The sequence below is a fragment of the Salvelinus fontinalis genome, chromosome 31 (genome assembly GCF_029448725.1).
Source record: "Salvelinus fontinalis isolate EN_2023a chromosome 31, ASM2944872v1, whole genome shotgun sequence".
NCBI lineage: Eukaryota > Metazoa > Chordata > Actinopteri > Salmoniformes > Salmonidae > Salvelinus > Salvelinus fontinalis.
In genome coordinates, this window is record NC_074695.1 from 30,967,942 (window position 1) to 31,040,030 (window position 72,089).

Here is a 72,089-nt window from a genome sequence, read left to right on the forward strand (position 1 = left end):
AACAGCTATACACTCCACCTTCCCTCTTGATTAAATTACTCCTCTTGAGCAACACACAACTTTGTTATGGTAAATGCGGCTTTTCATACAGGCTTTAGGTTGCTCTCTTAAAGACTGGAACTTCTCCCATTGAGTTTGACCTGTTGAGGACAGAGGGCGCTGTTTTCACTTTGGGGGAAAATCGTGCCCAATTTAAACGGCCTCGTACTCAATTCTTGCTCGTACAATATGCATATTATTATTACTATTGGATAGGAAACACTCTCTAGTTTCTAAAACCGTTTGAATTATATCTGTGAGTAAAACAGAACTCCTTTTGCAGCAAACTTCCTGACAGGAAGTGGAAAATCTGAAATCGATGCTCTCTTCTAGGGGCTGCCTATTAAAGTCCTTGATATTTATTCGTTTAGATGCACTTCATACGTCTTCCACTAGATGTCGACAAGGAGTGAAAGAAGAAATTGAGTGTGTAACTTGATCTGGGCTCGAATTATAGCTCTTGGCATGACGTGTCACCAGTTTCCTGTTTTCTGGAGAGCGCGAGCAGGGACCTGGATTTGCCTTCTGATAAGCTGCCGTTATGGACGACTAATATCTCCGGCTTTGATTTTATTTGATACATGTGACAATGTCATCGTAAAGTATGTTTTTTCAATATAGTTTAATCAGATTATTGAATTTTTTTCGGGAGTTTTGCCGTGTTCCGTTCTCTTCCGTTTGTTGACATGGAGAGATTCGCGCCACTTGGCAAGTGTGCTTGCTAAATCGAGAGGGAAAAAGGCCGTTCTAAATCCAAACAACGATTGTTCCCGACAAAGGACCCTTGTACAACATTCTGATGAAAGATCAGCAAAAGTAGGACGCATTTTATGATGCTATTTCATATATCTGTTGAACATGTTGTGCTAGTCGTTTGCGCCCAGCTTTTGGGTACTCTCTCGCTATACCTAAGCTGGATGTCGTAATGAAGTTATTTTTAGAATTCTAACACGGCAATTGCATTAAGAACTAGTGTATCTATCATTTCCTATACAACATGTATTTTTTAGTTATGTTTATGAATAGCTATTTGGTCAGAATATGTGTGTCAGAAAAAGTGTCAGAAAAATATCCGGACGTTGTGGGAAAAAGATGCTACGTTAGCACAATGTATAACCACAGCTCTAAATATGCACATTTTCGAACAAAACATAAGTGTATGTATAACCTGATGTTATAGGACTGTCATCTGATGAAGCTTATCAAGGTTAGTCAAAAATTATATATCTTTTGCTGGTTTGTTACGATCGCTAACTTTTGCTACTGGGAAATGGCTTGTGTTTCTGGCTATTGTGGTAAGCTAATATAACGCTATATTGTGTTTTCGCTGTAAAACACTTAAGAAATCGGAAATATTGGCTGGAATCACAAGATGCCTGTCTTTCATTTGCTGTACACTATGTATTTTTCAGAAATGTTTTATGATGAGTATTTAGGTATTTGATGTTGGTGTCTGTAATTATTCTGGCTGCTTTCGGTGCAATTTCTGATTGTAGCTGCAATATAAACTATGATTTATACCTGAAATATGCACATTTTTCGAACAAAACATAGATTTATTGAATAACATGTTATAAGACTGTCATCTGATGAAGTTGTTTGTTGGTTAGTTTGGTTGGTTCTTGGTTAGTTAGGTTGGCTTTGTGCATGCTACCTGTGCTGTGAAAAATGTCTGTCCTTTTTTGTATTTGGTGGTGAGCTAACATAAATATACGTGCTGTTTTCGCTGTAAAACATTTTAAAAATCGGACATGTTGGCTGGATTCACAAGATGTGTACCTTTCATTTGCTGTATTGGACTTGTTAATGTGTGAAAGTTAAATATTTAAAAAATATAAATTTTGAATTTCACGCTCTGCCTTTTCAGTGGAATGTGGGAGTAGTTCCGCTCGCGGAACGCCAGAGCCAGACAGGTTAACTAGTATGATGTTTAGTGCCTTGGGTGGATTGGTTTGCACATTATGGTTCAGCAGCTTGGGATGAACTGTCAGTTTATTGGAAATGTGTCTATTTCATATAATGTGGCCAGGACGTTTAAAGTCCTGTCATAGACAGAAACTGGAATTAAAGCTGAGTTTGTGACTCATTCTTTGACCAGAAACGAGCACTGTCTGTTAAGACAAATCTCTGGTTTTGGTTTCATTTTGAATGGACATTTTACTTTTTTAGGTGTGCCCTCTCTACTCATAATAACCTCTAATGATGTTTTTAAGAAACTGTGAAACACTTGCAGTGCTCCTAGTCCTAAAGTAACTAGGCCTAGGTCATAATTAATCAATAAGGCAAGAGGAGGTGTGGTAAATGGCCAATATACCACGGCTAAGGGCTGTTGTTACGTACGACGCAATGCCGAGTGCCTTATTGATATTATAAACTGGTTACCAACGTAATTGGATCAGTAAAAATACCCGTGGTATACGGTTTGATAAGCCACGGCTTTCAGTCAATCAGCATTCAGGGCTCGAACCACCCAGTTTATAATAAGTCTTAAAATATGACATATTGGCCTATCCGCATGGTGAATTGATTTTGTTAAATGTTTCCTCTGTTGCTCCTGATGACAATGAAACACCAAGAGAGGAATTCATCTGACAGTTTTTTTTAAATTACATATTAGCAGTGTTACCATAACACTATACAATATAATTATTGGTTATAACACTTAATATCCGTCATCAAACAGGAACTTGTGTATATTGACTGCCCTCCTGGTGAAACTGTAGATTTAATTTAAATATGAAACTCTTTCATATGCAAACAAGTATCAGTCGATGATTAACACTAGAAGCACTGAAGTAGTCATTTTGACGGCATATTAATTTAAAATTTAAATAGGCCTATCTCTGCCATTATTAAAGTCATGCCCCACCTCCGTCCTTGACCTTTCCTAAATAAGTATATTTAACACACTAATGTTGTTCGAATTTTAATATCACAAAATTCCTGCCCCTCATTCACCGCTAGTCATTCACCATCAGCCTGTGCAGCTGATGATGGCCCAACTACACCTAAACTCTATCAAAACTAATTTCACACATATAATAGTAGAGTTAGCCTAAAGACAAGATTAAATTGACAGTCTGATGGGTGACAATATTATCAATTGTCAAATTGTAACCTAAAAGAAGAGATGCATGGGTAGCTTGGAATTGACACAAAGGCAAGGAAATGGAGGGCCAAAAAGTGACTTTTTCAAATCCTCTGACAGTCACATGCAGGTATGACGTCGTCTATATAGTATGAAAAAAAGCTAATTCTGAGGTTTCCAAAACACTTACCTTTGCCAAATAACTTTAACATTTTAAGAGATTAGCTCTATTTCCAAATATGACTTTGTACCAGAATAACAGCTGTTCCATGCCACATGGGTAACATATAGCCCAGGTTACAAAGCAAAGACTAGTAATATAATAAAACCCAAAATATGCTATTGTCACGTTCTGACCCTAGTTCTTTTGTTATTTCTTTGTTTTAGTATGGTCAGGGCGTGAGTTGGGTGGGTTGTCTATGTTCCGTTTTCTATGTTGGTTTTTGCGTTTGGCCTGGTATGATTCTCAATCAGAGGCAGGTGTCGTTAGTTGTCTCTGATTGAGAATCATACTTAGGCAGCCTTTTTCCACCTGTGTTTCGTGGGTGTTTATTTTCTGTCTTTGTGTATGTCACCAGACAGAGCTGTTTCGTTTCATTCTCGTTTAGCGTTAGTTTTGTTGTTTTGTTCGAGTTTCGTTTTCATTAAAAGGCATAATGAATACTTACCACGCTGCAGTTTGGTCCTCTCTTTCTCCAAACGACGAGCGGTACAGCTATTTGTTATTTTGAATACATGTGCTTAGTTCCATAATGTTTCTTAAAACCTGCCATAAGGAAAATGTATTTCTTTGTGATGGATTTAACACTTGAATTGTGGTGTTTTTAGAGAGCCTACAGTAACATAAATTAATATACTATTGTGTTCTTCTTTGTATTCGAATGTTACCCAAGACCTTCATAAACACAACCAAATAATTATTTTTGCGACGGCATATATGAAATGTACTTATTAGACTGTTAGAATGCTGAAGTCAAAAGGATGACTGAAAGCGGGGTGGCTCAAGGCCGGACTTTTCTGGTGTGAAACAGCGTACACACGTTTAGGGACACACAGGGTAGAATACAGCAATGACATAACATTCTGGTCTGCTATACATGGACGATATCTTCTTTTCATAAAATGTAATATAATATACACATTTCAGTTCATTTTGGGTTGAAAGGGATGTTCTGGTATTACTGAAAAAATATGTTTTTATACACGATGAGGGAAAAATGTTTATTTCCTTTTTTTGTAAGCTGTTGATTTATATAGAAAAGCCACAAGAGACTGACCTCTGTTTTAATATCACATCCTTTGTCATTACTTACGTTTCAGAGAGACAACGTTGTGCTCAATGTATATGGGGCAATAATAAATACTTCTTTGGGCAACAGGCTCAGACATGTCCCAGTCTGGAAGGTCACTCCTCTCCCCTCTGATTGACACCACCGTCAACCACCATCAATTCAGAGTGACCTGTCTTTTCATGATAGTATTTAAGCATTGAAATGAGGTCCATTTGGCTGGTGGAAGGAGAGAAATGACACACTTCGCTCTGCCCCCATTTCTTTGTTGTGGAATGGCTTTAACAGCGAGCACGCACACACACACACACACACACACACACACACACACACACACACACACACACACACACACACACACACACACACACACACCCTGACACAACTCAAAGCCCCGCCCCCTGCGCGCACACACTCTCACTGACACATACCCACACTGATCTGCCTATACAACCCTCGCCCTGCCCTCTTCTCCCTCAGTATCTGCCTGACTTCAGTAAGCACACTGCCTCCACACCGTCTGCTTTGGGTTGTACAGTCACCATCACTGAGGAACATAATACAGGACATCTATAGAGGAGCGGACAGCCCCGACAACAGTAGAGCAGCATGGGGAGCAGCATGTCATGTGTTCCCCAACACAACTTCAGGTTCTCCAGCAAGAGTTTCATACGCAGGAACAGGTAAGGAAGGGCAAATCCTCACAACACAGGCAGAGTCTTAATGTCATACATGTCTGGCTCGTCTGTTGTGGTATTGGAGATGGAGGGAATTCCTGGTATTTTTCACAGTGTTTGAGCTGTACGGTTTAAATGGAGGTTGGGAGGTTTATGGGATCAGAGACAGGATCACAGGGGGTACACGAGAGCACATGAGCAGTGGTATATTTCCAACTGTGTGATACAGTTACTGTTTTCCTCTTATTTGCATCTCCCTGTTTAACTGTAGTTTTGTTTCTTGTCAGATAATCTGGTTCCCTTCCCTTATCAGTATCTGACCCAAATTAGAATGGAATAAAAATACAATGGTTAGGATAGAATATAATATAATGGTTAGGATAGAATATAATATAATGGTTAGGATAGAATAGAATGGTTAGGATAGAATATAATATAATGGTTAGGATAGAATATAATAGAATGGTTAGGATAGAATATAATAGAATGTTTAGGATAGAATATGATATAATGGTTAGGATAGAATATGATATAATGGTTAGGATAGAATAGAATGGTTAGGATAGAATAGAATGGTTAGGATAGAATAGAATATAATGGTTAGGATAGAATAGAATATAATGGTTAGGATAGAATATGATAGAATGGTTAGGATAGAATAGAATGGTTAGGATAGAATATGATAGAATGGTTAGGATAGAATATGATAGAATGGTTAGGATAGAATAGAATGGTTAGGATAGAATATGATAGAATGGTTAGGATAGAATAGAATGGTTAGGATAGAATATGATAGAATGGTTAGGATAGAATAGAATGGTTAGCATATAATAGAATAGAATGGTTAGGATATAATAGAATAGAATGGTTAGGATAGAATATAATAGAATGGTTAGGATAGAATAGAAAAGAATGGTTAGGATAGAATAGAATGGTTAGGATAGAATATAATATAATGGTTAGGATAGAATATAATATAATGGTTAGGATATAAAGAATAGAATGGTTAGGATATAATATAAAGAAGAGAAAAGAATGGTTAGGATGAAATAGAATGGTTAGGATAGAATAGAATAGAATGGTTAGGATGAAATAGAATGGTTAGGATAGAATATAACGCTTATGATAGAATAGAATTACTGCTGGGACATAAACCGACAATGTCCTAGTCATGAAATAATTATTTTGGATTGTTCGAAGTTATAGTATTTCTTAGTATTTCTTTAGTTATAGTATTTCTGTAAGCTTATGCTACTTTAATGTACTATCAGAGTCATGAAATGAATCAACTTTATGACCCTCAGTGAAATGCTTTTACTTATAGCCTATTAGCAAAGCAAGGGCCATGATGGTACAACTGTTATGAATTGCTACTTTCCCACATGGTTCCCCATTCTGGGGGCAGCCTCTATATGTGGTATCCTTAGGGTTCTGCCAAGTAGATTTATGTTCAAATAAAAACAGAGGTTTAGTGTTGTCCAAAGTGCACCTAACCGCTGCCTCTTTAAAAGCATGCACACACTTGAAAGCGCACACACACACACACACACACACACACACACACACACACACACACATACACACACACACAAACACAGGTGAATTGATTGTTCACTTGAAACAATAAATTCTGTTTTCTCACATACTCTGTGTCTCCCTGCTCTCTCTCTCTCAATTCAGTTCAATTCAAGGGGCTTTATTGGCATGGGAAACATACAGTCGAAGTCTGAAGTTTACATACACTTAGGTTGGAGTTAATAAAACTCATTTTTCAATCACTCCACAAATGTATTGTGAACAAACTATAGTTTTGGCAAGTCGGTTAGGACATCTACTTTGTGCATGACACAAGTAATTTTTCCAACAATTGTTTAAAGAAAGATTATTTAACTTATAACTCACTGCATCACAATTCCAGTGGGTCAGAAGTTTAACACTAAGTTGACTGTGCCTTTAATTAAACAGCTTGGAAAATTCCAGAACATGATGTCATGGCTTTAGCAGCTTCTGATAGGCTAATTTACTTCATTTGAGTCAATTGGCAGTGTACCTGTGGATGTATTTCAAGGCCTACCTTCAATCTCAGTGCCTCACTGCTTGACCTCATGGGAAAATCCAAAACATCAGCCAAGACCTCAGAAAAAAAATTGTAGACCTCCACAAGTTTGGTTCATCCTTGGGAGCAATTTCTAAACGCCTGAAGGTACTACGTTCATCTGTACAAACAATAGTACGCAAGTATAAACACCATGACACCACACAGTCGTCATACCGCTCAGAAAGGAGACGCATTCTGTCTCCTAGAGATGAACGTACTTTGGTGCGAAAAGTGCAAATCAATCACAGAACAACAGAAAAGGACTTTGTGAAGATGCTGGTGGAAACAGGTACAAAAGTATCTATATCCACAGTAAAACGAGTCCTATATCGACATAACTTGAAAGGCCACTCAGCAAGGAAGAAGCTACTGCTCCAAAACCGCCATTAAAAAGCCAGACTACAGTTTGCAACTGCACATGGGGACAAAGATTGTACTTTTTGGAGAAATGTCCTCTGGTCTGATGAAACAAAAATGGAACTGTTTGGCCATAATGACCGTCGTTATGTTTGGAGGAAAAAGGGGGATGCTTGCAAGCCGAAGAACACCATCCCAACCGTGAAGCACGGGGGTGGCAGCATCATGTTGTGTGGGTGCTTTGCTGCAGGAGGGACTCTTGCACTTCACAAAATAGATGGCATCATGAGGAAAGGAAAATTATGTGGATATATTGAAGCAACATCTCAAGACATCAGTCAGGAAGTCAAAGCTTGGTCGCAAATGGGCCTTCCAAATGGACAATGACCCCAAGCATACTTCCAAAGTTGTGGCAAAATGGCTTAAGGACAACAAAGTCAAGGCATTGGAGTGGCCATCACAAAGCCCTGACCTCAATCCTATAGAAAATTTGTGGGCAGAACAGAAAAGGGGTGTGCGAGCAAGGAGGCCTGCAAACCTGATTCAGTTCCACCAGCTCTTGTCAGGAGTAATGGGCCAAAATGCACCCAACTTATTGTGGGAAGCTTGTGGAAGGCTACCCGAAGCATTTGACCGAAGTTAAACAATTTAAAGGCCATGCTACCAAATACTAATTGAGTGTATGTACACACTGGGAATGGGATGAGAGAAATAAATAAATCATTCTCTCTACTATTATTCTGACATTTCACAATCTTAAAATAAAGTGGTGATCCTAACTGACTTAAGACAGGGAATTTTTCCTAGGATTAAATGTCAGGAATTGTGAAAAACTGAGTTTAAATGTATTTGGCTTAGGTGTATGTAAACTTCAAACTTCAACTGTATCTGTTGAAGAGGGTGGGGCTTAAGCTGCATCCCTGTCTCACCACACGGCCCTGTGGGAAGAAATGTGTGTGTTTTTTGCCTATTTTAACCTCACATTTCTTTGTGTACATGGATTTTATAATGTCGTATGTTTTTCCCCCAACACCACTTTCCATCAATTTGTATAGCAGACCCTCATGCCAAATTGAGTCAAAGGCTTTTTTGAAATAAACAAAGCATGAGAAGACAATTATGGTGTGCAGGGTGAATACGTGGTCTGTCCGATAATTTGGTAAAAAGCCAATTTGACATTTGCTCAGTACATTGTTTTCACTGAGGAAATGTATAAGTCTGCTTTTAATGATAATGCAGAGGATTTCCCCAAGGTTGCAGTTGACGCATATCCCACGGTAGTAATTGGGGTTGAATTGTGGATTGGGGTGATCAGTCCTTGGTTCCAAATATTGGGGAAGATGCCAGAGCTAAGGATGATTTTAAAGAGTTTTAGTATAGCCAATTGGAATTTGTTGTCTGTATATTTGATCATTTCATTGAGGATTCCATCAACACCACAGGTCTTTTGGGGTTGGAGGGTTTTTATTTTGTCCTGTAGTTCATTCAAGGTAATTGGAGAATCTGGTGGGTTCTGGTAGTCTTTAATAGTTAGTTCTAAGATTTGTATTTGATCATGTATAGGTTTTTGCTGTTGGTTCTTTGTTAATAAAGAGCCTAAAAGATTGGAGAAGTGGTTTACCCATACATCTCCATTTTGGATAGTTAATTCTTCGTGATGTTATTTGTTTAGTGTTTTCCAATTTTCCCAGAAGTGGTTAGAGTCTATGGATTCTTCAATTACATTGAGCTGATTTCTGGCGTGCTGTTCCTTCTTTTTCCGTAGTGTAGTTCTGTATTGTTTTAGTGATTCACCATAGTGAAGGCGTAGACTCAGGTTTTCCAGGTCTCTATGTTTTTGGTTGGACAGGTTTCTCAATTTCTTTCTTTGATTTTTGTATTCTTCATCAAACCATTTGTCATTGTTGTTAATTTTTAGATTTGATAGGGAAGCTGAGAGGTCAAATATACTGTTAATATTTTCTTCTGCCAAGTTTACACCTTCACTATTACAGTGGAACATTTTGTACAGGAAGTTGTCTAAAAGGGATTGAACTTGTTGTCTCCTAATTGTTTTTAGGTAGGTTTCCAAACTGCATTCCTTCTATCTATAGTATTTCTTAATATCTCAGTTCCTTTGGCTTTGATGCCTCATGATTGAGTATTGCTCTGTGGTCTAATAGGGGTGTCAGTGGGCTGACTGTGAACGCTCTGAGAGACTCTGGGTGGAGGTCAGTGATAAAGTAGTCTACTGTACTACTGCCAAGAGACGAGCCATAGGTGTACCTACCATAGGAGTCCCCTCGAAGCCTACCATTGACTATGTACATACCCAGCGTACGACAGAGCTGCAGAAGTTTTTGTTGGTTATGTTGTCATAGTTGTGCCTAGGCGGGCATATGGGGGAGGGAATGCTGTCACCTCCAGGCAGGTGTTTGTCCCCCTGTGTGCTGAGGGTGTCAGGTTCTTGTCCGGTTCTGGCATTTAGGTCGCCACAGACTAGTACATGTCATTAAAGTATGGGGATTCTAGTGGGGGATATAGGTAGCACACAGGAGGACATTTTTCTCTGTTAAGATAATTTCCTTTTGAATTTCTAGCCAAATGTAAAATGTTCCTGTTTTGATTAATTTAATGGAGTGAGTTAGGTCTGTTCTATACCAAATGAGCATACCCCCTGAGTCCCTTCCCTGTTTTACACCTGGTAGTTTGGTGGGTGGGACTACCAGCTCTCTGTAAACTAGAGGGCAACCAGTGGGTCCGTCTCCTCTATACCAGGTTTCTTGTAGGATGACAATGTCTCACATTCTCTCTCTGTGTAGTGAAAGGGCCAGGTTCAGCTCAGTTATTCCCTGTAGAGCAAGATAATGTGAATGCCAATTTAGTGACACAGAAAATACTAGGTTCGCAGATATCAGTCTTAGTCAATAGGTTTACAGAGTTTACATTTATGGGTTGCGTTAGACAGTCAGTGTTCACATTATATTGTTCTGCTCAGAATTCAAAGAAAAATAACCTGGAATATAGTAATCACTTTATTGATGATTGATTAATGCTTGTCAGTCTTATTTGTCAGTCATCACATTCTGATCCGAACTTGATTACCACCAGCTCAGATGAAGTCTTTGTTTTATGCTAATGTCATTTAGATGGGCCACAGGGAGATAGAGAGAGAAACTCGAGGGAGATTGTAAAAGTTGACTCACTCTGATATCAATGCACCGGAAATGTTTCTTTATGAAGCTGTGACACTAAAGATAACAGATGGGGTTCAGGCTTGACAAAGGAGGAGATTGAAGCCTTTATTTCTTTATTCATGCACTGCCTATCTGAGACATAAGCCCTGAATGTTTTGCTCATTTAAATGGGTGATATTGAAGGGAACTGACAAAGGGGTTTCCTGGTCAAATGTGTCTAGATTTACAACGTGAAACCAGGCACTCACTTTACACTCCACACCCTTTCAAACTGAAAAGGGAACTCTTCAGAAAGGAACACATTCATCTTGAACTCATTGTTTTCATCCGCCATTGAGAAGCCAGCTGGTAGCACAGCAAACAGACAGGCTAGCTAGGCTACCTCCGTGGTAAACATGGGAGAGGGAGTTGTAAAATAAGTTTCTTTTCCCCCTTCCCTCCCGGAGCAGCAGCCGCTTGTTCCGTAAGAAGTATCCCCAGGAAGGACAGGAGAAGTCCAACAGCATCATCAATATTCTCTGCACTGTCACTCCAAGGAAGGTATGGAACGCTGGAAAACTCTCTCCCTCCCTCTTCCCCCCTTTCTCCGTCTGTCTCTCTCACTCTCCCTCTTCCCCCCTATCTCCGTCCGTCTCTCTCACTCTCACTCTCCCTCTTACATTCTCTTTCTCTAAACCATGATAAAAGACAAAGACATATTTCATGAACACACACAAATATTTTATGACAAATTCTCTCATTTCAACCATGTCATACAAACACACTTATTATGTTGATACATGTATGCATAATCTTGGACGCAACATTTTTTTTATCTTACAGGGACAACTGAATAACCTTTTTTCTAAGAATTAACAATCAAACTTCTTCAGCCCCAATTTAAGTTAGTTTATTTAACTAGGCAAGTCAGTTAAAAACAAATTCTTATTTTCGATGACGGCCTAGGAATACTGGGTTAACTGTCTTGTTCAGGGGCAGAACGACAGATTTTTACCTTGTCAGCTCAGGGATTTGATCTTGCAACCTTCCGGTTACTAGTCCAACGCTCTAACCACTAGGCTTCCTGCCGCCCCAGGTTTGTTGTGCACAATGGGTTAATATTCACTAATGTGATTGGTTGCTTGCAGGAGATGACCCATAAGGATCTGCAGAAGATCGAGAACATTAAGTGGGAACCTCCGTTCCCTTACGACCCAGCCAATGGATGGAAGAAAAGCAGCATCAATGTCAAAAATTATGGCAGGATGGTCCACAGCTCTAAAGTCCGCTTCCGCTTTCTCCACTGCAAGGTGAGAAACAACTAACACACACACACACACACACACACACACACACACACACACACACACACACACACACACACACACACACACACACACGAGCACGCACGCGCACACGTCCTCTGACGGAACTGTAACACCTCAAGTCACTTCAGATAACTGACTAACTAAATGATGAAACAACAATAAAGCACAATAAACATATACCTCCACACAGTCATTGTGGTTAATGAGGTCTTTAAACAAGCCTCCACCCCACAGTGAAACAGTGTGTTAGTCACCCCCGACGGGAGGCAAACCAAACAAACAGGTGGAGGGGACAGGATGTAGTCCTAGCTCTGCGGGTTTGTGAAACGGTTAGCTAATGCTTAGCTAACGCTGACGTGGTGGCCAAGGGGGATGAATAAAACGAGGGTTCAGCATAGGGGACCGCAGGCCGCGTTTAAACACGCTGGGCACTGAAGGAATTGGTAAACAACTCCCTGAGACAACCTCAGAGCTGATCTAAGAACAGGTATACAGGAAAATACCGGCACCCAACCGTGGGAATCGCTATCTGTCACAGATGCAATCACACTGTCAAAGAGAGTGAGAGAGCGAAAGAGACAGAGAGAGACAAAAAAGGAGTGAAAGAATGGAGTGTTGTAATGGAGTGTCATAGGGGAAAGAACACATTGTTTGGTAAATCAATACAGCGCAGAGAGTAAATCAAGGAGGAAGTATTGCTTCACTGTTTTTGAACCTGAAAAAAGTACAGGGCTAGTCTTGTCAAATGGCAGGAAGTGATTGTAAATCACAAGTGGCTCTTTGAGAAATCCTATAAATCCTCAGAATACCACAAGTCCTCCTAATACAACAAGTCCTTATGATCAAAATGTAGTACAACACTTCCTACAGATGTAAAATGATTCAAAAAGGGAATTGGGTGCCATTTGGGACGTTCATAATGTCATGATGAATCAATTTCCAAATCATTATTTGGTAACACTGCGTCATATTGCCAATCCTTTAATCTTTCTCTGATATTTTATGTTTCCCCTAATGACCACCATAATAGACAGATAGAGGCATATCACCTCCTGGCACGCACGCAAGTGCGCACACACGCGCGCGCACACACACACACACGCACACGCACACGCACACGCACACGCACACACACACACACACACACACACACACACACACACACACACACACACACACACACACACACACACACACACACACACACACACACACACACACACACACACACACACACACTGTCTCTTGCACTCTCTCCTCAGGATGTGCATGATTGCTACCTGGACCTCTTCCAGACACACCTTCATTTTGTCTCCAACAACACCACTGGACTCACCTACCAGGTGAGGCTTTCCAACTGTTCTTCAAAGTCTGCCATTATGTTATTTATGGAGATTGTACTCAAATGTTGGAAATTAATGAGTAATGATTCACAAATTGATCACAAATGACAAATGGAGAGGAAATGTTTACTATGACACAGTAGTCTCAGTGCACTGATTGTAAAATAGCTCGGTATTATAAGAGCCTCTGCTAAATGACTCAAATGTAATGTCGTTTTCAATCTCGTGTCCCTGTCTAAGTGAATATAACCGATACACCGATTACGTGTCCCTTTCGAACGGTTTTTGTATTGGTAAACATGGTGTGTATGATTGTCTCCTTAACCTGTCTTGTAAAGTATGAACAGTCATCAAGCAGTGTCTATATCGTGTTTGTCTATATCGTGTTTGTACTAGACTCAGTGACAGGGTGGGGGGCTGCTGGAGCATTACTGGATATTAGACATTATGACGACAAATGTAAGGCCTCAGACAATCATACATGCAACCTGGCTGGCCTTAGTTCCACACCAATTAATAATCATATTTGCCGTAGAAGTTCCAAAACTGAAACTGAAAAACGTACATTTGATGGTCATAAAATTCAGAAGCTATTTTTAATACATTTTCTTGGTCCTAGAGTCATGAAATGTTCAGAGTCCATAAAGGGGAGTGACTGCTTTCAATGAATGTAAAACTATAACATTTGTCAACAATTTAGTTATGAGGTATTATCCATGCTTGAAAAACAGTGAAACCCATCCTTTTTTTAAAGTATATTTGTATGGTCACGACAATGAAACTGTATGGTTAAATGGAATGATTGAATGACTAAGATTTGACTTGTGTTTTGTGCGTGCAGGGGACTCTTCCTTTGAAAGAGCTCACCATCTGCAACCTGCAGCAGAACTGTAACCACAGCCAACTCCAGGAATTTGCCTTCCAGATCAACGGTTAGTTGGCCTTTTACTTGAAAGGGAAAAACAAAATTGACTCCTTGTGGTAGTGGTGGCATTCATAAATAGCAGAGCATGGAGCGCTGAGATGTTGAAATCACTTGTTTCATGTTTTCTATTGACTATAGCCAATCTGTGTTGAGTTGGCATTGGACCGCCGTGTGTTTATAGTTGTTTATGATTCACAGGCTAACTTCAAGCCTCTCTGTAACTCAGCTGTGTGGTAGGCGAGGTTCTATACTCACCGACTGAAACAAAGAAAATCTAGTTCAGGAATTTGTAGAAGCTACTTTCCATTAAGTAGTGACTAAATGCCCCTCTTCTTTCAACCAATCTCAAAGCTACTTGAGATGTGTGCAAAATAACTTGACTGTCACTTACATCTTGTATTGCTGTCAAACTCAAAACGAAGCGCACTGTTCTCAAGTTTCGTTTCTTTCTCAGCAAAGACAGACAGAGCCCATATTCACGTTCACAATCCTAAACTCCAACCACACACTATTTTCAAATGGTGGTGTTTCCTATATTCCGACATTCCGGTGACTCAAAAGTGCTGTGACCTCTCACCTCCACACAACCCCAAGACTAACTAGAGTCGCCTCTCTCAGCCCTCAGTCAGGGGGCCAAGCCGCTCTTGAAGGCCCCTCTTGTTGTGCGACAGGTGCTCCTGAACTCGCTCAGCTGTCGAGGCTGAACCCGCTCTAAGCCCTATCAAGACATTTAATCTATTCCACATTCCAGGAGCATCCTACTTAATGCCTGCTAGTTTTGCCCCTTAGAATCTGGGCTCATATCCACAAAGTATCTCAGAGTAGGAGTGCTTATAGATATTAATGAATAAGATGATATGGACAGATCCTAGATCAGCACTCCTACTCTGAGAGGCTTTGTGGATATGGTCGCTGATCTCTAAATGTTCCTGTACTTCAATATCAACTTGACTGCATCTTTGATAATGATGATAGGAAGTATTTGCAAAATGAATTTGAGCATGGTTGACGGATTTGTGCCTTAGCCAGCTTCTCTGTCGTCTATTCTATGGCATGACAATTATTGTCAGAGGGGTCTGTTAAAGCACAGACATACCTGGCAACCGGGCTAGAATTGGAATGTATTTAGGATTTAAATGTGTTTGATGAGGGGATCTTGGGCATTTCTCTGCATTCAAGATGACACACAGGGTGATTAAAAGTCATTGACACGTAAAGTCCGCTCAAGTCACAGAGAATTCTTTATCATTCACATAATTATTTTGAAACGGAAGAGATCTCCACTGTCAAACGTTTTCTTTGCTACCCATGGCCAAAACATACGTCACATTCATAGATATTTGCCGGAGAAAACTGATTTAATAAACTTTTGTATTTCAGATGTTTTCTCTGTTCTGGGAGAGACTTTATTTACCTGCAGGGAGGCTGTAATAGACTTCACTGGAAACACACATAACAATAACATGACAAAATATTGTGTGCAGCGATAACTCTGAGTAAAAATCTTTCTCATTGCTACACTGCTGAATCAGCTTCACTGTAAACTGACCAGGAGTTGACTTAGAATGACATACTAGGAACACGCAAGGTCCCGAAAACTGCCCTGCAAAATCCCGGAAAGTTCATGCAAAGTTTAAGTTAGTGTCATGTTGCGCAACATTTTTTCATAAGATTTTTGTAATTATATTCTGATAGAGATATGTATGAAATGAGAGGAGGAGGAGGAGACAGATGAGAGGGTATCACAGCCAGGAAAAGAGTAGCGGAGGGGAAAGAAAGTGGGATCCGCACACCCCCGCCTCTAGGAGGAATGGCCTCAGAAGTCCAGACTCACACTCCCATTCGTCAGTTAAGGTGGACAGGTCAGAACAATTGGCCTCGGCTCCTGAAATATTTAACAACCCGACAAGCCTTAGTTGGGTTTTAACTTTGGCTGTCCTCACGTGAACCATGTGAAAATGCCTCCTTCAAGGGAGTGTGATGATCAAGGTCTAAAATGAAGGCTGGAACAAGGAGAAAGAAAATCAACTAACGAGAGCAGCATGGCCACCGATTAGAGAAGCAGTCAGCTGGCAAGGCAAGCATTCCGGACAATGACAAAGGCGTGGGGCTGGAATGAAAGAGGCTGTTATCTGTAGTATGTGTAGTAGGGCTGATAAAGGGAGATTCCAGCTCACCTCAAGTCCTGTAGGCTACATTCCTGTTGGGAAGGAAGGCAGTCCAGAGGGAGGTTGGTTTGCTTGAGCTGTTATGAGGCCAAAGAGAGCAAGCGTTTCAGAGGAGAGGGGCTGATTTAGGATCAGTTTGGCCTTTTAGATCACAACGGATAAGATGACATGGACATGGACCTGATCCTAGATCAGCAGTGCTTCTCCGAGACATTCTATGAATACCGGCCCAGGTTGCAAGCTCTCTCCTGTAGTAGTTAAGTTATACCTAATTCACACATGATTTACTGTATGTTTCTTGTAAAAACATTTTTGGGGTATTGTTTGTATGACCCCCTTTCAAACAGTCCTCTTTTTACCACATTCTTGCCGGCGTAAGCCTTTTATATATTCTGTGCGCATGCCGACACTGTAGACGAGTGGGAGTAGGGGTGTGCCGATGTGGATGGGCCTGTTCTAATAAACCCATTAAATATACACCATTACAAAGATATCCAATATGAATTTGTTTAGACAGGTCCATATGAGACATTAAGACTAATACAATTTGTTTTCAAAAGAAAAGCATATTTTGCGTTACTGGTCTGTGCAGCCTATTTGACTTTAGTGTAAAGTACACTAAAGTCAAATATTTTAACATTTTTTGGTGGTATCTGTACTCTACTATTTATATTTTTGACAACTTTTACTTTTACTCCACTACATTCCTAAAGAAAATATTGTAAGTTTTACTCCATACAGTTTCATTGACACCCAAAAAGTACTTGTTACATTTTGAATGCTTAACAGGACAGGAAAATGGTCCAATTCATGCACCTATCAAGAGAACATCCCAGACAAGACATTCTTACATAATTGCGCATGGGCTCATCTGGAAAAGAGAGGCTATGTGTAGCTCAAGAAGCTCATTCACATTAACCCATCGTTCAGTGGCTTAATATTAGGCCTAATACTGCAGTAAATGAATCACCACCAGCCAATGTGATCACACCATCGGGCGCTCTCTTCTTTCAAACAGTTATTTTGGTTGAAGACAGATAAACTACAAATGGCTAGTAGTTAGAAACGTATGCATGTTAACCCATAATTTATTAGCTAAATATCAGTGGCCTTTAAATATTTACCTGTCAAAGTCAAGAAAAAATATGAAATGGCAGTGTGCGTTCCCCCAGGCCAAATGCTAAGGCATTTCTGTGACAATAGACAAGAACAGCTCAAGGACAGAACTACATACATTTAAATGGAGAGAATAAATGCATTAAAATCATTTCTGTGAAGCTGTGTCTGTAAAAAGTTGGCGGCATGCTAAAGTTGGTGTGTTTTTGTCTTAGTTTGAAAGGGATATCAGGCTACAGGGTATCTTCTGTGGAAGTTTGACAGAACGTGCAATTAACATGACGGAGAGCTCTACCTATCTACAGTATTTTCACAATAGTTTCTTTGTGAAATAGTGGTAAAACCTAAAGTCTGATTTACTAGCGATGACAAGCTTCCAGTTGCATAATGTACAGCCTTCTATTTGTAAATGGATAGGGTAGGGCTTCAGTAGGACGCGCTAGTGGCCATCTCCTCTCTGACCTCATGACCTTTGACCCCTGCAGGTGTCAGCCTGAACCCCATCATCGTCTATTGCTCCAACCAGGAGGAGATGGACATGTGGTTCGGCCTGCTCAAAGAACACATCGAGATCAACGGGGGCACCCCCATCGCCCCTATCGAGACCTACACCAGGGTTAAGGTAAGGAAATAATACTATGTTTCATTGATATGGCAGTGCAGATGATGGAAATGGAGGCCAGTTAAAGAGGCCAGTTAAGGAGGCCCAAGTAGGAGCTACACCCTGGGTTGATCCTGAGGGTAAAACAGCAATCAATCAACAGGATGTGTTGAGTCATGTAGGTCACGGCTGTCTCTTCCTGAGGGCATGATCCATTCCCAGGGAGCGGTCATGACTGTGGCCGCACCACAACCACACCGCTAGACTCACATCTGCACTGGGTCAAAGTATGGTTACACCAACAGGTGTGGAAAAGGCTGATCACACACATTCAATAGTGGACGAAATATAGGGCATCTACACAAGCAGGTTTGACCAACGGTATATCCCAATGCATATGTTCTGAAAGCAAAGAAGAAAAGCATTCATGCAACATTCTTCCTGTGTCACTTCCAATAGTGACAGCTAGTGTAGGAACAATTGTTGTTTCGTTATACAGTATATTCGCCCGGGAAGTATGATAGTATGTAAGTATGATTGCGTCACTATCAGAGAATGAAAAGCCCCGTCATTATAGCAATAATAGCTCATACTGTGGAGAAGTTCTGTATGTGTTTAATGTTTATTTCTCATAACTGGTGGGGTGAGGTAGATTATTTTCATGCCTCGCTAATGTAAACATGTCTACCTGTTTCCTGCAGAATGTAAAGGAGAATACGGAGGGGAGAGAGGAGCTGAGGAACTCAATCAGTAAAGACCCCATCTATGAGTGGGAGGGTTCTCAGCGTGAGAGTCTGGGGCCCATCACTTTCGTGTCCAAAGTCAGTCTGCAGCACCTCCCCTGCCAGGTACAACACCCACCTCCGCTCACCATTCTGTGGCTTATGATGCACACTGTAACCTGTCACTGAACCATTATAACCTGACAGTGAAACATTATAACCTGACAGTAAAACATTATAACCTGACACTAAAACATTATAACCTGGCAGTGAAACATTATAACCTGACACTAAAACATTATAACCTGACAGTGAAACATTATAACCTGACACTAAAACATTATAACCTGGCAGTGAAACATTATAACCTGACAGTGAAACATTATAACCTGACATTGAAACATTATAACCTGTCAGTGAAACATTATAACCTGACAGTGAAACATTTTAACCTGACAGTGAAACATTTTAACCTGACAGTGAAACATTATAACCTGACAGTGAAACATTATAACCTGACAGTGAAACATTATAACCTGACAGTGAAACATTTTAACCTGACAGTGAAACATTATAACCTGACAGTGAAACATTTTAACCTGACAGTGAAACATTTTAACCTGACATTGAAACATTATAACCTGTCAGTGAAACATTATAACCTGACAGTGAAACATTTTAACCTGACAGTGAAACATTTTAACCTGACAGTGAAACATTATAACCTGACAGTGAAACATTTTAACCTGACAGTGAAACATTATAACCTGACAGTGAAATATTATAACCTGACAGTGAAACATTATAACCTGACAGTGAAACATTATAACCTGACAGTGAAACATTATAACCTGACAGTGAAACATTAGAACTTGTCAGGGAAAGATATGTCACTTTTTTATATTAAAATATCACTCAAACGAAGAAGCCTGTATATACAGTCCGCATTGCGCATAAATAGATTACACATTTTAAGAAAGATGAATAAAAGAGTTTATTTATGGTTTTGACTGTTGCTATCTTGTTTTGTGAAACCAGACAATTTATGGAATTGTCCATTAGACAGTTATGACTCCAACCTGTAATCAGTCAGATAGCGGGGATCTGAGAATGAGGAGTAAATGTAACATTATCAATCAATAACATCTACCTTAGAGCCCACTGACTCTCTCTCTCTCTCTTGCTTTCTCTCACACGCACGCACGCACGCACGCACGCACGCACGCACGCACGCACGCACGCACGCACGCACGCACGCACGCACACACACACACACACACACACACACACACACACACACACACACACACACACACACACACACACACACACACACACACACACACACACACACACACACACACGTACTCTTTCGCATATTCACCATGACCTCACCACAACGTAAGGAGTGAGCATTGTTGTCTGCTGGGACTCTATACCTTGAGGGAGTGTATGGGCAGAACACTAGTCTACTGCAGTTACCACAACACTTACTCCCTAGGTCTCATACACTCCGACAAGACGTGACGTTACTCTGCTAACCGAGCGAGAAAGTAACCAAGGAAATACATGATGCTGACTAGGATTAATCCTATAAAACAGTAACGCTCATGTAGCCGGCGGGTGAATCTGCCAATTAACATTTGATGGGAACTGGCCTGATGGAAATCTTTCGAAGGGAGATTGAAGGGCTTGTAAACTGGGTGTGTGAGAGGCAGTTGCTTAGCTCACGCAGCAACTTGACTCACCTCACAGCTGGAATGTCAGCTGTCTGCCAGACACGCCCTCGGCAGGGCGGAGAAACACGCTCACGGGCATGCAAGTGCGTGTGCACCACACATACACGCACGCACACACACACACACACATACACACACACAGGGTTGGGTAGGTTACTTTCTATATGTAATCCATTAGTTACTAGTTACCTGTCCACAATTGTAATCAGTAATGTAACTTTTTGATTTCCCAAACTCAGTAACTTAATCGGATTATTTTCTGTTACTTTTAGATTACTTTCCCCTTAAGAGTCATTAGAAGAAGAGAAAAAAGAATGTAGCATATTACTTTGTGGGTTGGTTATGTAGGCTTACTACAGATAATAATACAATTGGGCAATTTCTTTACATTAAAAACCAAAGTCTGTCAGATTTCCAGTCATTCCATTTTATTTAATACCCCTTGAGATAACAGCCCACTTGCTCTCAGCTACTACACTGAAAAACAATAGAAATGCAACATGTAAAGTGTTGGTGCCATGTTTCATTATCTGAAATAAAAGATCCCAGAAATGTTCCATACTGTACGCACAAAAGGCTTATTTCCCGCAAATGTTCTGCACACATTTGTTTATATCCCTGTTAGTGAGCAAATTTGATTTGTCACATGCGTCGAATACCTTACTATGTTTAGACCTTACTATGAAATGCTTACTTACAGGCCCTTAACCAACAATGCAGTTTTAAGAAAAATAAGAGTTAAGAAAATATTTACTAAATAAACTAAAGTAAAAAATAAAAGAGCAACAATATAATAACAATAACGAGGCTATATACAGGGGGTACCGGTACCGAGTCAATGTGCGGGGGTACAGGTTGGTTGAGATAAAGTGACTATGCCAAGATAATAGATAATAAACAGTGAGTAGCAGTAGCGTAAAGAAAAGTGTGTGGGGTCAATGCAAATAGTCTGGGTGGCCATTTGATTAGCTGATCAGCAGTCTTATGGCTTGGGGGTAGAAACTGTTAAGAAGCCTTTTGGTCATCAAGCTTGGCCCCAGTGATGTACTGGGTCATATGCACTACCCTCCGTAGAGCCTTGCGGTCGGAGGCCGAGCAGTTGCCCTATCAGGCGGTGATAGAACCAGTCAGGATGCTCTCGATAGTGCAGCTGTAGAACACCTGACAGGTGTGGCATATCAAGAAGCTGATGATTATCAAGCTGATTAAACAGCATGATTATTACACATTACACAGAGAAGTATTTCTGTCTGTAATAAAGCCCTTTTGTGGGGAAAAACTCATTCTGATTGGCTGGGCCTGGCTCCCCAGTGGCTGGGCATGGCTTCCAAGTGAGTGGGCATATGCCCTTCAAAGCCCACCCATGGCTGCACCCCTGCCCAGTCATGTAAAATCCATAGATTAGGGCCTAATGAATTTATTTCAATTGACTGATTTCCTTATATGAACTGTAAGTCAGTCAAATATTTGAAATTGTTGCATGTTGTGTTTCTATTTTTGTTCAGTAGATTTCAATGTCAGTACCTTCTATATTTGACACAGAAAGCCCAGTAGAACTATTAACTGATTGCATCTGATGTGAAAACACACCGCACTTCAATTAGTTAATCTTACACTGAGCGCAAGATACATTGACAGGATATAGACATTTTAATGAATTAGCTAATGCAGTGAGAGATGATTGTTTCTATTGTGTCCAATACAGGAGCAGAGTGACAGACTACTGGTGATGTACCCAGCCACTCTGATCATCCTATCAGAAGAGAGCCACGGACTTTACTACAAGGTACCTTTAATTCGTCCCATTGAACCATACAGATGTAGGATCTTAATTTGAGCCATTTTTCTACAGCAGGAAAATAATCCTGCCACAACTGGAAATGTGAATTATTATGTGGATTATAATTAATGGATGTTTTTTGTAGGGTTTGATATATTTTTCGTTAGGGCAAATCAAGTCTGACGTTTTAAATGGAAATTACAAACTAGAAGCCTTTTAAAACCTCAAATACACAACAAGTTTTCACTTCCTGCTGTGCAGAAATATTCTCAGCAACAAAAGAGTGATACAATTAAGATAATACATCTGTAGATGTAGACTCTTAGCTAGCCTGGTCTCAGATCTGTTTGTGCTATCAAGTCAATCCTTGTCATGCCAAAAAGTGGCAAGGAATTGGCATGATAGCACAAACAGACTGGCATTCAGGCTAACTCTCATGTACATTATGTACTATACATAATGTACTCACCCCAAGAGCTTATATACAGTAAATGACTCATATCCTTGATTATGCTCGAGGACCTTATTTGTCATGTTTGCAGTGCTTTCCCTCTGATCTGTCTTTGAATCAGAAGTGTGTGGAATGGTATGTATAACGGTGTGTGTGTGTGTGTGTGTGTGTGTGTGTGTGTGTGTGTGTGTGTGTGTGTGTGTGTGTATGATTGCAGGGGAAACTTCCACTTAACATGGTCACTGTGACCACACCCTGCCAGGACGTCAAGCCCAACACCTTCATGATTGAAGGTAAATTGACCACTATCTCACACTTATTGTGCCTCCCCTCAAATACAACATATGTATATGACACAGGTCTGTTATGACGTATAGATTTGAATGAAGACGGGTGTTTTGTTGACATTTCCAAATGTCAACAAAACAAGAAACGCTTTTATGCGCAAATATTGATATAATGACTATCATATCGAAGTAAACTTGGAGTCACACGATGACATGCTGTGTGGTCCTCCTACTACGAAAGGCATGCAGTTTATTAGGCTACATATTAAATAAATAATGATGAATTTATCAGGGTGGTGAAAGTGCAAGGTGATGAGCTTGATGCTCCTTTCTAATTAATATCGAGGGACTTATTCTGGTGACATGATCATAGTCTTCTGTTTGACAAATACAAATAATCTCGCTCTTTTGTCCATAATAATCTCATCATGTAGGCTATATGTGCGCTCTAGCCAATGTCGCGCTGTTAGCTAGAGCCACATGTCAATACCAGATTGGGCACACTTGCTATATCTCAAAAGACACTGAACATTTCCTCATGCACATTCAATGAGTGACCTTACCCATTGTTTTGCCCTGCTGTCACAGGCAAGATGATAAACCCTATTGTGGTGTCCTGTTTGGATAAGAGGGAGTTCTATGACTGGATCCAGCACTTCAAAGCCTTCGATGTCCCTGTGGTCAGCCCCCCATCCCCCGTTTATGACATAATCTACACCCCCACAGCGAAACAGGTGAGACATTAGATTAGAACAACAAGGCCCTTCCGAGTTTTAACTGTGTCCATTCCATTGTTGTCAGTTCTTAACATGGTGTGTTGTATTTTTCACACTAGGCTCCAGAGGTTGATAGGTGGAGTTGGAACAGCCGGAGCCAGAGCCGGAGTGAGTCTCTGAGGCTGGGGCAGTCCGCTGGGAGTGAGTCTCTGAGACTGGGGCAGTCCGCTGGGAGTGAGTCTCTGAGGCTGGGGCAGTCCGCTGGGAGTGAGTCTCTGAGGCTGGGGCAGTCCGCTGGGAGTGAATCTCTGAGGCTGGGGCAGTCCGCTGGGAGTGAGTCTCTGAGGTTGGGGCAGTCCGCTGGGAGTGAGTCTCTGAGGCTGGGGAAGTCCCACAGTGGACGGGGGTCTGGTTCCGGGTCCCACCACCTCCAGTTCCCCCCTAGACATGCGGACAACCCTCTGTCCCCAGGGTACACAGAACCCCTATGTGTAAGTTTGCACTTGAATACTTTCTACCAGGCTTGGATCAAATACATATGTCAAACACATTCAAATGACAAAATAAGCTAAATCAAGCACGTCAAAGTATTTGAAATGTTTTTGAGCCAGTTCTGCTTTCTACAAAGAAATTAGGGGGAAATGGAATGTGTGCTACTTCCATGTGAACTAGGCCACTCAAAGCGAATTTATTTACCTTTACACTACGATGTTGGGCGTTGTACTCTGCCCTGTGGTGGTAATTTTTATGTTGCCGGTATATATAGTATCTGATATCCATACCATTAAAGCGCTGGAGTTGAGCTCAGCATTTTCCAAATGTGAATTATTAACAGAGGTTTAGACTGTGCCTCTCCTGGTACAACCCAAGCCAATGCTGAAGTCCTTAAACCTCTCGAAGACGAGATGATTTGTTGTGTTTTCCTCCTCTGAAATAACACCATTAAGATAACTTTGACCATGAGAAATGAGGGGCCCTTACACGCTGCCTCAGCAATCAATAGGTTACCTGATAACGGAGAGTGTTTCAGATTCAGCAGAAGTAGCGTACGCTATCAAGACCTTGAGTTGACTTCCTGAAGAGAGAATGACCCTACAGACTGGTCGCTCATCCAATTAGCTTATACTGGGAAAGGCGCTGTGCTCACAAGACATGTTGTTCTTGCTGTGTGTGTGTAGAGTTTAGTTTAGAAACATTTATTTAAGTGTCACTCCACAATGATACATCATTCTGATTTGTTTTACCACATTGTGAACAGACCCCTCAAATTGAGTTGAGACACTAAAAACAATTACAGTCAAACATGGTACAGGAGTCATCTATAATACATTGCATCATCTATGCACATATATGCATAAACAAAGTACAGTCGATAAAAGGACAATTAGGTACTTATAAAGAAATGTCTCCATTGGAGGACAAGGTGGCAGGCATTTACATTATTGTTACCTGATAAGATTTCACATAATTAATTATTTTCATTTAGACTGTTAACATTTTCATTTTGGCTGGAGAGCTGAAGAAAAATATAATTCCTAATGTTGTTGTATAACACACAGTAAAGCAAGGCATGAGCTTTAGTTCAATGTAACCATCATTACAAAAACTACATACATGTTTATCTATGACCTGTTCTCAGAGAATTTCTTCTTATTCTGTATGTGAATCTGATACACTCCATTTAGTATGATATGTTTCGTATGTTATGTATTCATTTGTGGATGTCCATCACCCATTTCGTATGATATGTTACGAATTACAAATCATATAATATTTTACTAATTTGAGAAAATATACAACACGTTATGAATTTGCTAAATGTATGATATGTTACGAATTCTAGCTAGGTAGCTAGATGGCTAACGTTAGCTAGGCTAGGGATTAGGGTTAAGGTTAAGGTTAGGGTTAAGTTTAGGAGTTATGTTAAAAGGTTCAGGGAAAGAGTTAGCTAAAATGGTTGTGGTTAGAGGAAGGGTTAGCTAACATGCTAAGTAGTTGCAAAGTAGCTCAAATGTAGTAAGTACTTGAAATGTTGCTAATTAGTTAAAATGCTAACGTTTTCCATGATGGAATTCGAACTCGAACTCGCAACCTTTAGGTTGCTGGACATTCGCTAACATGCTAAGTAGTTGCAAAGTAGCTAAAAAGTAGTAAGTACTTGAAAAGTTGCTAATTAGCTAAAATGCTAAAGTTGTTCGTGATGAGATTTGAAACCTTTGGGTTGCTAGACATTCACGTTATACTCCCACCCATCCACCCGGACCAACGACCCTACTTTAGTTTTGCCTTAAGTAACCATCTGTCCTATGTAACCATGCCAAACTTAACATATCATACCAATTTGGGTTTCCAGGAGTTACATTTATTATGTTACGTCAAGTCTATTAGACCAGGCTGTTATCTAGGGGAGTGTTTTTGTATCTACCAGTCTCAATAGAGAGAGGGGCCACTCCACATCTACATTTTGCAAAAGAGCTTCGATTTTGCTTGGTTAAAACTTTCTGTATATAGGGTTCAGTCCCAAAAGTGCGTTTAAAAAGGCAGTAGTTGCGCAGTTTGTTACTTTCAGCTTTATTTATCAGTTGGTACCACTTTAGTTCATTGCCCTCTAAAAGTGCTGATTCAAAAGCATTACGGTCATTTCTAGAATACACTCCATCTGTATCAGTGAGCTGAGTCATATGTATGGACTGTGTGTGTGTGTGTGTGTGTGTGTGTGTGTGTGTGTGTGTGTGTGTGTGTGTGTGTGTGGCCTACTCCAAGCTACTGAACTGCACCTCCACAGTACCAATTAAGATGATTGAAACCTTCAACTTTCCTTGCTTAGATTTTGGCAACAGATAACACAAGCTAGACTTATTCATATAAAGCAGGAATCCAACCTAAGTTTTCAGGGCGGGTAGGAACAAAAGCATCATATCAGGTGTACCAGACTCCAAGTTTCTTTGAATAGCACACTTTGGTACGGTTTCCCAGATCTCTATTAAGCCTACTCTTTGACTCAAAAGTTTGCTCAATGGAAAAAGTATTGAGGATTGAGTAGTAGTATCAGTGTTCATTCGCATCACCCTAGCTTGTGTCAATGTCACCGAGCATACTTGACCTTTGCCCTCTGTCTCTATGTGTCCTTACAGTACATCTCCAGTCGGCCCTCCTCCACTGAGACGGCTCGGCTGGGCAGCCACAGTAACAGCGTTTCGTCCCACGCTGCCAGGTCCGAGCGTGACCCCCGACCTTTGTCACAGCGCTGCTCCTACCTCCCCCATGAGGGGCCGGTGGTGCTGTCCCCCGTGTACAACACCCCCTACTCAGGCCTGAACCGTGATCCCGCCAGCACCCCGCAATGCCTGGAGAAAGCCACCCTCGTCAAGGTACTAACTTCAGCCTGGCGGCTAACTTGATTATCTTTCCATTTGGCATTTTAGTCATTTAGCAGACCCTCTTATCCAGAGCAATTTACAAAAGCAATTAGGATTAAGTGCCTTGCTCAAGGACACATGGACAGATTTTTCACCTAGTCGGTACATCATGGGTACTAGAACTAAAATAGACTAGTACCACAAAGCAACAGGTCTGTGAGTTAAAGAAGCATATGGTAGTACCTCTTCAGCTTAATTCAGACAATGTGGCTTCAGGGAGATATTACATCATAAGTGCTGGACATGAAACAACTTACCGTAACCTTCCGCTGTCAGAGGGCTCAAATTTAAGAGACTGAAGACAGATTAGTGTAGCAGGCTAGTGGCATACACTCCCCACACACATACAGAGGTGACGCTAGTAGACTACACCCCTACAACCTCACCCTTTTTCCTTTCGCCCCTCTATAGAGCATGTGTGAGATTAGACCCATCTCTCCGCTTGGTAACCCTACCCCAAATCCCAGCGCTAAGTGCGGATTAAATTATTAGCTTCTGCTAGCCTAGGAGTGTGAGAGAGCGAGAAAAGATAATGGCCATTCACCCACTGTGCTGCAAGGAACAGCTGACTGACTGAGGCTTGGAAGAATAATGATAAGCCCTGGAAATCCTTGTGTGATTAGTCCAACAGCTGGAGCACCCCTCAGACGTCCCCGAAGTACGCATCGCTCTCCACCCCCCAGCGACATTCAGACATGTGCGCCCCCCGGCAGCCCCTGTCGCCCCTGTACGATGAGCCCTGCACCCCTGACACCTACACCCAGGAGGAGGAGAGCTGGCCCAGGCAGCAGCCAACGGTAAGCCGACCCCGATACTGAATCCATGTGTCTCAGTTTACACCACAACCGCACTCCCCACCAACTCTCACACACATACTGTACACGCACATATCACATATGCACACATGAACTGTACAACAAAAGTACACACATACACACAATCAGGTACATGTGCATACAGACGCAGGCACATGCATGCACACATACAGGAAACGTTTGACCAGGGGGTGACTGACGCAGGCAATGGACAGAGTCTAAGAGCTGCGTGCTGCTGATGACTAATTGATTCTTTCTGATGCATAATGATGTGGACTGCTGAGAGATGAAATTCCTTGTCACTAGCAACGTCCTGTCCGTATGCAGGACCTGTATTTTAGAGAAATATGATTTAATCGATTGAATTGAAGTTTTCTGGCTAGGTTTGTCTAGATTTTAGACACCATATTGACACATGGGGGGTGCTTAAGGTTCTCGTCAGTGGCTTTATATACAAGACTGTCATTGGACAGGCACTTCAATTACTACGACTACAAATTTGACCTGCTGGCTTTTTAACGCTTGCACCCTCTGATTCTCAGCAACAATGTTGGCGAGGACCACCACAGAAGCAGCAGGACCCTCATCTCCTACCCTCCTCCTTCCAGCTGCGCACCCCTCCCCTGGGCAAGCGTTGCAGGAGGAGCCTGGTGCTCTGCCAAGGCCAGGGGCTGGAGATAGAGGGCCCTCAGGGGCCAGCAGACCAGAGAACTGAAGCTGTCCCCAGACTAAGGCTGCTGCCTGCACCCAAAGCAGTGCAAGAGGAGGTGGGAAACGGACACTCAATGGATCATATTCACATAGCATGAATGGTGATCCTTTATCAGAACTCAGTGCTTTATTGTTATGGGTCAATACGTCTTACAGATAACTCTTTTGTTGCTGAGAATTTTCCTGCATAGAAGGAAATGCAAACTTGTAGTGTATTCAAGGTTTAAAAAGGCTTCTGAAATTTGTCATTTCCACTTTAAAATGTCAGACTTGATTTGCCCTAATGAAAAATATATAAAATCCTACAAAACATGTCCAGTAATTAAACCAACTTAATAATTCACATGTTTTCCTGCTGTAGTAAACTGGCTCAAATTAAGCGCTTGAGCCGACATCTGCAGCCTTTACCTTGAATGCAGTCTCCGCAAACGCAGGAGCATTGCCTTTAAAAGGCGCATTGTCGACAGTGCTGTAAGACTTGAAACCTGGCCATAGTTAATGCATTATGGCTCAATCATATTTATTTCGAATACTTTTGAATAATCTCCATTTGTACTCTATAATAATCATCTCTAAAGTACTATTTGTTGTTCTTGTACATGTGAAACAATTTTCTATCCTCTCATCTTTTGACAGAGGCTCTTCCCATCGATGGCTGCTATGAACACCCCACAGATGCTGTATGGTTACTCACCAGGTAAGAATGTCAAGCATGCTCATGTAAACCAACATGCTGCACATCACAATGCAACAACATTGGTTACCTTTAACCTACTACATACTTAGCATTTCAGTCATGCACACCATTTCAAACCTGTCTAATACAGTGTCACGTCGTCATTCACACACTACAATCCCACTAAAAGCAAAGCCTGCCTTAGTTGGTAATCTACTTCAAAACCTCAATGACACAGAGTTCTGTTCATAGGGGAGAAAAAGGGCACATTTGCACATGCAGTATAGTACACTGCTCAAAAAAATAAAGGGAACACTTAAACAACACAATGTAACTCCAAGTCAATCACACTTCTATGAAATCAAACTGTCCACTTAGGAAGCAACACTGATTGACAATAAATTTCACATGCTGTTGTGCAAATGGAATAGACAAAAGGTGGAAATTATAGGCAATTAGCAAGACACCCCCAAAAAAGGAGTGATTCTGCAGGTGGTGACCACAGACCACTTCTCAGTTCCTATGCTTCCTGGCTGATGTTTTGGTCACTTTTGAATGCTGGCGGTGCTCTCACTCTAGTGGTAGCATGAGACGGAGTCTACAACCCACACAAGTGGCTCAGGTAGTGCAGTTCATCCAGGATGGCACATCAATGCGAGCTGTGGCAAAAAGGTTTGCTGTGTCTGTCAGCGTAGTGTCCAGAGCATGGAGGCGCTACCAGGAGACAGGCCAGTACATCAGGAGACGTGGAGGAGGCCGTAGGAGGGCAACAACCCAGCAGCAGGACCGCTACCTCCGCCTTTGTGCAAGGAGGTGCACTGCCAGAGCCCTGCAAAATGACCTCCAGCAGGCCACAAATGTGCATGTGTCTGCTCAAACGGTCAGAAACAGACTCCATGAGGGTGGTATGAGGGCCCGACGTCCACAGGTGGGGGTTGTGCTTACAGCCCAACACCGTGCAGGACGTTTGGCATTTGCCAGAGAACACCAAGATTGGCAAATTCGCCACTGGCGCCCTGTGCTCTTCACAGATGAAAGCAGGTTCACACTGAGCACATGAGCACATGTGACAGACGTCTGGAGACGCCATGGAGAACGTTCTGCTGCCTGCAACATCCTCCAGCATGACCGGTTTGGCGATGGGTCAGTCATGGTGTGGGGTGGCATTTCTTTGTGGGGCCGCACAGCCCTCAATGTGCTCGCCAGAGGTAGCCTGACTGCCAATAGGTACCGAGATGAGATCCTCAGACCCCTTGTGAGACCATATGCAGACACATGCACATTTGTGGCCTGCTGGAGGTCATTTTGCAGGGCGCTGGCAGTGCACCTCCTTGCACAAAGGCGGAGGTAGCGGTCCTGCTGCTGGGTTGTTGCCCTCCTACGGCCTCCTCCACGTCTCCTGATGTACTGGCCTGTCTCCTGGTAGCGCCTCCATGCTCTGGACACTACGCTGACAGACACAGCAAACCTTTTTGCCACAGCTCGCATTGATGTGCCATCCTTGCTGAACTGCACTACCTGAGCCACTTGTGTGGGTTGTAGACTCCGTCTCATGCTACCACTAGAGTGAGAGCACCGCCAGCATTCAAAAGTGACCAAAACATCAGCCAGGAAGCATAGGAACTGAGAAGTGGTCTGTGGTCACCACCTGCAGAATCACTCCTTTTTTGGGGGTGTCTTGCTAATTGCCTATAATTTCCACCTTTTGTCTATTCCATTTGCACAACAGCATGTGAAATGTATTGTCAATCAGTGTTGCTTCCTAAGTGGACAGTTTGATTTCACAGAAGTGTGATTGACTTGGAGTTACATTGTGTTGTTTAAGTGTTCCCTTTATTTTTTTGAGCAGTGTATAATATACCATATAAAACATTGGAGTATTGGACTGGGTGTGTCACTGTCAACATGCAGTTTGAAAAAAAAGTGCAGGAAATGCGCAGATGTGCCAATGAAATGGAGCTTAGGCCAGCTTTAAATACCATGTGTTCAGGTGTCTCATGGGGGGAAAGCCCAGTGTAAGGGAACACTGTTCCAGACAGGGTTACTGCTAGCCATGACTGACAGCTCACAACTAGGCTAGGACCGCTCGCTCTCGCTCATATCTATGTCTCCTTTCATCTCATAGAAAAACAGGATGGGATTAAAAGAGGTTATCTCGGTATCTCCAAATATAAACCCACTGTAAAATTGGCTAGAACTCAGGGCATTATCAGGTGATCACTTCAAGTTGTATGTCTTTGCACAATTCCGAGGACAAAACAGAGGACAAACCGTGGGTGCTGTTAGGTATGCAACAGGACGGGTTTTACAGAACAGCAACACTGTGTGTAGCTGTTCACACACACCATGAGAGAGTGACGGTATGCATTGGACCTGATCCAAAACAATCTGGGCCAGGTCTTGTATTCTTCTTCTTCTGCTCTTTGAAAACTAAAAGCCTGGGAAACACGTCTCTCTCACCTCCACAGATCACAGCTCATACCTTGAACCATCCGAGCCAGATGACCAGGAAATGGACTATGACAACATTTGGGAGTACGACTGCAATACCGAGAGAATTCAACCCATGTCTGGAATTTTGCCCCACCGGACGGGATTAGACATTGGGGCGAGAGGCCTTGGTGCCATGGCAAACAACCAGCAGAGATGGTTATAAAAACAATGGGCCGGCACTCGTCTGGACGTGCGCAAACAACAGATCCCTATCAGAGAGCCATTCAGTGACCCAAGCTCACTACTGCATATCATGGTTGTGTCCCAAATGGCACCCTATTCCTGATATAGTGTGCTCTGTTTCAAGGTAGTTCACTATATAGGGAATAGGGTGTGAATCATGTATTTGTTAGATAGTCAAAAGAATGCTTTAAGTGGCCATAAGATAAGAGGAACTTCTTAGTATTAATGCTGCACTACTGTGTACTGTAGGTAAATGCAGATAAACATGATTCAGCAAAAACACTTTCCCACACAACAGAGGTAGGAAACTGAGCCTACCTCTGTTAACGTAGCATTAATGAAAGTGCAAAATGTACATAGTTTCTATCCCTGAGCGCTTGAACATGTTTGTTTTTTTACCACTATCATTGCACTGCATTTGGCTTCATTTGAATTTTGAGAGTTTTTTTGTATTATTTATGGGCTTCTTCTTTAACGCCGTCCTGTTTAAATGCTTTTATATTGTGTAAACTTTTTGATTCATATGTTATATTATTATTATATTTTTGCATCATAGACAACATGTCTTTGGTTGTAAGCTGTAAAAAGCATTCCAGCAAACTTAAAAATAGCAACACATCAGTATAATTTATTTAATGTTCTGAAATAACAAAGCAAACATTGATGGCTTGGATGGACTTCCTCCATTGTGTTACTGCTGCAAAATGTTGCTTGTCTTCGTGGCTTGTTTCTCATATTTTTAGGTGTTTATTTAAGTTTTTAATATAAACTAGTATTGATATTATTTGCATTATTATACTGTGATTATTTTGACGGATGTTTAGTAGTAATTATGACCTAAAACATACTAAGACATTATATAAGTAGGTAAAACTTTATTACACATTTCCTGCATAAGCATGAATAAACTATTTATAAATAGTGTACATCTATATATAGATGTATAAGCATTACAAGTAATTAGCATTTAACATTTATGATAATTTATAAAACATTTGTAACGTTTATAAACATGAATATGCATTTATAATGGGTGGAGGTCATTATGAAGTGTTACCTGACAGTTCATCTCTCCTGGACAAACCATGTAAACATAAATAGTACTGACCGATTATGCTAGACTTTAGCTCTCAGTTAACCGAGATTACCGGACAGTAGCGTCCTACTGTACAACAGACAAGCTCCTTTGAATTAATAGAAGCTGATAAATCAGATATAGGTAAGATTAACTTCCAATCTAATATCAAACGTACTGAGAGGAATGCAGTACAGTCATTTGAAGAAATGTGTATTATTCAGTCAAAACAAACACATTTTACGAGTCAGTCAACCGTTTTTTATTTTGAAAAAAATATAGAATTTTGGTCAAATGAGCACATGCCAGTGGACTGGTGTTATTTCACCCAGGATCAGAGTCTGTGATGCTCCTCTCGTTCTCTCTCATGACCCAACCTCGCTCTCTGCTGGTGTAAGACAGTCATCTCTACAATTGTATTGGAACCCCACGTCAATGGAGTGCCTGTTTGATGCAAATGGCCCAGTAGGAGTTAAATGTGTTATGAGTGTTGTTTGGGAGTGCAATTTATAAGAGCAAAACACGACTTTATAGTGGTTTATAATCTGGCAGTATTGATAGTATTGTGGAGGTAGTTTATACAAGGTACTATAGCGCCCTCTAGTGTATAAAATCTGACAGAACACAGGAAACCGCTGTCAACTCTGAAATGCCATATATTTGAAACGTAATACATCCACAGTTCACAGAACAAACGATACAATGACATAAAGTCATCTGATGGAGGCCATCAAATAAATCAGCCTTAATTATGTATGAACAAAAAAACAATGGCACATATTTGTAGTCCTTAAATAAATCTGGATACTGGCTCAGCGCTCTAACTGCTAGGCTACCTGTCACCCCATATCGTTAATACACCTTTGTTTTGTACTGGGGTATGAGATGATTTCACATAGTAAAATACTTTGAAGTTGATTGAATAATCAAACACAGCTATATTTTTATATCCATTCTGTACCTTTACTTTCTAATATTTGTCATTCAATTCCAAAACATACACACTATATTCATGTCCTCATCCTAACACATTGATAGTGTATATCTCTTAGAGCACTTTCCACTGGCATCTTATGTCTCTTCTCTACATTTTGGTACCTTCATTATAAAATATAAATATATCTGTCTCTTTTCGTACACTCATAAATATCATACATCTCTTACCCAAGGATGTTGGCATTTAAACCCTTGTTATAGGTTATATTTATCCAAATTACATTAACGGACCTCAAACACATTCTTAAAAAATGGCATACAGGAATATTATCATACACACTATCTTGACCATTTCAGTGGATTGGACATGTTTTTTTATTGCTAACTTGATGTTCATAACTTATAGTGCAAACATTTCAGGCACAGTAAAACATAGCTTTTTCCCAATTTTTTTTAAAAATATGTATATTTTTACAAGAGGACACCACAGATTTCACATGCAGTCAAAGGATGGTCCATGCTATCCGGTATCCTTGGGTCGTCCCTACCCCATTGAAGTTGAAATGTAAAATGGTTAAAGGGTTAGGGTAGGGACGTCCCAAAGAACCATGATAGGACTGAACGTCAAAGCACCCAAGATGAATTCAGTTTCCATGGGAGAAAGGGGTAAAGTTAGGAAGGACGTAGCTGTGCATGGTGACTGTCCCTGTATCAGATGGAGGGTGTTTGACGTAACGGCTTCTCTTCAGATGCCTCTTCCCTGCCTCTTCTCCGTAGGTATCGGATGGCAGACAGCGCACTTATGTTGGCCAGGAGAACTGTGCAATGTTCCGTGGGAAAAAAATATCACATGAGCCAGTAGCATGAATGCATCATTCTTGACTAAACACTAATTACATTTTCTTATTATTGAATGGAATGTTTGAGACATATTGCATAATAATGTAAACATATAATAACTCATAAGAACAAATAGATTGCTCACTTAAATATTTTAATACTAGACTAGAATATAACAATATTCTTCAAAATACAACATAACATCTGGGTCAGATGGTTTAGACCCTTTCTTCTTTAAGTTTGCTGCCCCGATCATTGCCAAGCCTCCAACCTTTTTAACCTGTCTCTCCTTTCTGGGGAGGTTCCCATTGCTTGGAAGGCAGCCACGGTTCGTCCTTTATATAAAGGGGGAGATCAAGCTGATCCTAACTATTATAGGCCTATTCCTATGTTGCCCTGTTTGTCAAAAGTGTAGAAAATACTTGTCAATAATCAACTGACTGGCTTTCTTGATGTCTATAGTATTGACTCTGGAATGCAATCTGGTTTCCGCTCCAGTTATGGATGTGTCACTGCAGCCTTAAAAGTCCTCAATGATGTCACCATTGCACTTGATTCTAAGTAATGTTGTGCTGCTATTTTTATTGACTTGGCCAAAGCTTTTGATACGGTTGACCATTCCATTCTTGTGGGCCGGCTAAGGAGTGTTGATGTCTCTGAGGGGTCTTCGACCTGGTTTGCTAACTACCTCTCTCAAAGAGTGCAGTGTATAAAGTCATAAAATCTGCTGACTTAGCCACTGCCTGTCACCAAGGGAGTACCCCAAGGCTCGATCCTAGTCCCAACGCTCTTCTCAATTTACATCAACAACATAGCTCGACATAGCTCAAGCTCATCCATTTATATGCAGATGATACAGTCTTATACTCAGCTGGCCTCTCCCCGGATTTTGTGTTACATGCTCTACAACAAAGCTTTCTTAGAGTCCAACAAGCTTTCTCTGTCCTTAACCTTGTTTTGAACAACTCCAAAACAAAGGTCATGTGGTTTGGTAAGAAGAATGCCCCTCTCCCCACCTGTGTGATTACTACCTCTGAGGGATTAGAGCTTGAGGTAGTTACCTCATACAAGTACTTGGGAGTATGGCTAGACGTTACAGTGTCCTTCTATCAGCACATATCAAAACTGCAGGCTAAAGTTAAATGTAGACTTGGTGTCCTCTATCGTAATAGCTCCTCTTTCACCACAGCTGCCAAACTAACCCTGATTCAGATGACCATCCTACCCATGCTAGATTGACAGGTCAAGTTGCTCTCTGCCATCAGATTTGCCTCCAATGCTCCTTATAGGACACATCACTGCACTCTATACTCCTCTGTAAACTAGTCATCTCTGTATACCCGTCACAAGACCCACTGGTTTGCTGCTTATTTATTAAACCCTCTTAGACCTCACTCCCCCTATCTGAGATATCTACTGCAGCCCTTATCCTCCACATACAACACCCGTTCTGCTAGTCACATTCTGTTAAACTTCTTCGGGATCGGTGTCCCTTTCACGGGACGGTTGAGCAAACGTAGGCTAATGCGATTAGCATGAGGTTGTAAGTAACAAGAACATTTTCCAGGATATAGACCGATCTTATATTGTCAGAAAGCTTAAATTCTTGTTAATCTAACTGCACTATCCAATTTACAGTAGCTATTACAGTGAAAGAATACCATGCTATTGTTTGAGAAGAAAATTACATAACAATAATGAGGCTATATACAGGGGGTACCAGTACCGAGTCAATGTGAGGTGGTACAGGTTAGTTGAGGTAATTTGTAGTGACTATGTGTCTATGCATAGATAATAAACAGAGAGTAGCAGCAGTGTAAAAACAAAGATGGAAGGGTGGTCAATGTAAATTGTCTGGGTGGCCATTTGATTAATTGTTCCACAATCGTATGGCTTAGGGGTAGAAGCTGTTAAGGAGCCTTTTGGTCCTAGACCTGGCGCTCCGGTACCGCTTGCCGTGCAGTGCCATAGCAAAAATCAAGCCATGAGGTCGAAGGAATTGTCCGTAGAGCTCCGAGACGAGATTGTGTCGAGGCACAGATCTGGGGAAGGGTACCAAAAACTTTCTGCAGCATTGAAGGTCCCCAAGAACACAGCAGCCTCCATCATTCTTGAATGGAAGAAGTTTGGAACCACCAAGACTCTTCCTAGAGCTTCCCGCCCGGCCAAACTGAGCAATCAGGGGAGAAGGGCCTTGGTCAGCGAGATGACCAATAACCTAATGGTCACTCTGAAAGAGCTCCAGAGTTCCTTTGTGGAGATGGGAGAACTTTCCAGAAGGACAACCATCTCTGCAGCACTCCACCAATCAGGCCTTTATGGTAGAGAGGCCAGATGGAAGCCACTACTTAGTAAAAGGCAATTGACAGCCCACATGGAGTTTGCCAAAAGGCACCTAAAACTCTCAGACCATGAGAAACAAGATTCTCTGATCTGATGAAACCAATATTGAACTCTTTGGCCTGAATGCTAAGCGTCACGTCTGGAGGAAACCTGGCACCATCCCTACGGTGAAGCATGCTGATGGCAGCATCATGCTGTGGGGATGTTTTTCAGCGGCAGGGACTGGGAGACTTCAACAAAGTACTGGGTAAAGGGTCTGAATACTTATGTAAATGTGATATTTCAGTTTAAAATTTTTATTAAAGTAAAGTTAAAGTAAGGATAAAGTAACCCTTCTGACCCCCCCCCCCACCCCCCCCCCCTTAAAAGATTTAGATGCACTATTGTAAAGTGGCTGTTCCACTGGATGTCATAAGGTGAATGCACCAATTTGTAAGTCGCTCTGGATAAGAGCGTCTGCTAAATGACTTAAATGTAAAATGTAAATGTATTACATTTGCAAAAATAAAAAATAAACTGTTTTTGCTTCTTCATGATGGGGCATTGTGTGTAGATTGAAAAAAACGATTTAATAAAACTAAGAATAAGGCTGTAACGTAACAAAATGTGGAAAAAGTCAAGGGGTCTGAAAACTTTGCTTGTTTCCAACAGTTTCTACCAATTGCAAAGACATCTGAAGTCATCGGCGGTCACAGAAAGACCGACAAACATCTTGATTTTGTGTTTAGCTGGGATCTTCTATGTATAAAGCAACACAGCAGGGCAAAAAAAGCATCTAACGAAGCACATAGCTGTTCTATGAGTGGTCTGAGTAAATCATTAAATAACGAGCATTTTCAAGTGTAACTTTAGTAACAATGGTTTTGGGAAACATCTCGGAGATTTAACCATGCTCAGACAAAGGTTCTAACGATGGACTTAGCCTTAAGATGCTATTGGGAAACCAAGCCAAGGTCTATAGAATGTACATACCAGCCTTCCAGGCATCTCCAGCTTGTGGGTTAGCGGACTTCAACACCCAGGAGGCAAATGCGATGCAGACTAAACACATGTCTGACTGTCTGAGAGGTACAAGGGAGGCATCTAATCCTAGAAAGGACACAGTATGTGGCTGTTTAAATAGTCAAACAAAATGTATCACATTCAAGATTGAACATTCTCTACTGTTCTACTCTTTTCACATTATTGTGCCAACGCAAACCGTACTGTGCTGGCTTGGATATTTTCTTTTCACACCGTCCTCTCCAGCACGTTTCCAGCAACTATAGTGGATGCGTAATGAGGCCAGCACAGTAGAAGTTGGCTTGGCTCAGTAGATTGAAAGAAATATTTGACTTATATAAGTATAATAGAATACATGGCAATAACCTATGCAATGGTAAAGATGACACACAGGTGAAACTGTTGGTCTGAGAGTACTTTGGAGTACTTTGTGTGCTCTTTGGCTACAAAACTAAAATATAAGATCAGTGGGGATGTGGCATTGATCAGCTGTCTTGTGAGTACAATTGTCCCCATGGAGCACAGAGGACATGGGCTTGCTGTGATAATGCATGTTCACGCAGGGAATATGTCCAGGAGGAGATCAGTGCAATTATCATTGGTCTCAAATCCCATACCTGCTGCAGACAGACTAGGCCTCATTACATTAGGCAGGAAATTTCCTGTTCTTTCACACTGTGCCCTGATCAGGTTACAGCCATAGCGGTACCTGGACTAATTCCAAACAATCTAAAATGTGACACTGGGACAGCTTTGTGGCACCCAAGTATTTCTGTGCACCTTAAAGGGATGTTCTACTAAAGAAAAAGGTCCACTTGGCTGTTGTTGACTCCCAGACAGTTTTTGGATATGTGTTTTGCTAACTTCCCTTTAAGGAAAATCTATGGGTTGGGTGAATCATTGCTGATCACCATGTTAAACACATTGTGCTATGTGTGTATATTGTGCTATTGTGTATATGTATGGCCAAGGTCACTGTTCCGTCTTAGAGCTGCTTACTGGATGGAATGATGCTTCTTTGGCCACCATTGTGGGCCTATTTATACTTACCATTTGACGGCAAACGTGAATAACGCTTGGCACTAGGTAATTGAGAGGACACGGACAGTGATTGAAGAAGAGTTATCACGTGCAACCATTCCTCTGCCACTTGGCTTAGCACTACTACGTGCGTCTAGTCAATGTTCATTGACAGCTGGAGTGAGGGAGCACGTTAGGAAAAAAAAACATAATTTTACAACCAGTATACAACTTGGCCATGATGTCAAGAAATGTATCAGTTTTCGCAGCTAGGTTAGATACATAAAAAAAGTAAAATACTTGAAGATGTGCATTCAAGTGCTGAATGTGCATAATAACGTGCATGCGATAATAATAGAGAAAATGGCCTTACTGGGATTAGCAACAGCCATCTGCAGATCCGGATATCTCCTCTTCTGTTCGGCCAGCTGTCTGAAGATCCTGCCCTCTAGGTTGTACAGCAGTTGATCAGGAAAAGGCTTGTCTTGGATGCCCAGCGTGTGGAAGGGTCTAATGCTTCTGCGCAATGAACTCTTGATCTCATCCACAGGAACCAGAGACCAGGAGTCAGATCTCTGACTTTGGCTGGTGGAGCCAGTGAGGCGGACCTTCCGTAGGGAAAAATAGTTTTTCCAGAAGAAGTTCTCACTTAGACCCTCGTCTGTGAAAAAGTCCTCATATATGTCCGGAGCCACTATTACACCTTGGGTCTCTTTTGGCTTATGGTTAAACCGTGTGATCACCCGGATCGGACTTCTGTCTTGGTTATCTTCCTCCTCCGAGTCTGCAGACGAGTCACTGGAAAATAAATGATCGTAGGCCTCCGGGAACTGAAGATTCTTGTTGGCCGAATGTCCGCAGGAAGAGATGGGCAACAGCTCATCCTTGTTGTGGCTTGATGCCTCCCTGACAGGGTAGAAGAAGCTTCCTGCATCAAACTCGGAGTAGAAATGCTCATAATCAGGGACTGAATCACTGTTGACATAGTAGGTGGCCATGTTGTCTGTTTCCGATGGACTGGCCTCCGATTTATTTCCTCCAAAGACGTACTGGATGATCTCAGAGAAAGAGATCTGATTGCTTTCTGTTGACACATCCTCCGAAAAAGATGCTGAAGGTAAAGAATTCATGCCACTGTGCTGCCTCACTAAATGTCCATCACTGCAGGACTCCATTTCTGGTTCTCCTTCCCCTGATATGACAGCTGGTAAGGGCCGACCTTTCAACACCTGGCAAAGTGGTTCAACTTCCAGAGCTAGTAGGTTCTGGACGCTGACGTTTTTGCAAATTTTTCTTAAGTACTGTGGGGCACTGCCTGAAAAGATTGGTCGGGGGATGTAACTTGCGGAACTTAGCATTGCAACATTTTCTGGGTATATACCAGCCCCAACACTAACTGAGTCTGGCTCGCTTTCCCACAAGATACCAATAGAGTTGGATGATTCATCTCTTGTGATTGGATCAGTGCTTGGATTATCAGCATTTGGATTTTGTGAGAATTCTTTGTCAAAATCAGAAATGGTGGAAATGTTGCCCCTGGAGCGATGAGGTTTGGAGTTGCCCAAGTGAGTGAAGTAGCCTGAGTCTGCGGCATCAGAGCTGTCGGCTGCCTCAGCCTCTGGTGGCTGGGGGAGAACACTGGACTGCTGGGCATTGCTAACCATACGTAGTCGCAAAATGTCATTAATGGTCAGCTTCTCCATCTCATTCCAAAAAGCGGAGATGGCGTACACAGGACGTGTTTCGTCAGGGGCTTTTTCAATCCCCTCACACTCTGCTGTTTTGGCTGTGCTAACAGTGTCTTCTGTTTTGACCTCTATATCAACTTTGAGTTCTGGTGTATCTTGAGACGTATCCTGACTGTCATTTTCAGACATTTCCCTCTCCCTCTCACTTGTTGCTTTGCTTACAGAAAGTTTTGCTTCTTGACCATTGAATCTGGTTTGAATATCAGGTGTATCAGAGCTTTCAAATAACGTTACTGGCAAGTGTATGTCAGCGTTACGTTTCTCTGGCAGTGCTATCATATATGTTTTGTTAGACTGAAACCCAACAATTTGGTTACCTTCCATTTTTAAATCAGGGGAATGAGAAAGTGAAATATTTGATTGAGTTAATGGAACATTCTCTGGAGTACACGAATCAGGGTCTTTTTCAGTGACATAACTTATATAAGTATTATTTATTTCATCTGCCTGATTAGAGTTCATAGCACTCTTTGGAATAACAGAGTAACAACATACAGTTAAAAGAGGTATCGCTAATACAGGCCTCTCAGTAGTTGCATCCAGAATAATAGTTGACTTAACTGTCTGGTTTCCAAATGTTGTTTGACTGATTACATCATCTGATTTTGAACAGCAGGGCTCATTGAAACGATTGATTTCGCCAGTAGTGTTAGTGCTGACCACTTCAGATGGTATACTCTTATCAAGAGTTGGGATGAGTACATTTTTAAATTCTTGTTGCATCTTGAGGACTATGTTCTCATGAGCAGGCAGCTGCAATGTGTTTGAAATAATAACACCACTGCTGCCTTTAGAGACGAGTAAGGTGTTCTTTCTGAGTGCAGTGTTATGTTCTGTTGATTGTGGCGTATTGAGAATCTCAGATGAGGCGTCCCTGTTTTGAGTCTTTCCATTCACTTCTTGCAGTTGCAGAGGCACAGACTCGCTTTGATATTTTGCGATGTTATCTGGGCCAAACTTTGCTTCCTCTGTGACTGGAGATGACTCACTAGAAGCACAGGTGGACATCGAGACTGGCAATCCAGGACATTCTTTACATTCTGTTGATGGCTGTAATTGTAATGCGCTGCTTGGCTGTAAATTTGCTGCCACATTACCATCATAATTAGGTGTTGACAAACCGCTGTCAACAGCTCGACCTGGTGGGGATCTTGATCTATCAGTGCATTCACTGTTTACAGGCAACCTAGATTTGGCTTGTTTGCAGTTAGCCTCCATACCAAGAGGCTCAGCTTTTACTGGCCTCAACTCATTCTTCTCAGTTAGCGTTTGACTTTGACGGTCTCTTAGAAGGGGAGTTGGTAAATTGAGGCTCACTTCGTCATGCTCCACTGCAGTTGGCCCAGGTGTCACATCGTTTCTGGTTCTCCCTTGGAGTATTTCTGAGTGTGTGGGTGGACACTGAGAACTCTGAGTTTGGTGAGCTGAGGATTTGATATGCTCACAGCCGGCCTCATTCATGTAAACTGCAGTGTAATTTCTTGATAGTCTTACATGAGCATCCATTTCTATTCCCCGTGCACCTCTCTCCTCCTCAGAGTCACTGTGGTTGGCAAAGAACTGCCTCTTGTACCCTTGGCCAGCGTCCACAATACTGACAGTTTTTTTTCTCCTTCGCTTCTTTTTAATGGTGAATGATGGAGACTGATCTGGGCTCCTTACGCTCTGCTGTTCTGGGTCTTTCTTTGGTGATGTGACAGCAAGGTATTTGCCTTCTGTTGATTTATTGTGTGGCATCACTTCAAGGTTTGTAGATGAATCCCTTTCAGGGTTAAGGCATGAATCAGAGGTTTTCTTAAGAGGTGGTTTATCTAACATGATATCCCCATTACTCTCATCACCCACACTTTTGCATACAGCTAACTCTGAGTTCAGCACATTCCCAGAGGCAGGTGTCTTTAATGAGTCGGCTGTCATTTCCAATATTGCTTTGAGTAAGTCAGAGGATTGACCCTCCCTTTTCTGCCTCCCTGCTTCATTTGCTGGCAGCAACAACCAATCCCCCTCTCTGATGGCCAACTCTACATTTCGATTGGTGGATTTGTCTGTCTTGCCCTCAGAGGCATAATTGACTGGGAGCTCAGGGGCCATCTTGGAGTCAGGCCTATCTGTTGTGTTGGCATTGTCTGGCTCTGTGGTTTCCATGCCAATTGCTGCCTCACTGCTGGCAGACAGGGAGTTGAACTCTGGGTTGTTTATTGGCAAAGCGTCGTCATTGGCTCGTGGCCCATCACCACACACCTCCCCCTGCGCCACCTTGCTGCTTTTCCCCACTGTTGCTTGGCTGTGCTCAATAAACTGTTCAGCCTCCGGGAGACTTTTAAGCCTCTCAAAGAACCTATTGATAGACTCCAGGTGCACATCCTCATCCTCGCTGCACGACAGGACATTCTCCAAGCTACGGACACCGTACTTGTTGAGGTAATGCTCCACGGGAGAACCCTCGGAATCCCGGGGGCCGTCCATGGGGGAGACAGCCTCCCAAGCATCTGACTTGAGGTCAGCTCGCAGACCCTTGTCTAAGAAAGGGGACCCTCCCGCATCATCAACGTCACTCAAGCTAATGCTAGAGTCCAATCCAGCCAGCGCGGGGGGGTGGAGGTCACAGTCCTCACACTCCTGGAAGGAGCCCCAGTCACCCTCGGAGACGTGCACACTGTGTTCATAGTCATCCATTGGTAGGAAGGGTTACAAAACAGTTTCAGCACCTGTGAAATAAATCAACATAGTGCTTTAAATGTCACTGCAAACATGGTGCGACACCTGAGAAGATAAAGATACTCGTGTCTCAAACTAGTTCAACAAAAAAGTGGGATTCTTAACAATGCTACTGCAACAAATGACAGATAACGTCAACTCTTGAAAATCTTTGTTTGCCATCAGTTTAGGCCACATGATGTCTCAACCAAGTATTGGCTACGTTTGCCAAGTGCATTGCGAAAACTTGTTTGAGGAGAGCAACTAAGACCTGCCTTGCAAAAAGCCTTCATAGATAATGTCTGCTAATGCATGATGGTATGCTTTGTGTGGCCTATGAGCCCCCACTTGATGTGCAATTCCTTGTGTCTAGGTGGGTAAATTTAATCATTAACTAAAGTAAAAAAAATAGTTGTCATGAAATTCATGTATGTCACAGATTCACTAACTCCAACATTACTTGAAATGACCTTAACATTGAAATTACCTTAACTATTAAAGGACTCCCCCACACATCTGTATCAGAAAGTGTATTGTCCATGTGTGCAGCCATAAGGTCCTACCTGTTAAGCCTCCTGCTGCTGTGCCACTCCTATATAGAGTGTTATGCTCCGGAGTCCCAGCAGTGGCATGCTGTTTCTCTATGTGTCCTCTGGTCGGCCGTCCATATGTTATGAGAGTGCAATGTGTCAGGCCCTATGATTCGTTATAAATAGAGCGGTGCTTCAGTGCCTCTTATCACGTAATACACGCAATGCTCCAGGCTGGCGCTCGCCATCATTCCAAACAGAGGTATAACGTTTCAGCACCGTAAATAGACGCCACACTCACAAAGTGATCACAAGATCTTGAATGTCTACGTGATATTAATGTAGTTTACCCACTTTGTCACACCTTCTTCATGCCAGTTAGACAGCAAGTGGTCTTTCGTATAAGTTGATATTTTTGGGGTTCCTTGCTTCCTTGTAGTAGTGAATTAGACAGATTCATTCTAACATCGGTTGTATGGAACAGCCAGGGCATAACACAACTGTACCCGGTGTTTCTGCAGTAAAGTCTTGCGAGGCAGCTAATGCTCCTGACAATGGCCACACTCCCACGGAAGAGCTGATACATCGCTGGTATGATGTCACTGGGTGACAGAGGATCTGAATCTTCCCCTTAGACACACTGGACACTGTGGATAGCCAGAGTGAAAGCCAGAAAAGGTTGGAGTGCTGGAGCGGCCATGGGAAAAAATGGATGCCAGTTTATGTGAGAGTCGTCTGACACAGGCCATGTTGCAGCCAGAATCTAGCTATCTGATCCCTCCATGCAGGGCCAGCTCTAGCCTTTTGGGGGCCCTAAGCGAGATTTGGTGTCCCTCCTCTTGACAGTGGAGAGAAAAATGTACTTTTTAAATTTCCTGCATTTCTACACATTTTGCCATGGAGCATAGAGAAAATGTTGCAGATTTAGAGCAGGTTTTCTGCATTTCTATACATTTTGCCATTAGGTGGCGACCGTTGGGTCCTAAGCAACTGCTTATGTAGCTTATGCCTGGAGCCGGCCCTGCCTCCATGTGGGGGAGACAGAATAATTCTACAATTATTTAATCTGGATACAAAAAGTGACAGTACGTGCAAAGTGCAATAAAGTGCTAAATAAAAACGTTGCCATGTAACTTTTTGTATTCTTTCAAGCATGGCAGTAGATTAGGATGTGTTTTTTTAGCCTCCTTTTAATGGTTTGAGTGCGAGCAACAGCTGCACTCTACAATAAATCAGACAAGTCAAAGAAGTGATCCCGAGGGTGATATCGACCCTCCTATATCTTCACAACAATCTATAGTTCTTATTTTGTTATTTTACGTGACTTTAACTTAACTTTTGCATATACAGTGGGGCAAAAAAGTATTCAGTCAGCCACCAAATGTGCATTTCTCCCACTTAAAAAGATGAGAGAGGCATGTAATTTTCATCATAGGTACACTTCAACTATGACAGACAACTGAGAAAAAAAATCCAGAAAATCAGATTGTAGGATTTTTAATGAATTTATTTGCAAATTATGGTGGAAAATAAGTATTTGGTCACCTACAAACAAGCAAGATTTCTGGCTCTCACAGACCTATAACTTCTTCTTTAAGAGGCTCCTCCTCTGTCCTCCACTCGTTACCTGTATTAATGGCACCTGTTTGAACTTGTTATCAGTATAAAAGACACCTGTCCACAACCTCAAACAGTCACACTCCAAACTCCACTATGGCCAAGACCAAAGAGCTGTCAAAGGACACCAGAAACAAAATTGTAGACCCGCACCAGGCTGGGAAGACTGAATCTGCAATAGGTACGCAGCTTGGTTTGAAGAAATCAACTGTGGGAGCAATTATTAGGAAATGGAAGACATACAAGACCACTGATAATCTCCCTCGATCTTGGGCTCCACGCAAGATCTCACCCCGTGGGGTCAACATGATCACAGGAACGGTGAGCAAAAATCCCAGAACCACACGGGGGGACCTAGTGAATGACCTGCAGAGAGCTGGGACCAAAGTAACAAAGCCTACCATCAGTAACACACTACGCCGCCAGGGACTCAAATCCTGCAGTGCAAGACGTGTCCCCCTGCTTAAGCCAGTACATGTCCAGGCCCATCTGAAGTTTGCTAGAGAGCATTTGGATGATCCAGAAGAAGATTGGGAGAATGTCAGATGAAACCAAAATAGAACTTTTTGGTGAAAACTCAACTCGTCGTGTTTGGAGGACAAAGAATGCTGAGTTGCATCCAAAGAACACCATACCTACTGTGAAGCAAGGGGTGGAAACACCATGCTTTGGGGCTGTTTTTCTGCAAAGGGACCAGGACGACTGATCCGTGTAAAGGAAAGAATGAATGGTGCCATGTATCGTGAGATTTTGAGTGAAAACCTCCTTCCATCAGCAAGGGCATTGAAGATGAAACGTGGCTGGGTCTTTCAGCATGACAATGATCCCAACACACCGCCCGGGCAACGAAGTAGTGGCTTCGTAAGAAGCATTTCTAGATCCTGGAGTGGCCTAGCCAGTCTCCAGATCTCAACCCCATAGAAAATCTTTGGAGGGAGTTGAAAGTCCGTGTTGCCCAGCAACAGCCCCAAAACATCACTGCTCTAGAGGAGATCTGCATGGAGGAATGGGCCAAAATACCAGCAACAGTGTGTGAAAACCTTGTGAAGACTTACAGAAAACGTTTGACCTCTGTCATTGCCAACAAAGGGTATATAACAAAGTATTGAGATAAACTTTTGTTATTGACCAAATACTTATTTTCCACCATAATTTGCAAATAAATTCATTAAAAATCCTACAATGTGATTTTCTGGCTTTTTTTCTCATTTTGTCTGTCATAGTTGAAGTGTACCTATGATGAAAATTACAGGCCTGTCTCATCTTTTTAAGTGGGAGAACTTGCACAATTGGTGGCTGACTAAATACTTTTTTGGCCCACTGTACATTGTTTAAAGTGTGAGGTCTGCCACTCAGATGCCCCAGGCTTCAACTGAGGTGGGTTTAAGTCTTTGTTTACAGCTATCAGGATGATTTGATGAGGACAATGGGATTATGGGGCCATCCCTGCACTAAAAATGTCATTGACTTTCACAGATATCAAGATAGCATACAATTTATGACCTCATTATCAACACTTATCCTGGGCATAACAGACTGCTGATGTGTCTTGATTGCAATGGAATGGAACGACAAGGATATTGACGTTAGAAAGGGTTCAGATACATAAAGCCATTTACACAAGGCACTTTCACATTGTTCACCATATTGTCAGAAGAGTAGCCTACATTCGAAAATGCTTTTATCCGCAGGGTTGGCTCACACAAACACCAGTTGGATTCATCTTGGAGGAGAGACTGTTGTTAAGCATTCCGAACTTGCGTCTAAAAACATTCAGGATTTGCATCTACACTCCACATTCACAAACTCTATTACTATCCACGGCCACCACGGCCATTATGAGCCCTGATTTTCATCAGTAAGGCTAATTATGGGAAAACAGCCCACCTAATTAACAAACTGCAGGCTGGGCCGTGTGCCCAAAAAAGCCCTATCAATGCATCTGGTTTCATAAAGAGAGACAAACCAGGGCCTGTGTGTGACTACTGCACCTGGGGCAAGAGCAGTGGGCTGTTTTGACGTGGGTGGGATTCTGTTGCCATCGACAGGATTAGGCCCTCATGAAGTCAGTTTTGGGGATTAAGATCAGAATCTGTTTGGACTACTTAAAAGTAGCTAAAGCCCGGTTGGTTCGTGCTAATTGTTTCACCGTGTCACCTCCGGCAATTCAGCATAGATTAAACAAAGCCTTGTGAGCAGAGGCATTCAGAGAGCAGACATAGCGACATGATGTGATTAATACAGAGAGGGTTTGTATGGATATGCCACACTGGCTTGCATGCCTTGGTTGGTGGCACCTCAAGTACCTCACAGGTGGCACAGTCAGTAACATTTTCTATTATGACCAAGAGGGGGGAGCACTGTATTCTGTCTGGAGCATACTATGACAGAACAGTTGACAAAAGAGGCTGTTTTAGAAGCTTGGTGGTTGTTTTGACAATTTGACGTGACAAATGCCTCACAGGGTGTTTGAGGGCTATGTTGTTAGGGGATTAAGTTTGTTCAAGTTGAGCAAGACAACACAGTGAGCAAGACAACACAGTCCCATTTAAACCAATAAAGCAGTGCCAGAGCAGATTGGTTTTAGCTGCATGGCACAAGTAATAAGGTTCATGTAAAAATGTGTGGTTGGTAATTTCAATGAATGATATACCCATTCAATTCTTGAAGAATATAAAGGAAACATGCTTTTTGAGTGTAGCTCCTTCTTGTTTTCGTTGCCATTTGAGACTTTGTTAACAAGAAATGTAGGCATAGGCTATAGCTTCAAAAAATATGTTTTACTATCATGTCAATCTCAGTGCTAATTAACATGCAGTTCAAATGACAGATGGCGCCTTAACAGGATCAGTTAATTAGATGTACGGTTGAGTGCCTTTCTCTTCCTACTGTCTTAAACTCAACTCATGTCAATATATTTTTTAAATCTTTTTCGACTGTCGGTAGCCTACCTAGCCTAGGCCAACATACAGTATTTTTGGATTTGTCTGATGGCGTAGACCTGCTTATCCTCTTGACTCCCAAAGAAAAATAGTCTACACATAAACCCATCGACTGTTTTCAATTCTTCTCGTCTCATCTTGGTTGTAGCTTGATGTAGGCCTAAGATTAGCCCACAGTTTTTCCTACCTCAGTGCGAGAGACCGCCTTGCCAAAGGCACAGTTGGGACTGTGGAACAGTGATTACCGCATGCAGACAATCGTAGGGTCCGAAGGTGAGGTGCCCGTAGTGCGACCCCGCGTGTTGGATCAGCCTGCAAACAATGGTTGTGTTCTCCTGCTCAGACATTGCATGCATCAACCAAAGGTTGAATGCCACGCCATCGTCTGTATCTCCAGGCACCAAATTGCTATAACATGTGATGTGGTTAGCTAATATGTAAAAAACCTATCCAGGCGTTGTAAGATCTGTCATGTGTCAGCAACGTCTGAGCAGAGTAACACGACCAAGACATTATTCTCTTTAACTCAAAAGCAGCTGAAAACGTCAAGGTATCAGTGCACTCGGCATTTTGGAATGATCGTGTCCTAATAACAGACGTAAGCCAAGACCCCCTTTGACAAAAAGAATGGTTACTCAACTTAAGTTTCAAGGAGATCTGTGTTTGATTTACGATAGCCGAAATACCACTTATTTAAGGTACAGTTAAAAGACCCCTGAAATGAATAATTGTCTATACAAATAGTTGAATTAGTTTGGCACATAGACTTATCGTTTCACAGATCTTCGATATCAAATGGGCTGCGATTGCGAATAGGCTACACAAATTGGTTTTGCTGAGGTAGGCCATATCAAAGTCGGAACCTTATTTGATATTCAATTGACAACATGGATCCAATTTTGCCCTAGAGAATAACCGACAGGCTAGGCTACATCAATCTCAACCTATTCATTTTAGGCTATTATGTGGAATGGGCGTAGATAGGCGTACCATCTAAAGAAAAGTAGGCTACAATACAGTAGACTAAAAAGCCAAAAACAGGCAGTGGCAGGAAGCCCTTTCAATGCATTAAGTGAACACAAGATGGCAAAGAAGAGCCTTCAAATCTTAATGGATTCACAGAGATACGGAGTTTGAGGAGCAATCCAACAGTTGCAGCTGGGTGGGCACAGTTGCTTGGAATAGAGGTAGGCTACAAACTGCAGTGGTCCTGTTATGATTTGTGATCAAGTTTGGCTGAAAAACAAAATCAGTGTTGTGAATTTAACGTCTGAATTCACATGTTCAACATTTCAACCAATATTGATCATAACAGAATTCGGAAAATATGACATTTAATGTTGGGAAATTGGTGTTATTGACTGTGTTTTTTCATTTGCAATTTACGCAACATAGTGAACGTAAATCCGGGACACTCAAATTAGTATTATACGGTATGTAACGATTGGTATGGTTGCATAAAACAAAGAGTTAGTCCTAGCTCAAACACCACATTGCAAAAAAACGTAACTTTCTCTTTGGAAGAGCGGGGATAGAGTGCCCCTCGTCGGACTTTTGCCTATAGTTCGGCAGCCTCTGCCGCTCTTTTGGCATGTTGCGGGTGAAGCACACCTGTTTCATGCAGCGCGCCAGAGCTGGTGTGTATTCATTCAGCCGATTCTGTTGCAAAAGGTTTCTTAAACGGAAGCAAACTGAATGGAACAGGGAGGGACCTACCTGAATTAGTCCAATAGAAACTCTCGTTTTGCTGTTTGCTTCGGTTTGGTTCTTAAACGATAAACGCTTTCCGTTATGAATACACCCCAGTTCTTCCACTGTCAGGCGAAATGGAAATACAGGTTGTTTCTCTACAATACCCACAACGGAAGCACACTCATTGCCTCGGATTCGCAGGTGGAGGACTTCGATGAGATGTCGCTGTTATGCCTGAATTCAACCCAAAACTAACAGGGAAGTCTGCTGCGGTGTTGGGAGCGGTTGGGAGCGGTTGTAGCGGTTGTAAAAACACAATCAGTACATCAAACAAAGCTAGCGCGCGTGCCAGCGCGCTGCCAGCTGCCAGCGCGCTCTTAATTTCTATTCAGTTCGACTCGTCATAAATTCGGCATCTGAACTGTGTGTTACTTAAGGCAAAAAAAACACAGAAAGGGTGGTTGGTTGTTCGGGTGGTGGGCATATAATGTGAATGTCTAGCAATGCAAAGGCTGTGTGTTTGAATCTCATCAAGGACAACTTTGCCACTACTTGACATGTTAGCTAACCCATCCCCTAACACTTTAACCTATCTCCTAACCCTAACCTTAAAGGCCCCGAAAAGTTAAAATCAAATTTTTCACAAGATTGAATGATATTTGGATGAAACCAGTTCAAAATAGTTTAGCTGGTACATTGATAAAGTTTGAACATAAAGTTACTGGTTCCCACCCCCCTCTGTGTCAAAGACTTGGATTCAGGAGTCAGGCAATATCAAGGATTTACTTCTGGCATTATACAATGTCACATAAAACTGGACATTTTATAAACAAATGGTAGCATCTTATTATCTTAACTAATTGAAATATGAAGAATACGAAATATGTGCCAGCCTAAAACCGCCATCACATGTGCATAGCTGCGGGAAGTGTCATGCATGTGCAGTGCAAACTTTGAGTGAAGTTGCTTTATCGATTAGGGAGAACATTCAATGGGTCTTGCCAGGAAGCTAATACTGAAGGCGGATGTTGTACCATCATTGACAGTGGATCAGTGGATCTTGCAAGCGCTGGCCATAATATAAGTATCAGAGTTTGACGAGTCTGACACGTTAGCCAACATTTTGGGGGTGATCGGGGAGCGTTAGTTAATGCAACTGTGGCTGCTTTGACTATATATTTTCTGTAAAACACCTGATAGTCACTCTATGTTTTTTGTTCTTCCATCTCTAAAACCCCTACATGTTTTCCACAAGGGGTCCTTGGTTGTGCAGCGGTCAAAAGCACTGCACTGCAGCCTGGGGTTCGATCACAGGCTGTGTCACAACTGGCCGTGACCAGGAGCCCCATAGGACAGCTCACAATTGGCCCAGTGCCGTCTTGGGTAAGAGAGAGCTTGAATGATCATGCTTTAGCGACTCCATGCGTCATGGCTGGGTGCCTGCAAGCTGACTCCGGTCGCCAGTCGAACAGTGTTTCCTCTGACACTTTGGTGCGGCTGACATCCAGGTTAAGCGAGCAGTGGGATAAGAAGTAGATAGCCAGACGTGTCATGACTCGACCTTCGCCTCTCCCAAGCCCATTGAGGAGTTGAGTTAGGAGCCAAGGGACCTGTGAGAAAACGGGGTAAAGACAATACGATTGTGGCCATACCACCCCGAGCACGCTTGTTCAGGGTCGGGCCTGGTTAGTATTGGCATGGGAGAAAGCCTGGGAATACCAGATGCCGTAAGCAATTTTTTTAAACAAAAAACATAAATATATATCTATATACAGTACCAGTCAGAGGTTTGGACACGCCTACTCATTCCAGGGTTTTTCTTTATTTTTACTATTTTTTACATTGTAGAATAATAGTGAAGACATCAAAACTATGAATTAACACATGGAATCATGTATTAACCAAAAAAGCATTAAACAAATCTTAAAAGTAGCCACCCTTTAGCTTGATGAAAGCTTTGCACATTCTTGGCATTCTCTCAACCAGCTCCATGAAATGCAAGGTGTGCCTTGTTAAAAATGTCTTTGTGGAATTTCTTTCCTTCTTAAAGCATTTGAGCCAATCAGTTGTGTTGTGACAAGGTAGGGGTGGTATACAGAAGATAGCCCCATTTGGTAAAAGACTGAGTCCATATTATGGCAAGAACAGCTCAAATAAGCAAAGAGAAATGACAGTCCATCATTACTTTTAGACATGAAGGTCAGTCAATAGGGAAAATTTCAACAGCTTTGAAAGTTTCTTCAAGTGCAGTCGCAAAAACCATCAAGCGCTATGATGAAACTAGCTCTCATGAGGACCACCACAGGAAAGGAAGACCCAGAGTTACCTCTGCTGCAGAGGATAAGTTCATTAGAGTTACCAGCCTCAGAAATTGCTGCCCAAATAAATGCTTCACAGAATTCAAGTAACAGACACATCTCAACAACTACTGTTCAGAGGCGACTGCGTGAATCAGGCCTTCATGGTCAAATTGCTGCAAAGAAACCACTACTAAAGGACACCAATAATAAGAAGATACTTGTTTGGGCCAAAAAACACAAACAATGGACATTAGACTGTGGAAATCTGTCCTTTGTGAGACACAGAGTACTGTAGGTGAGTATTATAGAGTACTATATTAGGCTAATGGATTACATTTTTTTATGTCAAATGATGTCTCACCATTATTTTTCACCTTTATTTCTCATGAGTGTTCATGTTGATCAGTATTTTGGGGAGGCTGGCCTATACATTTATGATCAGTACATACAATTCTGAACATATTGTAATTTATAATGCTAATGCAGAGCCACCAATAAATGATTGTCCAGTACACTTATTGTATTCTGTTTTCACATTCTTTTATGTCTTAGCTTCTAAGGTGAAGAAGTGTATCAGTGAACTGTATTCTGTAGTTAGTTACAAAACAATGAAAATGCAAATGTGTATTGCTGCTGTTTGTCTGACATCCAACAGTCCATGATCAGCTCTGTTGACCATGAGAGCATTTAACAGAGAAAATGGGTTGAGTCATAGTCCCAGTCGGTATTAAATAGAACGTTGCGGCCCTGCCCTCCTGTGGAGAGAACAACCTGTGGTGACCTTGGTTACCCAATTGGCTCACAGCAAAAACGTGATAGGTTTCAAATGCAATTTTCTTGTTGTCTGCTTGTTTTAGTCAATTACACAACTACATTTAAGAAAAGTACAACATGTCAAAAGATTACTTTTCAATATTGCCTGCTCCCAAGCATTCTCACTACTTAATATGAATATTGTAGGGCTTCCCACATGCCCATTTTTACGACGGCGCTAACGTTAATCGCGTGAAGGCTAGCTAGCTACGAACTAGAACATTAAACTAGCCAAGACCAACCTGTGATGTTTTTTCCCCACATATATTGCTTCGTGTAGCCTACTTGGACACCGGATCCCCTCAATTTCCCATTCTTCCACACCGAATAGCCTGAAGCCACGTGCGTGAGCACGTGCGGGCCAACTAGAGCCATGGAATTGTTCAGTTGTGAGATCGGTTTGTGCTTCGAAAAAAGCTAACGAGAGTTTCAGCACGTGAGAAACGGTTTTCACCGTTTTTGGAGGCCAACTAGAAGAGCGGTGTTTCTATCGGTCGCTGGTTCAAAGACTTTTACATTGCTGAAAGACTTGGTAGCGCCAAAGAAGCCTGGTGAGGCTAGCTTTAAGAAGCTAATGAAAGCTCTGAGAGACTTTTATGCACCAAAATGGAACGTGTTCAGCGAGATTATCAGGAGAGACATTGGCTGAATATATTGCGTCACTGATGGGATTGGCAGCTATGTGTGAGTTTGGGGCTGGACTAGAAGAGCAGCTAAGGGACCAGCTAGTGTATGGAGTTTCCTGCAAGGAGCTGCGCGGCAAACTGCTAAGAGTCGCATATGGTATGAACTTGACATGGGCTAAAGTGTTGGACATTGTCACAAATTTTGAGTCTTGCATGCATAAATTCCAGCAGATGCCGTCGCAGCCGAGAACAGATCATCTGAACGGGAAACTGGCGGGACATCGACAGGTGCCGAGAGGGACCCAGAGGATGTTAGACCAGAAAGGGGAGATATCAAAGCCCTGTTCCGCTGCCTGGGAACAGGCCATTCACCGCAGATCTGCCGCTACAAGGAGTTCCAGTGCAGAGCGTGCCAGACAGAAGACTGGACATTTGGAGCGGGCCTGTCAGGGGAGAGCACAGACAGCAGCAGCAGCTAACAGCACACTTTCAAAGCAACGCTCTCAAACAGCTCACCCTAATCCAGTGAAGGGGACACGTTTCTTTACGACAGATCAAGATAAGGTTTCAGAACTGCTACTGCCGGCAGGTACCAGCACAGCCAAAAATAACCAGTCAGGAAGTGACTTGGGACTTTTTACTGTGTGTAATGATCATGAGTATGTGAAACTGTTCACCTGGTCACCATTGTTTATCAATTGAAATGGATGATGGACATCCACAAATTAATACATATAGTACCATACGAAATGTAACATATCACACTCATATTTACTATGTTACAACAACTCCTGAGTCCAGGTTGCCTGACGAGACAGCAGCTATATGCATGAGGTGTTGGGCGACCCTGGGTGTCACTGGGTGATACTGGTTGTTACTGGCTGACTGGGATCTCTCTTCCCCCTCGGGACGCTGCTGTCATGACTATCTCCCTCATGACCAAGCATTGTTAGAGAAAGACAGCAAAGTCAGCTCTCTAAACCTGCTTTTACAGCTGGGATGTTCTGACACATCTGGCTACTCTGAGATAGAATTATGAATAAACAAATGTTTTAAAAAGCAGCTTGATTCATGGAAATCAGTGACTTACATTGTTGAGATGGAGGAGATTAAGACATGGTAATCAATTTGATTTCCTCTGTTAATGAAGATAATAAGGTCAAATGTCACACTCATTCATAACAGTACCAATGTATTGTATATCATCTGTACTGCTTTTGATAAGCTCGGCCTGGAGAAAACAGCTATTTCTGAGCGGTAGACCTTTTACGCACTATACAAAGGAATTAACTAATTTCAGGTGAGTTTTAAGATGTCTTACCCCATTTCTACACAATATATACTGAACAAAAATATAAACGCAACATGTAACGTGATGGTCCCATGTTTCCAGAGCTGAAATATAAGATCCCAGAAATTGTGTAACCACGCCAGCCCAGGACCACCACATCCGGCTTCTTCACCTGTGGGATTGTCGGAGACCAGCCACTCGGACAGTTGATGAAACTGATTAGTATTTCTGTCTGTAATAAAGCCCTTTTGTGGGGAAATACAAAATCTGAAATGGCTCCCCAGTGGCTGGGCCTATACCCTGCCAGGTCCACCCATGGCTGCACCCCTGCCCAGTCATGTGAAATCCATAGATTAGGGCCTAATGAATTTATTTCATTTGACTGATTTCCTTATATGACCTGTAACTCAGTAAAATCATTGAAATTGTTGCATGTTTTGTTTATATTTTTGCTCAGTATAGTTGATCATTCAGGCCCCCTGTAATAGGCGATCACAATGTCAGTGTTTGCCAGCGGATTAATTTAGAATGAGTGTGGAGAATGATTAGATGAACACTAAACAATGTCCTATGGAGGTTTGCAGCAACAGCCGACAATGATTCATTGGATTCAGAGAGCAAGCAAGAACATCCTCCCAAACCTCGTCTACTTATCATTTGTGGGCTGTCTCCTGTTTGCTCTGGGTTAAACATACTGGGAGCCATGGGAAGACCCATTCTCCGATGGTGGACTGTTTGGGTTAATAAGTTATCTGATGACAAAGGGTCGACTAGCCCGCCACCTCCAGCCGAGTGATGGCCTTCCTTCCTTGAGCTTGGGTCGGCGGGGTTATCAGCAACAGGGAACAATAGCAAGTGGCACGGCCAGGCACGGGGCGCAGGACTGTCAGTCACTTCCTGCATACCTGCACAGGCTGACCAACTTGGTCCCAGGGCAATTATTATTATTCTGCATGTAAATTTGTGACAATCAATTTAGGATTAACACAAAAAAAACAATAAGATTGGCAGCACCTCCTATTGGAGAACTGATCTACAGCTATTATTTTGGTCTCCCATCCAGGATTTGAACCTAGCCCGGCTTAGCTTTTATGCTTGTTACTAACTATTACCAATGTGCTATTGTGAGAGATTGTTGAGAGATCTCCACTTAAAAACTATATAGATTCACTGTTGCTATCAAAGTCATTCCAAAGGGTAGGTTTAACAGAGACAATGAAATATGACCATACTTTATTACTCATGTGAAAATGGCACATTTTTGTAGAAAAAATTATAAAGTTTGAAAGTTCTACCCAATGACATACAGTGATTTTCAAACACTATGAGATGAAAATACCCTCCCCTGGGCTGGAAACTCGTTGCAGGTTTTGAAAATCACCGTTTTTTAAACTTTTAATCTACCCTGTGATGTCAGGGAAGCATCCCCCCCCACGGATCATAGAAAGGCAATGTGTTTCATAAGGCTATCTCACAAACTAATGTAACAATCCATTCAACCTTAAAATGAGTAACACATCCATGGACACATTTTGAGGTTACTGTAACTATAAATGTCTTCTTCTGTAATCATAGAAACCATGCATGTTCAAGATAGCATGCATAGGTCGTCGCACGTCTGTGGAGATCTTCACACTTGCTGTAATAATCAAAGCAATATCTTGAATGGCATTGATCACTAGCACTATGTACTTTTAGTGTAATCTCAACTGCAGTCCAGGTCATTTGGTTCCGGTGGTGCAGTGCTATTTCTTTAGGTGAGGTTGAGTGCACATTTTTTTAATGATGTCATCATTACCTCAATCAATTTCTCCCGACAGATGTAGCCAGTTAAATAGCTTATCGTTATAGAATATGCATAAAATGAATCCTCCGATTGCAAAGTCTGCCTATGCCCACACATAAATTGACCCAAATAACAAATATTTTTAATACCCTGAAAACACAAGTTAGGCCATCACTGTCAATTGTGAATGATAATTCACGTTTTACCAGGGAAATTGCATCTACATGCCAATCATTTGATTGAGCTCAATCAGTTTCATGGGAATATGCATTTACTGTATATATTCTTGAATAACTGTTTTGTGAGCAAATTAGAGCAGTTGGTATTAACTATTAGTCTCTTGTATTTTGTTTCAATATAAGCATATATCCTGCCTAATGGCACACTGTCACGACTTCCGCCGAAGTTGGTCCCTCTCCTTGTTCGGGCGGCGTTCGGCGGTCGACGTCACCGGCTTTCTAGTCACCACCGATCCATGTTTCATTTTCGTTTTGTTTTGTCTTCATTGTACACACCTGGTTTCCATTCCATAATCATGTTCCTTATTTATCCCTCTGGTTTCCCCTTTTGTTTTGTGCGTGATTGTTTTTGTCAAGGTGTTCCGTGTACGTGTTCTGGATTGTTCATGTTTATCCTTGTTGGATTATTGTTGATATTGAGTAAATATCGTGGCTTTACTCATACCTATGTCCTGCGCATGACTCCGCTTCATTCCATTCACCTGGAACATTGACACACAGTCTTGAGTTTTGATGATCATTTATTTGTTGACTATTCAGCTTCAGCTGACCATCCTAAAGTGTCATTAGAAATTAGGTGTTTTTGGTGTAACAGCAACGTTATGAGCCTGCTATGCTATCATATTCGGTTCTGTTATGTAAATGCAAGTTAATCAATATATGATATTGCGAGACATTGATTCAGCTTTGATCTAATTTTACTAAACGAGCACCATTGTGAGAAGTATTAGTATTAGACTATTAGGCAACATCTTGATGAGTGTTATTTTAAACGATTGGAGATCCCTTTATGGTGCTAAAAGGACAATGCCAGGATCGTGCAATGATGTTAATTCTTGCCACTAGGGGAGTGCCATTTCGACATAGTACAAAGTCGTTCTCAAATTAAACTGCCTCGTACTCAATTCTTGCTCGTACAATATGCATATTATTATTACTATTGGATAGAAAACACTCTCTAGTTTCTAAAACCGTTTGAATTATGTCTGTGGGTGAAACAGAACTGGACTTAGAGCATTTTTCCTATGAGGATTTGAAAATGCTGAAATCTGCTCGCTGTTCCCAGAACAGTTTATTAAATTGCCTGTCCTCTATTGGTTGAGATGCACTGCATACGCCTTCCTCTGGGTGTCAGCGAATAGAGGGTCTTGAAATGGAGTCTCTAGGCAGAGCTGAAAGTCTATAAATTGATTGGAAACGAGGTGTATCGTTCTTTTCCCCTTCGCTCTGACGGACTGAGGACCTTGGCACGCTCTTCTGGAAACATCGGTTATAGATCTTAGACATTTCCGGCTGTGTTTTTATTCAATATATGCTTTAAAGACATCATAATAATGTTATTTTGAACCGAATTATATCAGTTTATGTCAGTATATTGCGATTTTCGGGTATTTATTTTCTTGCCGCTGTAGGAAGTTGGGTATCTCTCTCTCGCATGCCATTGTTTACTGCTAATTGCAACGTGGAAGACGACGTTCTCCAACCTAGCAACGATTCTTTTGGACAAAGGACACCTATCCCAAGATTCTGATGAGAGTTCATCGAAAAGTAAGAACTATTTATGCTGATAATTCATTGTTCTGTTGAAAAAAGTTAAATGCATAAGACGCCATTACTTGCAGTGTAGCCTTGCTTTATCGCACGCTGTATTTTGAAGTAATGTTAATTTTAAATGTAATCCAGCGATTGCATTAAGAACTAATTTGTCTTTCAATTGCTGTCCAACCTGTATTTTTTAGTCAAGTTTTGGAATAGTTACTGATTAGAATAGGTGCCTCTTCAAAGATTTCTCCCGACATTTTCTGGGCAGCTTTGCTACTTTTCTCATTGTATAACACGATTTGTGGCGCTAAATATGCACATTTTCGAACAAACTCTATATGCATTGTGTAATATGATGTTATAGGACTGTCATCTGAAGAATTCTGAGAAGGTTAGTGAAAAAATGTATACATTTTGGTGGTTTATACGTTATTGCTATTTTTGCCTTGAATCCATTGCAGTTGTGATGTTTGCTATTGTGGTAAGTTAATATAACGCTATATTGTGTTTTCGCTGTAAAACACTTAGAAAATCTGAAATATTGTCTGGATTCACAAGATCTGTGTCTTTCATCTGCTGCACGCTGTGTATTTTTAAGAAATGTTTTATGATGAGTAATTAGCTAATACACGATGGTCTCTGTAGTTATTCTAGTCGCTTTGGTGAGAGTTGTCATGGTGGCTGCAATGGTAAACTATGATTTATACCTGAAATATGCACATTTCTTCTAACAAAACATATGCTATACAATAAATATGTTATCAGACTGTCATCTGATGAGGTTGTTTCTTGGTTAGTGGCTATTTATATCTTTATTTGGCCGAATTTGTGATAGCTACTGATGGAGTAAAAAAAATGGTGGAGTAAGAAAAGTGGTGTCTTTTGCTAACGTGGTTAGCTAATAGATTTACATATTGTGTCTTCCCTGTAAAACATTTTAAAAATCAGAAATGATGGCTTTATTCACAAGATGTGTATCTTTCATTTGGTGTCTTGGAATTGTGATTTCAGGAACATTCTATTATATGATATCCCTGTGGCTTTAGGCTAGGCTATGCTAGTCAGCTTTTGTGATGGGGGGGATCCCGGATCCGGGTTTGGGAGGTGTTAGAGGTTAAAGAAGTTGAACCAACTTGTGATGCTGAAGGATAGCTCTGCCATTCGGCCAGTTCAGGACCAAACAACAATTAGCAGTAGGCCTATAGCCTAATAGTCCTACGGCAACATGGTATAGCTATTTGTAGGCTATAGCCTAATTCAAAAACAAATACATATTGCTTAATCATTTGTGAGGAGAGATTTAGTTGTGAGTAAGCATTTCATTGTATAGCTTACTCATAAATAACATTTTATTTGATTAGCTTGAACACATGGATACAATGTACCCTATTACAGAATAAAATAAAGCAGAGAGATTAACTATCACGTTTTAGGGAAGACCCAGATGCAGACAGTGTCAAAGTAACAAAAGTTTATTACTAGAACAGGGGCAGGCAAAACGACAGGTTGGCAGAGGTCTGTAATCCAGATCAGAGTCAAAAGGTACAGAAAGGCAGGCAGGCTCAAGGTTGTTCTCCAGGTTCCACCCAGAGTACAACGGCCAGTCAAAGCGAGCCAACCAATACTTGGAAACGACTCTTCACTGCCTGGTTTCCGCCAACCCCACCACCTGGAGCCAGCAACTAGTGTGGGTCAAATACGCCCTCAACACCCTTCCTTAATCTGCCATGGGTCTCTCGCCCTTTGAGTGTTCCCTGGGCTATTAACCCCTGCTCTTCCCTGAGCAAGATGTTTGTCCACCGCTGCCGTTGTACCTGGAAGAGAGCCTGGTCGGCCCTTCTCAAGACGACCTCCAGGTATCTACAACAAGTGGACCGCCACCGGACCCCGGCTCCCCGGTATCATCTCGGGCAGGTATGGCTGTCCACCCGGGATCTGCCCCTCCGGGTGGAGTCCCGCAAACTTTCCCCCTGGTTTATCTGCCCTTTCCCTGTCTCCAAGGTCATTAGCCCCTCTGCTGTTCATCCTCTATTGCTCCGTATACAAACCACTTTTCATGTGTCTAAAATCAAACCCATGTCTCACAGTCCTTTGTCTCCTGTTTCCAGGCCCACCCCTCTCCCCCGACCGGCGTACACTGTGAGGCGTCTCCAGAAGGATTGACCTTCCAGTACCTGGTTGACTGGGAGGGTAATGGCCCGGAGGAGAGGCGCTGGGTCCACGCTAGGGACATCACTGAATTCCAACACCGGCACCCCGGTCAACCAGGTATGTGCCCAGGTAAGACACCAGGTGGTGCCCCTAGGGAGGGGTACTGTCACACCCTGATCTGTTTCACCAGTCTTTGTGCATGTCTCCACCCCCCTCCAGGTGTCGCCCATCTTCCCCATTATCCCCAGTGTATTTATACCTGTGTTCTCTGTTTGTCTGTCAAGCCTACCAGCGTTTTCCCCCTTGCTCTTGTCTTTTTCTATAGTTCCTGTTTTGACCATGTGCAGAACTGAGGACCCTGGTCTGAGACCATGTCTACTGGGAGTTCATGGATTCGGAAGACATGCTGCACCATGAGCTGGGCCGTCTCTTTGGCAGAGGGTAGCCTGGAGAGAGGAATGAAGTGAGAGGCTTTGGAAAATTGATCCACTACTGTCAGGATGGTGGTTTTGCCATTAGATGGGGGGAGACCCGTGACAAAGTCCAGGGCTATGCGAGACCAGGGACAGTGAGGGACAGGTAGAGGTTGAAGGAGACCAGCCGGAGCTTGCCGAGGAGTCTTGTTCTGCGCACAGACCGTGCATGCGGCGATGAATGCCGAGACGTCAGAAATCATGGTAGGCCACCAAAAGCTTTGTCACACAAAGGTCAGGGTCCGACGAGAGCCAAGGTGGCAGGCAAGCCTAGAGGAGTGGACCCATTCCAGGACCGAGGAGCTAACCTCATCAGGAACAAACATCCAGTTATCTTGGCCCCCCCGGGGTTCGACTGGGAACTCTGCGCCTTACAAACCTTCTTCCCTGTTCCCCAGCTGAGTGCCGTCACCAGGCACAAGGTGGGAAGGATGGTCTCAGGTTCCAGTGTTGTAGCCGTGGGGATGTAGTGGCACAACAGCGCATCCGGCGTATCCGGCTTGACATTCTTGGATCCCGGTCGGTATGAGAGGGAAAAGTTGAACCTGGTGAAAAGCAGGTCCCATCTAGCTTGCCTGGAATTGAAACACTTGGTGGTGCGGGGAGATATTCCAGGTTCCTGTGGTCGGTCCACACAATGAACGGATGTTCTGCCCCCTCCAGCCAGTGCCTCCACTCCTCCAACACCATCTCCACCCTGAGAAGCTCACGATTCCCCATATCGTAGTTCCTCTCCGTGGCGTTGAGGCGATGGGAGAAGAAGGCGCAGGGATGTAATTTGAGGTCCAGGGCAGACTGCTGGGACAGGACAGCCCCCACTCCGACATCCCAAGCATCGGCCTCCACCCCGAACTGGCGGGACAGGTCAGGATGAACCAAGATGGGAGCTGTGGTGAAGCGGTGTTTGAGATCCCGGAACATCCCGTCAGCAGCTTTGGACCACGTGAACGGAACCTTGGGAGAGGTGAGTGCAGACAGGGGGGAAGCCAGGGTGCTGTAACCCCGGTTAAAGTGGCAAAAAAAGTTGTAGAATCCCAGGAAACATTGCAGCTGCACCCTGGACGTAGGCTGGGGCCAATCCGTCACCGCTCTCACCTTCCGGGATAAATCTGTACACTCCCTGCAGCGATGATGTTACCCAGGAAGGGGATGGTGGAGCGATGGAATTCGCACTTCTCCGCTTTCACAAAAAGCTGGATTTCCAGGAGGCATTGGAGAACTTGTCGGACATGGAGCACATGTTCTTGGGTGGAGTGGGAAAAGACGAGGATGTCGTCGAGGTAGACGAAGATGAACCGGTTCAACATGACACGGAGAACATCATTAACCAAAGCCTGGAACACAGCAGGGATGTTGGTAAGGCCAAATGGCATGACCAGATACTTGTAGTGACCGCTGGCCGTGTAGAAGGCAGTCTTCCACTCGTCCCCTTCCTGTATCCGCACCAGATGGTAGGCATTCTGTAGGTCCAGCTTGGAGAACACGGTGGCCCCCTGAAGCGGCTCGAAGGCAGAGGAGATGAGTACACGGGGGCAGGGACCCGACAGAGAGTACAGTCGTTCCGGGGCGGAGGGGTGACTGGGAGAAGGTCAATTCCACAGTTATAGGGTCAGTGCGGCTGAGGCGAAGTGGCCCGGGCCTTACTCAACACCTCCCGGGGGTCCTGGTACTCCGCGGGAATGGCGGCGAGGTCCAGGGCAACTTCCGAGCCCCCAGGAAGACGTCCCGGGGCAAGCTACGCTGACTTCAGGCACTGAGCGTGGCAGAACGGGCTTCAACCCATGATGGCACCAGCCAACCAGTCAATAAGGGGATTGTGTTGCTGGAGCCAAGACAATCCCAATACCACAGGAACCTGAGGAGACTTAATGAACAGGAATTGGATCGTCTCGCTGTGGTTCCCTGACACCCGTAGGTTGATGGAGGTGGTATTGTCGTTGACCCGGCCTATAGAGCCTGTCCAGTGCTCTAACATCCATGGGAATGGAGAGGGGCTGAGTGGGGATGCCTAGCTTGGACGCCAGGGTAGCGTCCATAAAGCTCTCGTCGGTGGGCGAGTGAAATCCAATCTCCTTCCTTCGTTCCCGTAGTCGCCCATCGATCCGAATGGTCAAGGCGTTGAGCGAGTCGAGATCCGTCGGTAGTTCCCGGGCTGCAAGCTCGTCCTTTACTTCCTCCGATACTCCGTGCAGGATCATGTTGATCAGCGCTTCCGGGTTCCAGGCACTCTCAGCTGCCAACGTGCAGAAATCCACCGCATAGTCTGCCACACTGCGGGAGTCTTGTCGAAGCTGGAGTAACTTCTGGGAAGCCTATCTCCCGGACAATGGAGCATCAAAAACTCTTTACCTCCGCCACAAACTCCCCCAGACTGAAGCGTACGGATAACTGCTGTTCCCATACTGCCGTAGCCCAGGCTAGATCCCTCTCAGACATCAGCGTGATGAGGTACGCTATCTTAGAGCGGTCCGAGGGGAAGGAGGAGGGCTGCAGCTCGATAATGAGGGAACACATAGTGCGAAATGCCCGACAAGTGCCCGACTCTCCATCGAAGCATTCCAGGATAGGTAAGAGGGGGTCCCGGGATACCGGGGTGACCGGGGAGGCGGCGCTGCTAACAGCCGGGTTACTGAGAGTCTGGGAGGTTACCTTTGTGGTAAGCTGCCTAACAGGCAACCCACAGAATTGCTCCAGCAATGTGTTCAACGCTCAGTAATGGCTTTGGGCCAAGGTCTGGAACCCTTCCATAAGACCATGGATCAACTCCTCATACCTTCTGATGGTGGCTCTTTGGGAGGCGATGGCGTTGCGGAGCTGGTCCGAGTCTGCAGGGTCAGTCATGGCCAGTTCGTACTATCATGTTTTAGGGAAGACACAGATGCAGACAGTGTCAAAGTATCACACGTTTATTACTAGAACAGGGGCAGGCATAACGACAGGTCAAGGGCAGGCAGAGGTCAGTAATCCAGATCAGTGTCAAAAGGTACAGAACGGCAGGCAGGCTCAGGGTCAGGGCAGGCAGAATGGTCAAAACTGGGAAAACTAGAAACAGGAACTATAGAAAAAGACAGGAGCAAGGGAAAAACCGGTGGTAGGCTTGACGGACAAAACGAACTAGCAACAGACAAACTGAGAACACAGGTATAAATACACTGGGGATAATAGGGAAGATGGGCGACAACTGGAGGGGGGTGGAGACAAGCACAAAGACAGGTGAAACAGATCAGCGTGTGACACTGTCAATTCATATAATATATTTGTATAGATTTAATGTGCTATCTAATCAATTGACCAAGTAGTGAACATAAATCATTACTACATAGAATTGAAGGAAATTCATTTTAAAACAACTATAAAATCAAGCTTTTTTTATTCATGCATCTCAATAAACAATAACCTAAATGCATTATTACCTCCAACTGGCCCAATTAATATTTCCAATTGCCCACCCTGACATACCAAACTAGAATAGGCCCTGTGTCTCAACCAATATCCAATGTAGATTAAATATTCCAAACAGGGCTACAGCAACTTCCAGAGAGAGTCAGGCTCCTTGGGCTTTGCTGTGGCCACTCTGGTTTAGGTGTCCTCGGCAAAACATTGTCGCCGTAACCAAGTGGTCACGTATCGTTCTGGGTGCCACTGAGGCGTCCATGGAGTTTTATGAATATCATGGTGAATTTAGATTTTTTTTCAACGTTCTGATTGGCCAAAGTGGTCAAGCCTTCGACGAGCCACCACAGTTCACACTCGTAACCTACAGTTCTTCATCTCACCACCGCCAGAGAGAAGACAGGGAAGAAACCACTGTTTCTTCATTCTAGGCTGCTATACATATTTATTTGTTTTTTCATCCCTCCGCCACCATGGGGCACTCTGTTCACAACGTTGACATCAGCAAACCGCTCACCCACACAACGCCCACACACATACACGTGGTCTGCGTTTGTGAGGCCGGTTGGACGCCAAATTCTCAAACACGACATTGGTAGAGAAATTAACATGACATTATCTAGAAACAGCTCTGACATTCCTGCAGTCAGCAAGCCAATTGCACGCCCCCTCAAATCTTGAGACATCTGTGGCATTGTGTTGTGTGACAAAACTGCACATTTTAGAGTGGCCTTTTATTGTCTTCAGCACAAGGTGCACCTGTGTAATGATCATGCTGTTTAATCAGCTTCTAGATATGCCACATCTATCGGGTGGATGGATTATCTATGCAAAGATGAAATGCTCACAAACAGGGATGTTAACAAATTTGTGCACAACATTTTGAGAAATAAGCTTTTTGTGCGTACAGTATGGAACCTTTCTGTGATCTTTTATTTCAAGCTCATGAAACATGCGACCAACACTTTACATGTTGCGTTTATATTTTTGTTCAGTGTATATTGTGGCAAAAATGACAGACAGAAGCCTAAAATGATCAAAAGAGAACTTAGTTAAATGAACATGAAATTGATTTCTATATGATTGAATGATATAGGCCTATGCTGTAGGATATTTATCTCTTAAGGCATCATAATTTGAAGCACATTCTTATCCTTCATGTGTTTGTAACAATTGCAACGTTGTTTTTGTCGTCAACTTTGGTCTGATGTTATGGGATGTCACAGAGAGATAAACATATTGATTCTGTTTAGCAGAGAACTTCCATGTATAATGTGACGTGGAAGGGCAGAAAAGCATCTAACAGGGTACTTAGCTTTTCTACGTGTGGTCTGAGGCAGTCGGTAAATAACAAGCGTTTTCAAGTGTACTTTAGTAATGATGGTTTTGGGAAACAGCTCAGAGATTTAACGATGCTCCTAAAAAGGTTCTAATGATGAACTTATCCTTAAGATGCTTTTGGGAAACCAGCTCCAGAACAGTACAGCAGACCTGGGTTCAAATAGCATTTGTGTTCTTTCACATACTCTCTGCTTGGTGGGATGGAACCAATTGAATAGTGTCAAATGTGTAAACCCCGCCCATCTGGCCCTCCAGGCGGACTCAAGCAAACCCTCAAAGTATAAAAAAATTATTTTTTTTTGAACCCAGGTGTGCTGCACAGTACAGTACAGTACAGTGCACTACACACCCAACCCAGTGTCTGTCTGGGGAGCTCTCATGAGTCAACCGGCCTGTGTCTGTGTCGCTCTCTCTCTCTGCGCTCTGTCTCTGAGTCATAGTCTGGTGTTGGTGAGAGTGGGTGTCTGCTTTGCTGCCCTGAGCGGGGTTCTCCCTGGGGTAACCCCCCTGCCATCCCCGCTCCAGAACTCAGACTCCAACCGAAGAGGGCTGTCAAATCACAGATCAGGTTTTACTGTCACTCCGTTTACTGGGAGGGGATTGGTAGGGCAGCCCTATTTGACCCCGCCTCATGATTGTTTACTTCTTGTTGATTTGGCCTCAAAATAGCTTATCAGTAGCTAGAGACAGGACCTCCACACTAGTAAACATTACCTCACTGATGATGCTTGATTTAGGCCCAGATGATTGATGCAGGTGTGTGTTCCCCATCATCAGTCAATGTTGGGACGCTAGGCTGAATGGCGCATTCTTTGCACTAACCCTTCAGACGCTTTACACTCTTTTTCTATTGAGCTCCATAAGACCCTGGTCCGATCAAGTGGTCATGAAAGGCAGCTAATTTAACACAGGCCAGCCAGTCAATTCTTTCTTTTTTCCCAATTGAAAGTGTGGGAGGAATTTGCATCGAGGCAGCCACCATTCACAAGACAATAAAGGTGGGTCCCTGACAAGTGGTCCAGCTCAAGCCCCAGGTCTAGCAGAGAGCACTCTCCAGGAAAAGAGACTCTTCACTGGATTGATGGTAAGCGGAGGGCTCTGGTAACAAGACCCAGGGTGAAGCTTATTTTGCTTGGGTGTTGCCATAACAGAAAGGGTCATAAGTAGTAGCGGCCCGATGTGTGCGCCTGCTTAAGAATTGGCCGTGACAAAGGGAAGTGATCAGAGGTCAGCCACTGACTTGAGCTCCCAAACCTTTTCAGAGCAAGTTTTAGCAGTGACAAAAAGGGGAGTTTAGAAAATGACAGCTTTATTAGGGCTCTGACCGTACATAGAGAAACCATCAAAAAATACCAAGCTATTAAACATTAGACTAAATCTGTGGGGTACTGTGCATGCATGCTCACGGGGGCACACTGTATTAGCTTATACACCTCTCAGCTGAGACATGGAGAATACATTTTCCCATAACCCAGCAAACGCTTTGATGTGATATTTACACTCCCAGTCACCATAGGGGTAAAGAAGACAGGCAAAGAGGAAGAAACACCTGCCAAACAACAGCTCCCAGCCCCAGGGCTCCAAGGCAGAATTGGTTACGATGATGTCATGCAAATCCCACGGTGCACTGAAACTTCTCACCTATTCTTCTGTGATTGTCAGGCAGCACTGGGCTGTAACACACTAGTGAAAGCCGGAGCAACGCCTAGCCGCTGCACAAGCTCAGTCAGAACACTTCTCGTCTGTACAGTCTCTCATAACGATCTGGGTTTCTTCCCCCACTGTGACGCACAGCCAACGATGATGTATGTCATGAAACCATTTATTTAATCTCTTCGAATATTTCCTGGAAAATCAGATCTAATGTGTTGCGAAAAATCTTTTGCGAGGGTTCTTTCCCACACAACAGCTCATTGTTGTGTTATTATTTTGGTTGGTTCGATCCCTAACCAACCTCCTTGACAAAGCTCTGTGACAAAGCTTGGAATGTGACCTGTTATAGGTGGACAGTGAGAGTGAGGCTGAAGAGTGAGACAAAGATCGGGGTGGGGGGTGGCAACAAAGACCATATACTTGAACAAGTGTCCTTCACAGTTTTAATCAAACTTGCTGGGAGAAAAACCTGACCTCATTGCAGCCTGGGAAAATGCCAGCGCTCCCTGAGAACTCCCAAACAACCCTTTTTTCCTGCTCTACTTTCACAGAACTCCCACTGTGTTGTAATATCCCCCTAGAAGGAGGTAGAGAGGTTGTAAGGGGTTAGAGAGCTGGAGGGTACATTATAGGGGAAGCTCTTGGACAGCCACACAAGATTGTTAAATTCTCTCTGTTAGGGTAGGGTTGCTGAGGGAAGTGGCTGGTTACGGCGAGAGGGTGAGAGGGGGGTGTCGGGTGGGGTCCTGGTTTTCTCTGTGGGTCCCACTTGATTAAAATGCCTCATCGCTGTTGTGACCGCTGGTACACTACAGGCAGAGAAGAAGAAGTTGGCTGCACATATTATCACTGTCCGCCAGTCTGGACAGCTGTTCCCACAATGCACCAAAACTTAAAAAGAGGTGCATGTGGCAACATCTGGTCTGAGATTTACTGGAGTGATTCCTTTTAATATTCTGAGTGGCGCAGTGGTCTAAGGCACTGCATCGCAGTGCTAGAGGCGTCACTACAGACCTGGGTTCGATCCCGGGCTGTATCACAACCGGCCGTGATCAGGGGTCCCATTAGGGCGGTACAGAATTGGCCCAGTGTCGTGAGGGTTTGGCCGGGGTAGGCCGTCATTGTAAATAAGAATTTGTTCTTAATTGACTTGCCTGGTTAAATAAAATTGTACAAATAATTTCGTCCTGCGGAGTGGGGTTGCGTCAATTTGCATGAAAGCTGTTTGGTTTGGGAAATGCTCTGTAAGATTTCACAGAGAGGTTTGAGATACTGTTTCTGAGCAGTTTAGGAGATCCCTCATTTCTCTAGCCACCCCTCAGGCCTGTCTTCCCCGTCACACTCCTTCACCTTCTCAAGCCCTCCTCCCCCTTACAGAGGAGTGGCCTGGGGAGTGCAGAAACTCCTCCACAGAGTGAAAGGTGTCACAGGTATAGAGGGCCCTGAGGACGTTCTCCATGTTCAAACCTCTCTGTGGATCAACTAACTGACCCCCACTCCACACACTACAGAATAACTGGTTGATTGCCATGTTAATGAATGCGCTCCTGGCTGATGGCCCAAGGCTCTCTGTCTTCTCTCTCTATATGACCCCTGTGTCACTTCACCCCTGTCATCAACCATGTTACCATCATCCATTACCATCAACCCTGTTACCATGAATCCCGTAACCATCACTACACAACCAATCACCATAAAGCTGCAATAATCCCGCTGATTGCTAAAGAAAAAGCCCTGACCCTACTCAACCCATAACAGAAAGGTGAGGTTGTCCGCAGCATGAAGCTGTAGGTTCTTATTTTTTCCATAACTTCCCTCTATAGAGTTGGACAAAGATCAGAAAGAAAGTGTGTTGGTGACATGGTTGAAGACTTTAGACAGAGCCAGCCAGCCACACACTCAGGAGTGTCCCGCTGCTCCCTAGCCTTCAGTCGGAAGTTATTTCTGAGATTATTGATGTGTCCACCAGCTGGGTACGTCTCTAAACACCCACCCTGAGCAACAGGTTACAAGTCCAACTCCCCGCTCATTAGGCTCTAATTGATTGTAATGTGGCCTTTGAGAAGTGCTACCCGCTACGGGGTTGTTCTGCACATGTGAGTGCCCCCACTGTCCCTTTCCTCTTGTTCGCCTCACCCACCAGCAGGACACATGGTACAGGCACAATCGGCCCACTCAGACTGAATCGTTAAAGCAGGCGGGACGGTGTTAAGGCTTTCATAGAGCAGGCTTCTGTGGACCAGCTTGAGCCCAGGGACAGTGGCCACTCTGCCTGCCTGGCGGGAGAGCCCCATCCTGGGAAGGCCATTGTTGCCTTCTCCCCTTGACTGGTGGCCTGCGGCTCGAACTGCATTGGCTCTATTTGTATGCCAAGGCTCTGGACTAAAGGCGGCCACACAGGGGTGTAGGGTCAATATTGAGTTTGAGAGCATGTGGAAACATTTCTAAATGTTAAATTCTATTGACTTTTCCCAAGGGCAGTTTGTTTCTGCGGTGAAAGACCTAGGAGGGCCGTTAGTGTAAACAGTTCTTTGTCTTACGACTCAGCCTCCAGTGGGAGAACAATACACTGATACCAGAGATTAAAGTCTGGTCTAAAAATGGCCAAGCCGCAGGACTCAAGAGAGACCTTAAAATGAAAAAAAAAGACAGATATAAAAAAAGTAACTGAAATCATCCCACTTGACAAGTGTGAAATGTATTCCATCTTTGCAAATTGGCTCCTAAAGTGTTTGCTGGTTTCTGAGGGAAAGCAACTGTCTTGAACATTTAAGTTTAGAGAAATCCTTGCCTAAGAGTGATGAGCGAAGTTTTGGCAAAACACAACAACCGATTGCTGATTTGTTCAAATGTTGAAGCCTACCAAATGCACAAACCTAGTGATGACAAGCATCAGATTTACTGTGGACGGCATGTTCTGTGGCATGGAACAAGTTATTCAACTTGACAGGTGGTCTCCAATATGACAGTGAGTAAAACATTATGTTCTAGAGATACAATCTTAACTGAAACATAATGTGAGCAGTTAGAAATGTGACAAACATTTCAGGATGAAGGATTAACCTAAGTTTTGGTCTTCTGCCTTACAGAATATTATACGGAAACCAAAACACATCTTTCATCTCAATGCCTTGTCTTTCTTGAGGGGCTGGGGTCATTGAGAAGTACAGCTGTTTTACAGCCATACGTCCCCCTTCCTCAAGCTCCCAGCTCTCCTTTTTCTTTCAGGCCTCAGGGAATATTGGATTCGGTTTTGAATTGCTTCAATTAGCATACAGCAGTAAAGCCGTTCTCCCTTAGCATCTTCTTCGCACCTCATCTCCTCCCGGCTTTCTCTTCTTCTCTTTTATCTGTCTCCTTCTCACTTTATTGGGCAGCTAGCTTTTGTGCTACACCAATGAGCCACTTCTTGTTCTTGCAGAAAATAAGGAAACGTAGAGAGGTTGAGGAGAGGGATGAGCATGTAGGATGTGATTGGGTAAGGTACAGTGACCTCAAATACTTTGCAAATTGAGTTCGGATCGCAAGGTTTCAAACTGTTCCTAGGCCAAATTTGGGGAGTATGTTAATATGATACACAGTATGTACAATTTTTGTTTTGTTTTGATTTTATCAGTCTTACAGTGACAACCTAAATTCAGTTCACCATTAACATCAGACTCCAGCTACTCACCAGCATTAGGTGTAAAATAAAAAAAAGTAGGCAATTTAACACAATGCTATGTTTACCACGTACCAATTTAACCTCAATGGTGCTAATGGATTACTTAGGATGTCGTCACACTGAAAACAATGCATGTGTTCCAAACCACACATTGCTGCTAGGAGTCACACTTCTCTTATTGCTCTGCAGGAATGGGTGA

General features: G+C 42.9%; 2 protein-coding genes across 2 annotated transcripts; one reads left to right on the plus strand and one right to left on the minus strand.

The window, feature by feature from the left end:
• Positions 1-4,913: 4,913 nt before the first annotated feature.
• LOC129830036 (pleckstrin homology domain-containing family N member 1-like) lies at positions 4,914-32,960 on the plus strand. The gene is made up of 16 exons (XM_055892200.1): positions 4,914-5,099; positions 11,174-11,264; positions 11,852-12,013; positions 13,294-13,374; positions 14,216-14,306; positions 18,069-18,205; positions 18,886-19,032; positions 22,351-22,431; positions 23,094-23,169; positions 23,752-23,897; positions 23,999-24,370; positions 27,014-27,250; positions 27,922-28,095; positions 28,656-28,880; positions 29,461-29,521; positions 31,969-32,960. Exons 1-16 carry the CDS (start codon positions 5,026-5,028, stop codon positions 32,154-32,156), a joined length of 2,343 nt encoding a protein of 780 aa, XP_055748175.1. The 5' UTR covers positions 4,914-5,025; the 3' UTR covers positions 32,157-32,960.
• A 549-nt stretch (positions 32,961-33,509) lies between these two features.
• Positions 33,510-45,738, minus strand: LOC129830037 (PPARGC1 and ESRR induced regulator, muscle 1). The gene is made up of 4 exons (XM_055892201.1): positions 44,401-45,738; positions 39,766-43,848; positions 38,343-38,459; positions 33,510-35,005 (listed from the first exon to the last, which is right to left on the minus strand). The coding sequence occupies exons 2-4, from the start codon at positions 43,814-43,816 to the stop codon at positions 34,899-34,901; spliced, it is 4,275 nt and encodes a 1,424-aa protein (XP_055748176.1). The 5' UTR covers positions 43,817-43,848; positions 44,401-45,738; the 3' UTR covers positions 33,510-34,898.
• Between the last annotated feature and the right edge of the window lie 26,351 nt (positions 45,739-72,089).

Excerpts from the sequence above, each read along its gene's own strand:
- LOC129830036 (XM_055892200.1), top strand. The coding sequence starts at position 5,026 with ATGGGGAGCAGCATGTCATGTGTTCCCCAACACAACTTCAGGTTCTCC. Across the intron at positions 14,307-18,068 it reads ATTTGCCTTCCAGATCAACG|GTGTCAGCCTGAACCCCATC; the intron begins GTTAGTTGGCCT and ends TGACCCCTGCAG. Across the intron at positions 23,898-23,998 it reads ACACCCCCACAGCGAAACAG|GCTCCAGAGGTTGATAGGTG; the intron begins GTGAGACATTAG and ends TTTTCACACTAG.
- LOC129830037 (XM_055892201.1), bottom strand. The coding sequence starts at position 43,816 with ATGGATGACTATGAACACAGTGTGCACGTCTCCGAGGGTGACTGGGGC. Across the intron at positions 38,460-39,765 it reads GATGGCTGTTGCTAATCCCA|GATTAGATGCCTCCCTTGTA; the intron begins GTAAGGCCATTT and ends TGTCCTTTCTAG. Across the intron at positions 35,006-38,342 it reads TGGAGATGCCTGGAAGGCTG|TTCTCCTGGCCAACATAAGT; the intron begins GTATGTACATTC and ends AACATTGCACAG.